This window comes from Ranitomeya variabilis, chromosome 2, assembly GCF_051348905.1.
Source record: "Ranitomeya variabilis isolate aRanVar5 chromosome 2, aRanVar5.hap1, whole genome shotgun sequence".
Lineage (NCBI taxonomy): Eukaryota > Metazoa > Chordata > Amphibia > Anura > Dendrobatidae > Ranitomeya > Ranitomeya variabilis.
The window spans coordinates 683,853,244-683,925,332 of NC_135233.1; the positions used below are offsets into that span (position 1 = coordinate 683,853,244).

The window sequence follows — 72,089 nt, forward strand, 5'->3', positions numbered from 1 at the left end:
CACCACATTCACCCAGTGTGCCGTGATGGACACATAACGTCCCTGGCCATGCCTACTGGTCCATGCATCTGTAGTCAGGTGCACCTTTGTACTCACAGATTGCCTGAGTGCATGGACGATGCGCTGTTTAACATGCTGGTGCAGGGCTGGGATGGCTTTTCTGGAAAAAAAGTGTCGACTGGGTAGCTCGTATCGTGGTTCAGCGTACTCCATCAGGGCTTTGAAAGCTTCGCTTTCAACTAACCGGTAGGGCATCATCTCTAACGAGATTAGTCTAGCTATGTGGGCGTTAAAACCCTGTGTACGCGGATGCGAGGATAAGTACTTCCTTTTTCTAACCAGAGTCTCATGTAGGGTGAGCTGGACTGGAGAGCTGGAGATCGTGGAACTTTCGGGTGTGCCGGTGGACATGGCAGACTGAGAGACGGTTGGAGACGGTATTGTTTCTGCCGGTGCCCTAGATGCAATATTTCCTCCTACAAAACTGGTGATTCCCTGACCCTGACTGCTTTTGGCTGGCAAAGAAACCTGCACAGATACTGCCGGTGGTGCGGAAAATGGTGGCCTTACAGTGACGGAAGGGATGTTGCGTTGCTGACTAGCTTCATTGGCCGAGGGTGCTACAACCTTAAGGGACGTTTGGTAGTTAGTCCAGGCTTGAAAATGCATGGTGGTTAAGTGTCTATGCATGCAACTAGTATTGAGACTTTTCAGATTCTGACCTCTGCTTAAGCTAGTTGAACATTTTTGACAGATGACTTTGTGCTGATCAATTGGATGTTGTTTAAAAAAATGCCAGACTGCACTCTTCCTAGCATCGGATCCCTTTTCAGGGATTGCAGACTGAGCTTTAACTGGATGGCCACGCTGTCCTCCAACAGGTTTTGGCTTTGACACGCGTTTTGGCCCAGATACGGGACCGGCAGACGGAACCTGTTGCGATGTTGATGCCTGCTGCGGCCCCTCCTCCACCTCCGCTTCTGAACTACTGCCGCCTGCACCCTGTTCCCCCAATGGCTGCCAATCGGGGTCAACAACTGGGTCATCTATTACCTCCTCTTCGAGCTCGTGTGCAACTTCGTCTGTGTCACCGTGTCGGTCGGTGGTATAGCGTTCGTGGCGGGGCAACATAGTCTCATCAGGGTCTGATTGTGGATCAGTACCCTGAGAGGGCAATGTTGTGGTCTGAGTCAAAGGAGCAGCATAGTACTCTGGCTGTGGCTGTGCATCAGTGCACTCCATGTCAGAATCTACTTGTAATGGGCATGGCCTGTTAAGTGTTTCACTTTCTAAGCCAGGGACGGTATGTGTAAAGAGCTCCATGGAGTAACCCGTTGTGTCGCCTGCTGCATCCTTCTCTCTTGTTGTTGTTTTTGCTGAAGAGGACAAGGAAGCGACTTGTCCCTGACCGTGAACATCCACAAGCGACGCGCTGTTTTTACATTTACCAGTTTCAGAAGAGCAGGCAAAAGAGCTAGAGGCTGAGTCTGCAAGGTAAGCCAAAACTTGCTGTTGCTGCTCCGGCTTTAAAAGCGGTTTTCCTACTCCCAGAAAAGAGAGCGTTCGAGGCTTTGTGTAGCCAGACGACGAACCTGGCTCCACAGCTCCAGACTTAGGTGGAATATTTTTATCCCCACGACCACCTGATGCTCCACTACCACTACCATCATTACCAGCTGACAATGAACGCCCACGGCCACGACCTCTTGCACCAGACTTCCTCATTGTTTTAAAAACTTAACCAAAGTAACTAAATTTGTTGCTGTCAAACAACTTACACGGTGAGCTATAACTTCAGTATGATTTCAATATCCCTTTACAGGTTGGTGAGACCACAAGGAAAATCAGGCCCAATGTTACACACTCTGTTTTCTGTGGCACCAAATCACAGAGATGCCACACACGCAGGACTGTCACTCAAGCACAAATGTCAATATTAATCTCCCACCTATTTTTTTTTTTTTTTTGTTCAGGGAGACTTTAGAAACCAAATAAGATAAAATTATTTTTTCAGGTAGATTTTAGAACCCAAATCAAGCAAAAAAATAAATAGGCTTTCTATGGCCCACTGAGTGAGAGATGGCACACACAGGAGTCAGGAGTGGCACACAAGCCCTGAGGCCAATATTTTTCTCCCACTGATTGATGTAGTGATTTTTTTTCAGGTAGATTTTAGAACCCAAATCAAGCAAAAAAATAAATAGGCTTTCTATGGCCCACTGAATGAGAGATGGCACACACAGGAGTCAGGAGTGGCACACAAGCCCTGAGGCCAATATTTTTCTCCCACTGATTGATGTAGTGATTTTTTTTCAGGTAGATTTTAGAACCCAAATCAAGCAAAAAAATAAATAGGCTTTCTATGGCCCACTGAGTGAGAGATGGCACACACAGGAGTCAGGAGTGGCACACAAGCCCTGAGGCCAATATTTTTCTCTCACTGATTGATGTAGTGATTTTTTTTCAGGTAGATTTTAGAACCCAAATCAAGCAAAAAAATAAATAGGCTTTCTATGGCCCACTGAATGAGAGATGGCACACACAGGAGTCAGGAGTGGCACACAAGCCCTGAGGCCAATATTTTTCTCCCACTGATTGATGTAGTGATTTTTTTTCAGGTAGATTTTAGAACCCAAATCAAGCAAAAAAATAAATAGGCTTTCTATGGCCCACTGAGTGAGAGATGGCACACACAGGAGTCAGGAGTGGCACACAAGCCCTGAGGCCAATATTTTTCTCCCACTGATTGATGTAGTGATTTTTTTTCAGGTAGATTTTAGAACCCAAATCAAGCAAAAAAATAAATAGGCTTTCTATGGCCCACTGAGTGAGAGATGGCACACACAGGAGTCAGGAGTGGCACACAAGCCCTGAGGCCAATATTTTTCTCCCACTGATTGATGTAGTGATTTTTTTTCAGGTAGATTTTAGAACCCAAATCAAGCAAAAAAATAAATAGGCTTTCTATGGCCCACAATTTGAGAGAGAGAGATGGCACACCCAGGAGTCAAGACTGGCACACAAGCAGAAAGGGCAATATTAATCTCCCACTGTTTTATTTTTTTATTTTTTTTTCAGGGAGACTTTAGAAACCAAATAAGATAAAATGATTTTTTCAGGTAGATTTTAGAACCCAAATCAAGCAAAAAAATAAATAGGCTTTCTATGGCCCACTGAGTGAGAGATGGCACACACAGGAGTCAGGAGTGGCACACAAGCCCTGAGGCCAATATTTTCCTCACACTGATTGATGTAGTGATTTTTTTTCAGGTAGATTTTAGAACCCAAATCAAGCAAAAAAATAAATAGGCTTTCTATGGCCCACTGAATGAGAGATGGCACACACAGGAGTCAGGAGTGGCACACAAGCCCTGAGGCCAATATTTTTCTCCCACTGATTGATGTAGTGATTTTTTTTCAGGTAGATTTTAGAACCCAAATCAAGCAAAAAAATAAATAGGCTTTCTATGGCCCACTGAGTGAGAGATGGCACACACAGGAGTCAGGAGTGGCACACAAGCCCTGAGGCCAATATTTTTCTCCCACTGATTGATGTAGTGATTTTTTTTCAGGTAGATTTTAGAACCCAAATCAAGCAAAAAAATAAATAGGCTTTCTATGGCCCACTGAATGAGAGATGGCACACACAGGAGTCAGGAGTGGCACACAAGCCCTGAGGCCAATATTTTTCTCCCACTGATTGATGTAGTGATTTTTTTTCAGGTAGATTTTAGAACCCAAATCAAGCAAAAAAATAAATAGGCTTTCTATGGCCCACTGAGTGAGAGATGGCACACACAGGAGTCAGGAGTGGCACACAAGCCCTGAGGCCAATATTTTTCTCCCACTGATTGATGTAGTGATTTTTTTTCAGGTAGATTTTAGAACCCAAATCAAGCAAAAAAATAAATAGGCTTTCTATGGCCCACTGAGTGAGAGATGGCACACACAGGAGTCAGGAGTGGCACACAAGCCCTGAGGCCAATATTTTTCTCCCACTGATTGATGTAGTGATTTTTTTTCAGGTAGATTTTAGAACCCAAATCAAGCAAAAAAATAAATAGGCTTTCTATGGCCCACAATTTGAGAGAGAGAGATGGCACACCCAGGAGTCAAGACTGGCACACAAGCAGAAAGGGCAATATTAATCTCCCACTGTTTTATTTTTTTATTTTTTTTTCAGGGAGACTTTAGAAACCAAATAAGATAAAATGATTTTTTCAGGTAGATTTTAGAACCCAAATCAAGCAAAAAAATAAATAGGCTTTCTATGGCCCACTGAGTGAGAGATGGCACACACAGGAGTCAGGAGTGGCACACAAGCCCTGAGGCCAATATTTTCCTCCCACTGATTGATGTAGTGATTTTTTTTCAGGTAGATTTTAGAACCCAAATCAAGCAAAAAAATAAATAGGCTTTCTATGGCCCACTGAGTGAGAGATGGCACACACAGGAGTCAGGAGTGGCACACAAGCCCTGAGGCCAATATTTTTCTCCCACTGATTGATGTAGTGATTTTTTTTCAGGTAGATTTTAGAACCCAAATCAAGCAAAAAAATAAATAGGCTTTCTATGGCCCACTGAATGAGAGATGGCACACACAGGAGTCAGGAGTGGCACACAAGCCCTGAGGCCAATATTTTCCTCCCACTGATTGATGTAGTGATTTTTTTTCAGGTAGATTTTAGAACCCAAATCAAGCAAAAAAATAAATAGGCTTTCTATGGCCCACTGAGTGAGAGATGGCACACACAGGAGTCAGGAGTGGCACACAAGCCCTGAGGCCAATATTTTTCTCCCACTGATTGATGTAGTGATTTTTTTTCAGGTAGATTTTAGAACCCAAATCAAGCAAAAAAATAAATAGGCTTTCTATGGCCCACAATTTGAGAGAGAGAGATGGCACACCCAGGAGTCAAGACTGGCACACAAGCAGAAAGGGCAATATTAATCTCCCACTGTTTTATTTTATTTTATTTTTTTCAGGGAGACTTTAGAAACCAAATAAGATAAAATGATTTTTTCAGGTAGATTTTAGAACCCAAATCAAGCAAAAAAAATAAATAGGCTTTCTATGGCCCACTGAGTGAGAGATGGCACACACAGGAGTCAGGAGTGGCACACAAGCCCTGAGGCCAATATTTTTCTCCCACTGATTGATGTAGTGATTTTTTTTCAGGTAGATTTTAGAACCCAAATCAAGCAAAAAAATAAATAGGCTTTCTATGGCCCACTGAGTGAGAGATGGCACACACAGGGATGGCACTCTAGCATCTAGATAGATGTGCAGAAAGAAAGGAACAAGAGGATTTGTGCTTTGAAAAAAAGCAGTTGGTTTGCACAGTGGCGTACACACAGCAATGCAGCTATCAGGGAGCCTTCTAGGGCAGCCCAATGAGCTACAGCGCTGAGGAAAAAAAAAAAAGTAGCTTCCACTGTCCCTGCACACCGAAGGTGGTGTTGGACAGTGGAAATCGCTACAACACAAGCGGTTTGGTGGTTAATGGACCCTGACTAACGCTATCCCTGCTTCTGACGAAGCGGCAGCAACCTCTCCCTAAGCTCAGATCAGCAGCAGTGAGATGGCGGTCGGCGGGAACGCCCCTTTATAGCCCCTGTGACGCCGCAGACAGCAAGCCAATCACTGCAATGCCCTTCTCTAAGATGGTGGGGACCAGGACCTATGTCATTACGCTGCCCACACTCTGCGTTCACCTTCATTGGCTGAGAAATGGCGCTTTTCGCGTCATTGAAACACGACTTTGGCGCGAAAGTCGCGTACCGCATGGCCGACCCCGCACAGGGGTCAGATCGGGTTTCATGAAACCCGACTTTGCCAAAAGTCGGCGACTTTTGAAAATGAACGACCCGTTTCGCTCAACCCTAGTGATTACAACTATGAAGGGAGGATTAAGAAAATAATTTTAACATTTGTTTCATCCAACCGAGAGCTTGAATCTCTGATTACTATCAAAATTTGCGTTAAATTACTGAACCTCAGTATTAATATATATATATTATTATTATTATTTATTACTATAGCACCATTTATTTCATAGCGCTTTACAGGTGAGGAGGGGTATACATAATAAGAGACAAGTACAATAATATTAATCAGTACAAGTCACGACTGGTACATAAGGAGAGAGGACCCTTCCTGCGATGGCTCACAATCTACAAGGGATGGGTGAGAATACTGTAGGCGAGGATATATACATATATATATATATATATATATATATATATATATATATATATATATATATATATATATACCAGTGGCGAAGAACAAATAGGCAGCACTCACCGATCCTCCGAGTCAGGTAACTTTATTAGCTTACAGTAAAATCTTCACGGCCGGGGGTGTTAATGTTCAGAGTGCGCAAAGCCAGACGATGGCCATTTTGCGCCAATCGGGCGCTTCTACGGGTCCCGTAGAAGTGCCTGATTGGCGCGAAACGGCCGTGAAGATTTTACTGTAAGCTAATAAAGTTACCTGACTCGGAGGATCGGTGAGTGCTGCCTATTTGTTCTTCACCACTGGAATGTCCAGCATGTGTCTTCGGCTACAGCACCCGTGATCCGGCGGCTAGCTTCCACTGCAGGTGAGCAGGCTCGGCTATTTCAAGAAGAGGTGGTGCGGTCAGCTGTGTCCCTATTAGATTGATATATATATATATATATATATATATATGGAGCGCCCCCGCACCGCCGCAGGGCCGAGGGGTACCCGGAGCCGGGCCTCTGGTTCTCAGTCTCGGGGTTGTCACGGTGGCTAGACCCGGTCCGTGGCCCTGTCCGTCAGTGGGGGGCGTCCGGTGAAATAGGTGGTAGTAATGGTAGCGATGTAACGGTGCGGTTGTGGGGTGTAAGTCGCGGTAAATAACGAGGACACCAGTTTGCAGTCTCTTTACCTCTTTACTGGAGATCTCTGAGTCCTCAGTCCAGAATACGGTTCACCAGGCTGCGCAAGTCCGGCCGGTCCAATGGCACCTCCAGAGCCCTCCTCTCAGGTGGAAATCTGTGCCTTCCTTCTAGCGCTATGTGTTGTAGTCCTTCCCTGCTGTGCTCACGGAAAGTGACCCCACAACGGTTGTGTCTGTTTCTTAAGTTCCCTCACAACTCGATTTGATGTTCCTCTGTAATCCACCCCTTCCCTGTATTCAGGTTGGAATGGCACCCGTTTGTCAGGTAGGCCTGGAGTTCTTCCGGGACCCTAGAGACGCCCCTCTCCCGCAATTGCCCCCCAAGACTTCATAGGTGATATGTGGTAGACAGCCCGCCTGAGACCGACTGTCCTGCCGCTGTTTGGAGTATGGCTTGAAGCTGTATTCTAATCCACTCCCTCGGCGTTCCGGCCACCGGTATTGCGCCTCAGCAAGGTGCTGCCTCTTTCAGCACAACCCCTGCTGGTATTCTCCTTCTGCTTGATCTCGTTTCTCACTCAGCACAATCTGTCTCGCTTCTAGTCCTTTCCTTGAGTCCCGCCGCTTCCAGGAGCCTGCGCGGACCCGTTACGTTCTTTCAATGCCAAGCCTCTGCCAGGATCCCACCCCTGGCAGAGACCCTACAGTCTCTCCCTTCACAACACCCCCTGCCACCGGGTGTTGCTCCGTTCAATCCCGTCAGCGTTCTCTCTAACTTTCTGCCTGACCCCCAGTTTACCCACTATGGTGGGGAGTGGCCTAATGAATAGCACCCTTAGCTCCCCCCGGAGGCCCAGCTGTGAAACATATTGGTGTCTGTGATACCTGATTGGAGGAACTCCTTCGGTGCCATCGAACGTACCATGGCTCCCCTTAGCGGCGAAGCCACAGTACTGCAACGACCAGAACTCTGGGGCGCTGCACTCCCCCCTGGTTAAACACAGTACTCCGGGACTGGGAAGAAAAAACAACAATACAGATTAGCAAACAAACATACAATTTTGTTGAGTGCAAAACAATAAGTATACTTGAACAGGCTTCCCTTTATGGGAGGTGAGGACACTTTTAACGTTACAAACATAGTCAACATTATAAATTACAGGCTATGCATAACTCCTGTTACCCAACCGGGTATTCTACTTAGTGCAAATTCTGGAACAATAAATTAACATTGCCTTTAAGAAACATACACTCTTAGTTTACCAAAGGCCTTCCTATAATCACATTACAGGGTAAGGTAACTTCACATTCTCCTACTTTGAACCTGCAGGACCGCCTGTCCCTATGGCACCAGACCTACTGCCTCTCCTTTCTTTTACAGGACCGCCCTGTTCATCCAGGGCCTACTGCCTTTCTCTACTATACATGGTATAGACATAACATTCCTTTCGTTTAAAGAACTCTGAGCCAGCTCTACTCGGCTCCTTTAAGGACTCACTCTCTAACCCCTACGGGTTCACTCTCTGTCCTTAGTAACAAAGTAACTTTCAATGGGGACGCGGGGTTTACCTTCTATCCTCACCTTCATTATTACTTTGCTTACTTTCAACTATGCAGACCTCTATCTCTACCCCTACGGGCTCTCTGCATCTTTTCTTTCTGCAAAACATTATTTAGACATTTCAACAAATTCAACACATATAACTTAGCATGTAAAACAGTTACATTTCTTTTCAAGGCATCATTATGGCATTACTGTTCTGCAACAGTATCTCTCTCAAGTTCAGTTTCTCACATCCCCTTTAAGAGGAGACCAAGTCTTTCTAAGGTAGCTCGTCTTCTCAGCCTACCGGCCCATGCAAAGGTTCCGGCATGGTATCTTCGCAAAGTGTCTTTAACTAGAACCGGTAGGAAAGGTATCTTCACAAAGTGTCTTTGGCTCAAACAAATAGGGCAAATATCTTCGCAAAGTGTCTTTGGCTAAAACCAGTAGGGTGCACCTTTAAGAAGGTGCAAACTATTTACAAGGGAAGTTCGAATCATGCACAGTCCATGATTTCTGCAGTTTGTATAACTTTTGTGCAACAACTTCAGAAAAGGAAAACAAACAAAGAGGATCCCGGGTTAACAGAGGGATCCATTAACCCTGGGCGGGTTTAGCAGCAACAGGAACAGTTAAAACAATAAAGTAGCAACTATGTACATTTTCATAACATTGGAAGCTATGTCTTACTGAGGTTCTACGGGAGGTGACCTTCTTTCTGGCTTCACCAGACTCACAGATCGGCCCGGTGAGCCAGGACGCCGTTCTGGCCCCAGTAAGGATAGAATCCCTCTCCGGGAGGTCCTTCTCGTCGGTAGGCGTACCCGCCTCTCCGGGGCGCGGTGAGGTCGAACTTCCCCTGGTTCCGCGGGGTCAGGTCCCGCTGCCTTTCCTCCAGGACTATCCTCTTCTGGTGTCCCAGCAGCAGCCTGGAGGGCGACACATCGTTGGACCCCCCGGGCAAACCAGCCCGTCTCACTGGTGTTCTTTCTCCACCTCGTATAGGTGACGGCGTCCCCCGGCTCCAGATTGCAATCAGACCGCCTGCCAGAAGGTTCCACCTCTTCTCGGTCCACCCGGACCTGGATCGGCTCCCCGATCTCCTGTATGACCCCTCTCCCTTGCTGGGGATGGAAGGCCACCACAACACCCCAGTGTGAGGGCGAAATCTCGGGGACACTAACCAAGTCCACTTGTTCTGCAGGCTGGGGCCGGCTCCGCCACTCTGCCATAAGGCGCCGTAAGTGCTCCGCATCCGGCATGATCTTCAGACCCGGTGCAGGTAGGGCGCCTTCAGCCGGGTCCGGGTAAGGAGCAATGGGAGACAGCTTAATCTCGGTGGGTTGGCCCACCCGGGTGAGCACGCGGGCATCGGCCCTCAGTCGGCGGGTCAGCTGGCGGGCCTCGGCCGCAGCCACACGTTCCTCCGATAACGGCGTCGGAGGTCGGCCCATCGGGGACTCGGTAAGGGTCAGACCTCCCAGCAGCGGTGCCTCGGAGCCTATCTCGGACGCCGCGGCCTCAGACTGAGCCGACTCAGCTCCGCGTGGTGCTTCGGGTGCCGCCATCTTTTTCTCCTCTCCCGCGTCTTCTTCCCGCGGTCTCTTCCGTGGGCGGCCCCGTCCCCATGGTCTCCACCCTCCGACCAAGATCAGGAGGCGTACCTCAGCTGTTGACGGGCACGTCCTCAGGACACAGAAATACTTAGACTGGGCGGCCATTACTGTTCGCGCTCTCCAGCTCGTCTACGCCCACTCCACGCCCCTCTTCTCTTCCTGCGCTTTCCTCAGCGCTGCAATGGCGGCGGATTTTGGCGGCAAATGGCACAGCACACAGTCTTGCAATAAAGTACAGTCCAAGCACAGTAAATCACAGTCTCTAGGCACACATGACCTGATTCTTCAGGCTTAAGTAGATCCTGTTCGTGACGCCAAGTTGGAGCGCCCCCGCACCGCCGCAGGGCCGAGGGGTACCCGGAGCCGGGCCTCTGGTTCTCAGTCTCGGGGTTGTCACGGTGGCTAGACCCGGTCCGTGGCCCTGTCCGTCAGTGGGGGGCGTCCGGTGAAATAGGTGGTAGTAATGGTAGCGATGTAACGGTGCGGTTGTGGGGTGTAAGTCGCGGTAAATAACGAGGACACCAGTTTGCAGTCTCTTTACCTCTTTACTGGAGATCTCTGAGTCCTCAGTCCAGAATACGGTTCACCAGGCTGCGCAAGTCCGGCCGGTCCAATGGCACCTCCAGAGCCCTCCTCTCAGGTGGAAATCTGTGCCTTCCTTCTAGCGCTATGTGTTGTAGTCCTTCCCTGCTGTGCTCACGGAAAGTGACCCCACAACGGTTGTGTCTGTTTCTTAAGTTCCCTCACAACTCGATTTGATGTTCCTCTGTAATCCACCCCTTCCCTGTATTCAGGTTGGAATGGCACCCGTTTGTCAGGTAGGCCTGGAGTTCTTCCGGGACCCTAGAGACGCCCCTCTCCCGCAATTGCCCCCCAAGACTTCATAGGTGATATGTGGTAGACAGCCCGCCTGAGACCGACTGTCCTGCCGCTGTTTGGAGTATGGCTTGAAGCTGTATTCTAATCCACTCCCTCGGCGTTCCGGCCACCGGTATTGCGCCTCAGCAAGGTGCTGCCTCTTTCAGCACAACCCCTGCTGGTATTCTCCTTCTGCTTGATCTCGTTTCTCACTCAGCACAATCTGTCTCGCTTCTAGTCCTTTCCTTGAGTCCCGCCGCTTCCAGGAGCCTGCGCGGACCCGTTACGTTCTTTCAATGCCAAGCCTCTGCCAGGATCCCACCCCTGGCAGAGACCCTACAGTCTCTCCCTTCACAACACCCCCTGCCACCGGGTGTTGCTCCGTTCAATCCCGTCAGCGTTCTCTCTAACTTTCTGCCTGACCCCCAGTTTACCCACTATGGTGGGGAGTGGCCTAATGAATAGCACCCTTAGCTCCCCCCGGAGGCCCAGCTGTGAAACATATTGGTGTCTGTGATACCTGATTGGAGGAACTCCTTCGGTGCCATCGAACGTACCATGGCTCCCCTTAGCGGCGAAGCCACAGTACTGCAACGACCAGAACTCTGGGGCGCTGCATATACACCTAACAAAACACTGACTGGCACATCTATACTGTGAATAGATGCATACCAGGAGCAGCTACTTCCATATAAATATACAAAAAAATGTTGCACTCTATGGTGCTAAAGCATGTCAATGTGAAATATATGAAATATGAATAGAAATACGGCTTTTGAATATTAGGAAAAAATGAGACGCTTTGCACTCAATTTGGCCAAATCATGCCTGCCCATCAACCAATGTGAAGGTGGTTTCAAGTAACTGATGGGTACCTACCAATGTAAATACCTCTCTTAGGCTGATGTCTGAATTCCTGGGTGAATGTGAACACCTTTCTCAGTGTACCTTGCCTATATGGGTAGGTAGGAACCTGCTGTAATTAAAATCACTACATGGTGAAGGACGGAGTGCTCGGTCAGTAAGCAAACATACAAATAACAAAAGACTGACTGGCACATCCATAGAGTGAATAGGTGCATACAAGGAGCAGCTACCTCTTCGGTATTGTTTGTTTTTACACATTTCACACATAGACATTTTACAATAATCACTTTTTGATTGTAGTTTATTTTATCTTCTGTATTCTTTTCACTTTCATGTGAGGTCACCATGGACCACTTGCACATTTGCTCTGTATGATATTTTTTATTAATATTTTTATTATTATTATTATTATTATTATTATATAGTATATACCCTTTTATTTTTTTCTCCTCTACCCTCATCCCTAGTTTAAATATTGCGCCACCCCTGCTAGAATTCTCTTCTGCAGAACAGCATAGCTCATTCCATTCAGGTGCATTTTATCTGCAAAATACAAAATTTTACCAAGTGAAAAGCCAGGAATCATTTTAATCTGCACTAAGACTTAAACCATGCATTTAACTCTCTAAGTTCTTGTTGTATTTCCTGTGTTGAGCATAGCAAAGACACAGAACCAGCTCACACTTTTTTTCTGCTCAGCCACACTCAGATGGCACAAATATCAGCTTTGCAGACTACTTTTGTTAGAAATGGAGCGCCCCCAGTAGGGCAGTGGCGTACTCGGTACCGGGCCCTTCGGTTCTCAGCAGGGATGTCACGGTGGCTCACCCGGTCCGTGGCCCTAGGGATGTCTGCTGTAAATTGGGGAAAGGTCTTTGAAGGGATAATGTTCGTGACGCCACCTGTGGTATTCGGTCAGGGTGACCGACGCTGCTTAGGGGTCCGCTGGGGTAATGCAATGGCAGCTAGATGGTATACCTTCCCACAGGTGAAGTGTATCCCCAGGGCTTCCCAGAGTGTAGATGGTGAATGGTGTGAGGCGCAGTGAAGAACGAGGACACAAGGTTGCAGTCTCTTTACCTTTACTGAAGGCTTCAGCATCCACAGTCCAGGGTACCAACCACAGGGTAGGCAGAGTCCGGCTGGTCTGAAGGCAAATCCAGAGTCCCTTTATCCAGGTGGAAATCAGTAGCCTTCCTCTAGCGCCTGGGTGTTGTAGTACCTCCCTGCTGAGCTTCTCAGTAAGGTCCTCACAACTGATGTTAGTGTTCTAGATGTTATTTCTCTTTCTCTCTGTCCCCCTGATGGAATGGATAGGACAAACCTGTATGACTGGTGGCCTGAGGCTTTTTTACAGGGACTCTATCACGCCCCGGCCACCACAAGTTGCCACCGTGCCTCCTGGGTATAGGTTGGGCAGGTAATGTGGAATTATCTGTCCTGCCAGTCTCTGAAGTAAAGCGTAGAGATCCTTACTCCCTCGGTATTCTGGCTACCGGATTCTGCGCCTCAGAAAGGAGGCAGGGCAGAACTCCTTCTGGATTCCTCTCCTTGTGCTATGACTTCGTTTCTCACCCTCCGCAATATAATTCTCTTTCGTGTCCTTCCTTAGGATGCTGCCGCACGTGGGGCAGGCGCAGCTCCGTGGCTTTCTGTCTTGATGTTCCTCCTTCCCCTCTGACTGCCCCACAGGGTGCTGCCTGGGTGAAGCCCAGTCAGCTTCTGCCTAACTTCCTATCCAGACCACCAGTTTTACCTAATTGTGAGGAGTGCCCTAGTGATAGGAGCGTAGCTCCCTCTGGTGGGCTGGAGTGTGAAGTGTGTTGTGTGGTTTGTGATACCTGGTAAAGAGATCTCCTTTATTGCCTTCACATGTAACATCACTCCCCCTGGTGGAAGAATGACATTACTGCAATGACCAGGACTCTGGGGCGCTGCAGAAACATTTAAAGATAGTGTGACAGGGTCACTGGCACAGTATATGAGGGGAGATATGTGTCACGAAGATTGCTTTCCTTCATGATCTAGAAAATCATGAGTTTCTTTTCAGCATGATATGTGCTGAATGAATTAAGCGGCCATGTTATGGGTGGGTTTATAGGTGAGATGGGCTGGATGGCTACTCACCATATCTCCACCTCAAAGGTTTGGCTGGGGAAATAAATGTCCAACACCTGATCCTGTGCCAGAAGCAACAGCAGCACGTACAGCAGGAGACTAATAAACTCCTCATTCAACAGATTTAGCAACAGCAAAAGCAGGTGGAACTCCTTATGGTAGAGGTCTGCAGAGGAAAAACATCTCTCCCCCACGTCAAGATGATGAGTCCTGCATCCGGAAAGCGGTAAGACAAGCTATGCAAAAGATGATCCTAGGGCATGATATAGAGGCATCTTTGACTGTTTTTGAATGGATGGCAGAGCAGGAGAGGCTTCCCCCCAGCAGTGGGCAGAGCTGCTGGCCCCCTATCTGACAGGTGAAAAGAAAGCCTATTTTGACTTGGCCATGTGTAACGAGAAGACCCGGATCAGGCATATCTACTCCGTGACGGATCTGGAACTGTCGGGGCTGTCACCCAGGTTGCAATGCGGAAAGCATAAGGCCTTGGACCGACCTTTGCACTCAGACATAGGGGGCGCAGCTAAAATAAAAGAGCTGCAGTGCGCGGGAAATCAGTCAGTCTTAGCGTGCAGTGCGCAGGAGGGCAGTGTCAGGGCTTCTACTGTAGAGCATACAGACAGAGCAGGCCCAAGCCAGAAGAGTCTGAGAGCTGCGACCAGAGACTGCCGACAAAGACACATCTGGTCCCCGCTGACATCGCTGACCGTGAGTGACAAGTCCCGCAGGCTGGACATAGATGCAGGCACGCACCAATGGGGAAGGCAGGTCACCCGCCTTGAGTGGTTTCCCATTTATTCCTGCTTTCAATTGTTTATTGTCTTGGACTCTGACAAGGAAAAAAAACTGTGTTCTTCCCTGCTTGTCATTTCTCAACCTGCCGATCATTGACTGGACCACCGCTGCCGCCAGGTTCCAGGACGCCGACTTCTCCAGGACTACTCCAGACCCCTTACGCGCCACGGCATTGATGCCAAAGCTCAGATCCCAAAAACCCCATTCTGATGTTGTCGGACTGATAAGTCTGCTATTCTTGAACTTTCTACCTTATTCACTACCCCTGGTTTCCCTGAGTTCCAAACCTCTTGTTCAATTATAAAGTTTTCCCCTTTCTCTCCTTGCGAGTAAGCTTGCTAAAGTAAAACTTACGTTAACCCTTGCTCTACCTCTGACCCATTACTGCATCTTGCAGCCTGCTCACACTTGGCGTATTTGGCAGCATGCAGTCTGCCTGCATGGAGGAGGCAGACCAAGTGTCTGGGGAGGGCCCAAGATGGTCCTGGAAGGAGAGGCAAGGGATTCAGTGATGCTACGACCCCCTGACAGCGGGATACGTTTCACAATGTGTTACGTATACTGGAGGAAACACATGGGGAACCCACAGAAGTAGGGGAGCTGCGCATGCGGCTGTTTAGTGCATGAATGTATTGCAGGAGATTCACACTGCCATATCCAGAAAAGATGGCGTGGGGATGGGGTTAATTGATGTAGTGCTGCATGACCAGTTAGTGACTGGGTTGAGAGATGCGCTGCTGAAACAGGCCCTGTGAGAGCGCTTGTGTATGAACCCACACATGACTTTTGCAAAAGTTGGAGGTGAGGCACGCACGCGTGAGCAAGAACAGTGGGTGACAGTTCCGGAGGTGAAGGTCCGGACCGGAGATGTAGCCGTGAATGTAGTTGCTGCATTAGGATGGGTGGAAGATTTGCAGAAAGAAATCCAAGTGATGAGGGAAGACTTGACAGAAACGAAAAAGAAGGTGACCTCACTGAGCACATCTGGGGCAGAGCTTTCTCAGAACCACGATGGGGCAGAAGAACATCTAGACGGGGGGTACTTCCTACCTGCTTCCTCTGTGGAGAGTTGAGGCATGTGGCCAGGGTGTGCCCACAATGGGGTCAGTCTCATCATCCATTAAATTAGCAGGCTCCGGGGGTGGGGGACACCGCCCAGAGCCAGAACAGCCAGTAATAAGAGACAGAAGCCCCACCAATTTAGTTTCAGTGTGTCCTTTAGTCTGGGCCAAAATGGATAAGCTGCCTGGTGGATACCGGCTCCCAAATAACTACGATGCCTGAGAAATATTTCAGAAATAATTTCTCAGAAGCAATGAGGCCTTAGTGGGGGCAGGTGATAATGTTGACGGCCGCCAATCAGCTCCCCATCCCAGTCGCAGGGGTGGCATGGATGCAAATTAGGGTCTGCGGCAAAGACTTGGGCCGCAAAGGTGTGGTACTAACTTTAGGCGACACTCAGCGTGGATATACTGTTACCCTGGGGATGAATGTGCTTAAGGAGTTCGGAAGCTTTCTTATCAACGAGTCCCAGGATATGTTTCTGAGACAATGGAGCCCACAAATGCCTTAAAGGAAAATATTTCAACAGTTGATTTGGATGGCTCAAGCGCAAGAGGTTTCCTGCGATGGAAAACTGCTGGGAAAAGTGATCATTCCGGCTGCGAACAATCTTGAAATACCTCCAGGGCAGACCGTGCTTTCTGTCCCTATCCGGGCCTGCACCCCTCTGGAAGGAGTTGAAGTACAACTAGAGCCAGCTGCTATTGAGAACCTACCACCAGGACTCCTAGTTGCCCAGACATTGGCTACAGTACGTGATGGGACGGTACCAGTTAGATGCGTAAATTTGAGAAAGGACACACTGACACTTCCCTCCAGGAGTGAGATAGAGCTAATTGTCGGCATACTGGAGGATCTGATTCCACCATAGACCGTCCAATTGACGGCAAAAAAAGGAGACCCTTAAACCGTAGCTGTAGAAGCCTGTTCGGTGTCAGAACCCCTACAACAAAAAAAGGGCAAAGAATCTTAGAACAAATGTGGGCGGAACTAACAGAATTCACACAGCGTCAGAAACAGCAGATGGAAGACGTACTTGGACGCTATCAGGACGTATTCAATAGTCATGAGGATGATTTCGGCTGTACCACTGCAATCGCTCACGAGATCCCAACAGGCAATGCTGCGCCCATAAGAGAATGCTACCGTCAAATTCCTCCACAGCTCCACAGGAGGTGAAAGGGTTGCTCACACAGATGTTACAGAGCGGTGTCATCCGGGAAAGCCAAAGCCCATGGGCTGCTCCCATAGTCCTAGTACGGAAAAAAGATGGTACTTTGAGATTCTGCATGGACTATCGCGAGTTAAATGCCTGCACTGTGTGAGATTTATTCCCGTTACCCCGTATTGAGGAGTCCTTATCTGCCCTGGGACACGCAAGATATTTCTCTACACTAGATATCTGGCCAGTGGTTATTGGCAAGTGCAGATGTCCGAACATGACCGAGTGAAGACGGCCTTTATACTACCCATGGGCTTGTTTGAGTTTAACAGAATGCTGTTCGGGCTGGCTAACGCTCCTGGAGCGACTCATGGAAAAGTGTTTGGGTGATCTGAACTTTGAAGCCACTTTGATCTATGATACAATTATGTATCCTCCCTGTTTGAAGTACACCTGCAACGTTTAGAACAAGTAATGAGCCGGCTCCAGAGACATGGGCTGAAGGTAAAACTGTCCAAGTGCCATCTGTTCCACAGATCGAATACCTAGGACATGTGGTCTCTGCGAAAGGAGTAGTGCTGTCTAAAGAAAAGATTGCAGCAGTACAAGATTGGCCCACCCCGAAGACTATGAAGGATGTCCAGGCCTTTCTGGGCTTACTGGGTATTATCGGCGATTCGTGAAATACTTTACCCACATCGTGAACCCATTATTAGAGGAAAATGATTGTGTTCTTCCCTGCTCATCATTTCTTGACCTGCCAATCATTAACCATACCATGAGGAATCACCGCCACCACCAGGATCCATGACACCATCTTCTCCAGGACTACACCGGACCCCTTACGCTCAACGGCCTTAACGCCAAAACTCACATCCCGAAAACCGCATTCTGATGTCGTCGGACTGATAAGTTTGCTATTTTTGAACTTTCTACTTTATTCACTACCCCTGTTTTCCCTGAGTTCCAAACCTATTGTTCAGTTATACTGTTTTCCCTATTCTCTCCCTGCGAGGAGTATACCTGTTAAAGTAAACCTCACATTAACCCTTGCTCTGCTTCTGACCTGATACTGCATCTTGCAACCTGCTCACACATGCAGGATGCCCGAGAATATGCCAAGTTGAAAATGGTGATATTGGCACGCTCAGGGGTCACTATGTCTGTCAGAGCCCAAAGGGTTTATCACTGGGCATGTTGTGGTGACTAACCTCCCATTTCACAAATGTTTGACTTATTGCATTTGGTCCAGAAATGGTTGCAGCTGGAGTTTTCCACTCCAACCAGATGGTCAAACGGGTCGTCATAGACAGATTTATTCACTCTCTCCCCAGGCCGGTGCAGACCTGGGTTGCCCAAGGAGACCCCCCGGAATGCGGATGACCTGGTGGGACTTGTAGAAGGGTACCAGGTTGTTGAGAGGTCCCTGAGGAAGCCAGTGGGTGGTATATTTCCATATTGAGATACCCAGTGGGAGCCGAGTCCTAAAAGAGGGTTAACAGAATCTTAACTGAGGGGAGTCCAAGGTCCCAAGGAGCTGCTGAAAGGTTACAAAAGGTTTCTGGTAAAGACCTGATTTGCTGGCGGTGTCACGGTCCTGGACACATAGCGGCCCGATGTCCTATGTCTGCCGAGCAGATGGATTGTAGCCTAGGCAGGCGGTGCTCAGCAGACATTGGCTTGGGACAGAAGTTGGCTTGGGAGCCGTGCTGTCTCAAGTAATAAATGAAGAAGAACATCCCATCCTGTATTTGAGCCGGAAGCTCTCGTCATGTGATAAAAACTACGCCATCATCGAGAAAGAGTGTCTAGCCATAAAATGGGCAGTGGATACATTGAGGTATTATCTACTAGGCCGGAGGTTCAAACTTGTGTCCGATCATGCCCCTATGAGATGGTTAAGGGAGAAACAGGGTAAGAATGCCCGGGTGACTAAGCGGTTCTTAGGCCTTCAGGATTTCAAGCTCCATGTCCATGTCCATGTCCGGGCTCACAGGCCCGGGAAGTCACACGGGAATGCAGATGCTCTCTCCTGAATTCCCTGTTTGGTGCCAGAAGGCGCCAAAACCTCTGGCTTTGGGCAAACGGTAGGGGAATATGTGACAGGGTCACTGGCACAGTATGTGAGGGGAGATATGTGTCACGGAGACTGCATTCCTTCATGATCTAGAAACCCATAAGTTTCTTTTCAGCTTAATATGTGCTGAAGGAGTTAGGCGACCATGCTATGGGCGGGCTTTTAGGTGAGTAGATAAGAGATAGTTGGGATGCCTACTCATCATATCTCCACCTCAAGGGTGTGGCTGGGTAAATAAATGTCCAGTCAATTTTTTTCCTTTGGTTTGTGTTGTGTAGAGGCAAGCTAGTCTCTAGGCTGATGCTCCTGTGAGATCTGTCATATGTGTTAGCCCAGAAGTTGTGGGCAGGACTGTTTATGAACTTTTTGTTTCCTTTTGAGCCACAAAAGCTGTTTTTCTGTTACCATTTTTGGTTTATGATGTAATAAACCACTCTGAGACTTTAACCCACTTGTGCCTGTGTCTACCTCAAGGAGCAGCCAAGTGAGCCGACCTTCCACAATAGTGATACAGGTAGTTGATTGAAAGTAAGTACAGACCTGCTGGTCTGGGAGCCCTACTGCTACAGGCAACAAAGATGAAGCAGACACAACTTGGAGTCCAAACATGTCCAAAAAATAGGGGCAGACACCAGGAAAAGTTGCATCAATTGACCCACAGTAGAAATGTTATAATGGTGCAACAGTCAGACATGGGCTATGCATGAGACATGGTCTGGGCCAGCATTTACAGCTTTGACATTAAGTTGAAATTAAGAGGTGGGTGAGGATACCGGAGTAGGTCTACTGTAATGGAAGCCCTGCAAAAATCAGGCAACACAAATGAAAGAGGCCCAATTTGGCATCAATTGACCCACAGTAGAAAATTAGAAGTTCATGAATTAAGTTACAGTAGAAACCAGAAGTTTGCATACACTATATAAAAAGACACATCTGCATGTTTTTCTCAATATCTGACATGAAATCAGAATAAACCTTTCCCATTTTAGGTCAATTAAGATTACCATAATTATTAATATTTGCCAAATGCAAGAATAATAATCTGAGAGAGAGAATATTTTAAGGCATTTTTATTACTTACTGCAAAGTCAAACGTTTATATACCCTAAAATTACTATGCCTATGATTTTATTTCTATTTTTACTTAATGTCTATGTACAAATAAACTATGTTTTATATACTTTAAAGACAGTTCTTACAACTCCAGTTGTTCTAATTTTCCATGTATGGAGAAACTAGCTGCATGCATTGCTCTGATGTGATTTTGGCCCATTCTTCTACACAAACACACTTCAAATCCTTAAGGTTCCATGGGCTCCTTCCATGAACTCCGAGCTATAGTTCTTTCCATAAATTTTCTATTGAAGTCAGGTCAGGTAATTGGCTGGGCAATTTTATCAGCTTTATTTTCTATCTCTGAAACCGATTGAGAATGAGAGTTTCCTTGGCTGTGTTTGGGATCATTGTTTTGTTGAAAATGTCCACCCTCATTTTCATCTTCATCATCTTGGTAGACAGCAGCAGGTTTTTATGGAGTTTGTCTCAGTATAATTGTCCATTCATCCTTCTTTCAAATATATGAAGTTTGCCAGTTCTGTATGCTGAAAAACAGTCCCACACGATGTTATTCACACCTCCAAACTTCACTTTTTATGTTGTTTTTGGGGTGATATTCAGTGCCTTTTGGCCTCCAAACATGGTGCTATTAAAGGCAACCTGTCAGCATGGTTGTGCATAGTAACCTGCACACAGTGTCAGGTTGGCGCCGTTAGGGTATGTGCACACTTTGTAGATTTGCACTTGTCAAAATCTGCGCAGATTGTTCCTCTCTTGGTAGAAGAAAACACATTTTAAAATCCACGTGTTTTTTAATGCGGATTTCCATGCAGATTTGTCTGCGGATTTGCAAGCTAAATAAAGATATATTATTTAACAAAAAAAATGTGATTTTACATTCTCTATTGATTGAAGGCCATAATATCATTACATACCATGTTAAAATATAATCTTTACACACACAAAACAAATATAAGTGAATATATATATATATATAAATATATATATATATATATATATATATATATATATATATATATATATATATATATATATATATATATATATATACAGCTCTGACAAAAATTAAGAGACCACTGCAAAATGTTCAGTTTGTCTGATTTTTATCTTTATATGTATATTTTTGAGTAAAATGTAAATTGTTCCTTCATTCTATAAAGTTCTGACAACATGTCTCCGAATTTCCAAGCAATGAATTTTGTATTTTTTTCTGACAAAAGAAAAATGGTCAAAATGAAAAAAAGCAAACAGTGCTTTCAGACCTCAAACAATGCAAAGAAAAAAAGTTCATAATCATTTAGAAACAACAATACTAATGTTTTAACTCAGGAATAGTTCAGAAATCAATATTTTGTGGCATAAGCATGATTTTTAATCACAGCTTTCATGCGTCTTGGCATGCTTTCCACCAGTCTTTCACACTGCTTCTGGCGCAAAAATGTAAGCAGTTCTTCTTTGTTTGATGGCTTGTCACTAGGGTTGAGCGAAACGGATCGGTCAATTTCATAGTTACATAGTTACATATAGTTATTAAGGTTGAAGGAAGACTGTAAGTCCATCTAGTTCAACCCATAGCCTAACCTAACATGCCCTAACATGTTGATCCAGGGGAAGGAAAAAAAACCCCATGTGGCAAAGAGTAACTCCACCATGGGGAAAAAAATTCCTTCCCGACTCCACATACGGCAATCAGACTAGTTCCCTGGATCAACGCCTTATCAAGGAATCTAGTGTATATACCCTGTAACATTATACTTTTCCAGAAAGGTATCCAGTCCCCTCTTAAATTTAATTTATGAATCACTCATTACAACATCATACGGCAGAGAGTTCCATAGTCTCACTGCTCTTACAGTAAAGAATCCGCGTCTGTTATTATGCTTAAACCTTCTTTCCTCCAGACGTAGCGGATGCCCCCTTGTCCCTGTCACCGGTCTATGATTAAAAAGATCATCAGAAAGGTCTTTGTACTGTCCCCTCATATATTTATACATTAAAATAAGATCACCCCTTAGTCTTCGTTTTTCCAAACTAAATAGCCCCAAGTGTAATAACCTATCTTGGTATTGCAGACCCCCCAGTCCTCTAATAACTTTGGTCGCTCTTCTCTGCACCCGCTCCAGTTCAGCTATGTCTTTCTTATACACCGGAGACCAGAACTGTGCACAGTATTCTAAGTGTGGTCGAACTAGTGACTTGTATAGAGGTAAAATTATGTTCTCCTCATGAGCATCTATGCCTCTTTTAATACATCCCATTATTTTATTTGCCTTTGTAGCAGCTGCCTGATACTGGCCACTGAATATGAGTTTGTCATCCACCCATACACCCAGGTCTTTTTCATTGACGGTTTTGCCCAGAGTTTTAGAATTAAGCACATAGTTATACATCTTATTACTTCTACCCAAGTGCATGACCTTACATTTATCCCCATTAAAGCTCATTTGCCATTTATCAGCCCAAGCTTCTAGTTTACATAAATCATCCTGTAATATAAAATTGTCCTCCCCTGTATTGATTACCCTGCAGAGTTTAGTGTCATCTGCAAATATTGAAATTCTACTCTGAATGCCCCCTACAAGGTCATTAATAAATATGTTAAAAAGAAGAGGGCCCAATACTGACCCCTGTGGTACCCCACTGCTAACCGTGACCCAGTCCGAGTGTGCTCCATTAATAACCACCCTTTGTTTCCTATCCCTGAGCCAGCTCTCAACCCACTTACACATATTTTCCCCTATCCCCATTACTCTCATTTTATGTAACAACCTTTTGTGTGGCACCGTATCAAAAGCTTTGGAAAAGTCCATATATACTACGTCCACTGGGTTCCCTTGGTCCAGTCCTGAACTTACCTCTTCATAGAAGCTGATCAAATTAGTCTGACATGAACGGTCCCTAGTAAACCCGTGCTGATACTGGGTCATGAGGTTATTCCTCTTCAGATACTCCAGCATAGCATCCCTTAGAATGCCCTCCAGGATTTTACCCACAGTAGAGGTTAAACTTACTGGCCTATAATTACCTAGTTCAGTTTTTGCCCCTTTTTTGAATATTGGCACCACATTTGCTATACGCCAGTCCTGTGGTATAGACCCTGTTATTATGGAGTCTTTAAAGATTAAAAATAATGGTCTATCAATGACTGTACTTAGTTCCTGCAGTACTCGGGGGTGTATCCCATCCGGGCCCGGAGATTTGTCAATTTTTAGTTATTCATAAATCGCCCACTTTCGACAAAGTCGGGTTTCGTGAAACCCGAGCCGATCCCAGTGTGGGATCGGCCATGCGGTTGGCGATCTTCGCGCCAAAGTCGCGTTTCATATGACGCGTTCAGCGCCATTTCTCAGCCAAAGAAGGTGGATGCAGAGAGTGGGCAGCGTGATGACATAGGTCTCAGTCCCCACCATCTTAGAGAAGGGCATTACAGTGATTGGCTTGCTTTCAACGGCGTCACAGGGGCTATAAAGGGGCGTGCACGCCAACCGCCATCTTACTTCTGCCGATCGTAGCATAGGGAGAGGTTGCTGTAGCTTCGTCAGAAGAAGGGATAGCGTTAGGAAGGGAAGATTAACCCACAAACTGCTTGTGCTGTAGCGATTTCCACTGTCCAACACCACCTTTTCTTTGCAGGGACAGTGGAGCCTAGATTTCTGTGCATCAGCTCTGTAGCTTATAAGGCTCCCTGATAGCTGCATTGCTGTTTTTACACCGCTGTGCAAACCAACTGCTTTTTTCAAAGCAAAAATCCTGTTGCTCCTTTCTGCACAGTTCTATTGTTTCTTTGTTTGTCCACACTTTTGTGTGCAGCAGTCCTTTTTACTGCTGGCTGCCATACTTGTCCTGAGATCATTGTAGGGAGATTGTTATTGTAGCACAGTCTCCTTTTTTTTATATATCTGCTAGCCACTGTCTGCCACTGAAACTGTGTAGTGTAATACAGTGGGCCTGATTTTCCCAGCAGTCTCCCACACTTATAAAGGGAGATTTATATTGCCACTAAGTGCATCTGCGTCAGTCCTGTTTGCGGCATATCTGTCAGCCACTTTCTGACACTGAAACTGTGTAGTGTAATACAGTGGGCCTGATTTTCCCAGCAGTCTCCCACACCTATGGAGGGAAATTTCTATTGCCACTAAGGGCATCTGCGTCAGTCCTGTTTGTGGCATATCTGTCAGCCACTTTCTGACACTGAAACTGTGTAGGGTAATACAGTGGGCCTGATTTTCCCAGCAGTCTCCCACACCTATAAAGGGAAATTTCTATTGCCAATAAGGGCATCTGCGTCAGTCCTGTTTGTGGCATATCTGTCAGCCAATTTCAGACACTGAAACTGTGTAGTGTAATACAGTGGGCCTGATTTTCCCAGCAGTCTCCGACACCTATAAAGGGAAATTTCTATTGCCACTAAGGGCATCTGCGTCAGTCCTGTTTGCGGCATATCTGTCAGCCACTTTCTGACACTGAAACTGTGTAGTGTAATACAGTGGGCCTGATTTTCCCAGCAGTCTCCCACACCTATAAAGGGAAATTTCTATTGCCACTAAGGGCATCTGTGTCAGTCCTGTTTGTGGCATATCTGTCAGCCACTTTCTGACACTGAAACTGTGTAGTGTAATACAGTGGGCCTGATTTTCCCAGCAGTCTCCCACACCTATAAAGGGAAATTTCTATTGCCACTAAGGGCATCTGCATCAGTCCTGTTTGTGGCATATCTGTCAGCCACTTTCAGACACTGAAACTGTGTAGTGTAATACAGTGGGCCTGATTTTTCCAGCAGTCTCCCACACCTATGGAGGGAAATTTCTATTGCCACTAAGGGCATCTGCGTTAGTCCTGTTTGTGGCATATCTGTCAGCCACTTTCTGACACTGAAACTGTGTAGTGTAATACAGTGGGCCTGATTTTCCCAGCAGTCTCCCACCCACACCTATAAAGGGAAATTTCTATTGCCAATAAGGGCATCCGCGTCAGTCCTGTTTGTGGCATATCTGTCAGCCACTTTCTGACACTGAAACTGTGTAGGGTAATACAGTGGGCCTGATTTTCCCAGCAGTCTCCCACACCTATAAAGGGAAATTTCTATTGCCAATAAGGGCATCTGCGTCAGTCCTGTTTGTGGCATATCTGTCAGCCACTTTCTGACACTGAAACTGTGTAGTGTAATACAGTGGGCCTGATTTTCCCAGCAGTCTTCCACACCTATAAAGGGAAATTTCTATTGCCAATAAGGGCATCTGCGTCAGTCCTGTTTGTGGCATATCTGTCAGCCAATTTCAGACACTGAAACTGTGTAGTGTAATACAGTGGGCCTGATTTTCCCAGCAGTCTCTCACACCTATAAAGGGAAATTTCTATTGCCACTAAGGGCATCTGCGTCAGTCCTGTTTGTGGCATATCTGTCAGCCACTTTCTGACACTGAAACTGTGTAGTGTAATACAGTGGGCCTGATTTTCCCAGCAGTCTCCGACACCTATAAAGGGAAATTTCTATTGCCACTAAGGGCATCTGCGTCAGTCCTGTTTGCGGCATATCTGTCAGCCACTTTCTGACACTGAAACTGTGTAGTGTAATACAGTGGGCCTGATTTTCCCAGCAGTCTCCCACACCTATAAAGGGAAATTTCTATTGCCACTAAGGGCATCTGTGTCAGTCCTGTTTGTGGCATATCTGTCAGCCACTTTCAGACACTGAAACTGTGTAGTGTAATACAGTGGGCCTGATTTTCCCAGCAGTCTCCCACACCTATGGAGGGAAATTTCTATTGCCACTAAGGGCATCTGCGTTAGTCCTGTTTGTGGCATATCTGTCAGCCACTTTCTGACACTGAAACTGTGTAGTGTAATACAGTGGGCCTGATTTTTCCAGCAGTCTCCCACACCTATAAAGGGAAATTTCTATTGCCACTAAGGGCATCTGCGTCAGTCCTGTTTTTGGCATATCTGTCAGCCACTTTCTGACACTGAAACTGTGTAGTGTAATACAGTGGGCCTGATTTTCCAAGCAGTCTCCCACACCTATAAAGGGAAATTTCTATTGCCACTAAGGGCATCTGCGTCAGTCCTGTTTGTGGCATATCTGTCAGCCACTTTCAGACACTGAAACTGTGCAGTGTAATACAGTGGGCCTGATTTTCCCAGCAGTCTCCCACACCTATAAAGGGAAATTTCTATTGCCACTAAGGGCATCTGCATCAGTCCTTTTTGTGGCATATCTGTCAGCCACTTTCTGACACTGAAACTGTGTAGGGTAATACAGTGGGCCTGATTTTCCCAGCAGTCTCCCACACCTATAAAGGGAAATTTCTATTGCCACTAAGGGCATCTGCATCAGTCCTGTTTGTGGCATATCTGTCAGCCACTTTCTGACACTGAAACTGTGTAGTGTAGTACAGTGGGCCTGATTTTCCCAGCAGTCTCCCACACCTATAAAGGGAGATTTAAATTCACAACAAGTTTACGTACACCTTCTACCTGGTTTTACAGTACCATATAACGGTTGTTAGTTTGGTTACATTTTTCCAAGAATGAGGAAGTCTGGTGGAAGAGGTCGTGGCCATGGGCGGTCATTGCCAGCTGGTAATGATAGTAGTGGTGGTGGTCGTGGAGCATCAGGTGGTCGTGGGAAAAGCAATATAGCACATAAGTCTCGAGTTGTTGAGCCAGTGTCATCGTCTGGCTACACAAGGCCTCGAACGCTCCCTTTTCTGGGAGTAGGAAAACTGCTTTTAAATCCGGAGCAGCAGGAAAAAGTTTTGGCTTTCCTTGCTGACTCTGCCTCTAGCTCTTTCGCCTCCTCTTCGGAAAGTGCAAAATTTAAAAGCAGCGCATCGTCAGTGGATGCTCCCGGTCAGGAACAAGTCGTTTCCTTGTGTCCTTCACCCAGAACAACAGTGAAGGATGCGTCAGGCGACAAAACAGGTTACTCCATGGAGCTCTTTACACATACCGTGCCTGGGTTAGAAAGGGAAATTGTCAACAGGCCATTACAAGATGAATCGGACATAGAGTGCACAGATGCACAGCCACAGCTAGATTATTATGTTGTTCCATTGACTCAGATCACAACATTGCCCTCGCAGTGTACTGAGCCAGAACCTGACCACCCTGATGAGACTATGGTGCCCCGTCCCGAACGCTATAGCACCTTACACGGTGACACAGAGGAAGGTGCACAGGACATTGAAGAGGAGGTGATAGATGACCCAGTTGTTGACCCCGATTGGCAGCTATTGGGGGAACAGGGTGCTGCTGGCAGTAGCTCTGAAGCAGAGGAGTATGAGCCGCAGCAGGCATCAACATCGCAACAGCATTCATCTGGCAGGCCCGTATCTGGCCAAAACCGTGTGTCAAAATCAAAAACAGTTTTAGGACAGCGTGGGCATCCAGTGAAAGTAGCACAGCGTGCAATGCCTGAAAAGGTATTCGATAGTAGGAAGAGTGCAGTCTGGCAAGATCCGAATGATCAGTGCAAAGTTATCTGTAAGAAATGCTCAAGGACCTTTAGCAGAGGGCAGAATGTCAAAAATTTAAATACAACGTGCATGCGTAGACATTTAACCAGCATGCACTTGCAAGCCTGGACTAACTACCAAACGTCCCATAACGTAGGTGCACCCGCTCTGCATGAAGCTAGTCAGCAATGCTACATTGCTTCTCTCACTGTAAGCCCATCGTTTAGGACACCACCTGCAGCAAATGTGGAGGTATCGTCACAAGGCCAAAGCAGTCAGGGAATCACCAGGTTGTTGGTAGGAAACACTGTATGTAGGCCAACAGCAAGAATACCCTCACCAACCCTCTCTCAATCTGCCATGTCCACCACCACCCCCGCTAGTTCCACCATATGCAGCTCTCCAGTCCAGATCACCCTACAAGAGACTCTCGTTAGGAAAAGGAAGTACTCATCCTCTCATCCGAGTACACAGGGTTTGAACGCCCACATTGCTAGACTAATCTCGTTAGAGATGATGCCCTATCACCACGCTATGACCTACTCAGTCGACACTTCTTTGCTAGAAAAGCCATCCCAGCCCTATACCAGCATGTCAAAGACCGCATTGTCCATGCACTCAGGCAATCTGTCAGTAGAAAGGTGCACCTCACAACAGATGCATGGACCAGTAGGCATGGCCAGGGACGTTACGTGTCCATCACGGCACACTGGGTTAATGTGGTGGATGCAGGATCCACAGGGGACAGCCATATTGGGACAGTTCTGCCTAGCCCACGGTCTAGGAAACAGTTGGCTGTAGGCGTTCGCCACCCCTCCTCCTCCTCCTCGTCCTTCAGCAGAAGCGAGAGCTCGTCCACAGACCGCAGTTGCACGACCACTCCATCCGCAGCTGCCAGTGTTGCACACGAGGTGTCCCATTATGGAACAGCTAGTGCTAAGCGTCAGCAGGCTGTGTTGGAAATTAAGTGTTTGGGTGACAACAGACACACCGCGGAAGTTCTGTCCGAGTTCTTGCAGCAAGAAACTCAGTCATGGCTGGGCAGTGTACATCTTGAGGCAGGCAAGGTAGTCAGTGATAACGGAAGGAATTTTATGGCTGCCATAGCCCTTTCAGAACTGAAACACATACCTTGCCTGGCTCACACCTTGAACCTGGTGGTGCAGTGCTTCCTGAAAAGTTATCCGGGGTTACCAGCCCTGCTCCTGAAGGTGTGAAGACTTTGCTCGCACATCCGCCATTCGCCCGTACACTCCAGCCGTATGCAGAACCATCAGCGATCTTTGAAGCTTCCCCAGCACTGCCTAATAATCGACGTTGCAACAAGGTGGAACTCCACACTGCACATGCTCCAGAGGCTGTGCAAACAGAGGCGTGCTGTTATGTATTTGTGGGAGGATACACATACACGGGCAGGCAGTTGGATGGCAGACATGGAGTTGTCAGGTGTGCAGTGGTCGAAGCTACAAGACCTGTGTCAAGTCCTTCAGTGTTTTGAGGAATGCACATGCCTGGTTAGTGCAGACGACGCCATCATAAGCATGAGTATCCCCCTAATGCGTCTGCTGATGCAAAGTTTGACGCACATAAAGGAGCAGGCATCTGCAGCCAAGAACGAGGGAAGCCTTGATGACAGTCAGCCATTGTCTGCTCAGGGAAGTCTCCTGGACGAGGTGGCGGACGAAGAGGAGGAGGACGAGGAGGATGATGGGGAGGAATATTTATGGGAGGAGGAAGCTTCTCAGGGGACAATAGAAACTGGTGGCGTTGCAAGGTCAGGTACAGGGTTTTTGAGGGAGACAAGTGATGTTGATTTGCCAGAAAGTGCTCCTCAACCCAGCACAAGCAGTGAATTGACACCTGGAACATTGGCCCACATGGCTGATTATGCCTTGCGCATCCTAAAAAGGGACCCCCGCATTATCAAAATGATGACCGATGACGATTACTGGTTGGCCTGCCTCCTGGATCCACGCTATAAAGGGAAATTGCAAAACATCATGCCACATGAGAACCTTGAGCAAATATTGGCTACCAAACAAGCAATTCTTGTAGACCGCTTGGTTCAGGCATTCCCAGCACACAGCGGCGGTGATGGTTCTCACACGAGCTGCAGGGGGCAACATGGCAGAGGTGTTAGAGGTGCACAAATCAGAAGTGGCGTTGGACAGAGGGGTTTTATGACCAGGTTGTGGAGTGATTTTGCAATGACCGCAGACACGACAGGTACTGCAGCATCAATTCAAAGTGACAGGAGACAACATTTGTCCAGTATGGTTACTAACTATTTTCCTCCCTTATCGATGTTCTCCCTCACGCGTCATTCCCATTTGAATACTGGGCATCCAAAATAGACACCTGGCCTGAATTGGCAGAATATGCTTTACAGGAGCTTGCTTGCCCAGCTGCTAGTGTGCTATCAGAAAGAGTATTCAGTGCTGCTGGTTCAATACTGCCCGAAAAAAGGACTCATCTGGCTACCCAAAATGTTGATGATCTAACCTTCATTAAAATGAACCAATCATGGATTTCTAATTATTTTGCCCCACCTTTCCCTGCTGACACCTAGCTTTCCTGTAAAAAGGTCTTGCTTTTGGACTCATCTTACTGACTGCTCCAATTTCTCCATTTGCAGCTGCTGTATGTCCACCATAGGCTATTTTTACACCTTCCTTAATTGTCTGACTCCCCCCACGGGGCCGCCCCACTTGGCGCAAGCACCCGTGCAAGTGCCGTTTGGCTGAACAGGTGGGTGTGCCCACTTTTGGGCGACGGCACTGGCACAGGGTCCCTCATAGTACAATCAAGTGTCTCTGGCGGTGGTGGAGCACACCCAACGTCAGACACACCGTCATAACATGAGGGGCCCTGGGCCAGTACCGCCGCCCACGAGAGAGTGTTCCCCCCCAGCTCAAACAGTGCTCTACCACTTGCAAAATTACCTCTCACTGCTCCACCACTGTTTAGTCTGTGCTGTTAAATCCTTCAATGGCACTGCCAATACCAATTTGTTGACATGATTGATGCTAGTAAAAATATAGTTACATAGTTACATAGTTATTAAGGTTGAAGGAAGACTTTAAGTCCATCTAGTTCAACCCATAGCCTAACCTAACATGCCCTAACATGTTGATCCAGAGAAAGGAAAAAAAAACCCATGTGGCAAAGAGTAAGCTCCACATTGGGGAAAAAAATTCCTTCCCGACTCCACATACGGCAGTCAGACTAGTTCCCTGGATCAACACCCTATCAAGGAATCTAGTGTATATGCCCTGTAACATTATATTTTTCAAGAAAGGCATCCAGTCCCCTCTTAAATTTTAGCAGTGAATCACTCATTACAACATCATGCGGCAGAGAGTTCCATAGTCTCACTGCTCTTACAGTAAAGAATCCGCGTCTGTTATTATGCTTAAACCTTCTTTCCTCCAGACGTAGAGGATGCCCCCTTGTCCCTGTCTCAGGTCTATGATTAAAAAGATCATCAGAAAGGTCTTTGTACGTCCCCTCATATATTTATACATTAAAATAAGATCACCCCTTAGTCTTCGTTTTTCCAAACTAAACAGCCCCAAGTGTAATAACCTATCTTGGTATTGCCGACCCCCCCAGTCCTCTAATAACCTTGGTCGCTCTTCTCTGCACCCGCTCTAGTTCAGCTATGTCTTTCTTATACACCGGAGACCAGAACTGTGCACAGTATTCTAAGTGTGGTCGAACTAGTGACTTGTATAGAGGTAAAATTATGTTCTCCTCATGAGCATCTGTGCCTCTTTTAATACATCCCATTATTTATTATTTATTATTATATTATTTTTATATTCAGGGGCCCTGTCCTACATTTACACCAGTTAATACTTTGCGCCAACTACCACTGTCTGCAAGTCAGCAGAGGAGCCCACCCCTGTACCTAGGTATGCCACCTGTTTATTTGTGAAATATTTTTTTTGCCAGACATTAACCTCACTTTATTATTTTGGCCTACTAACTGTGTCCGACACTCCTTACAGTTGTCCTCCACTGAACAAAGCTAGGCCGCCTGCGTACTCCTGTAACCTATTTTTAACTGCATTTTGCCTATTACTTTTTTGGCCCTACTAACTGTGTTTGCCCCTCGGTGCAATCGTCCTCCGCTGACCACACCAATGCTGCCTGTGTACCCCTGTAACCTATTTAAAACTGCATAGAGCCTACTTTTTTTATTTTAGGCCTAGTAAGTCGGCGCCACTCCTTCCAATTGTCCTCCGCTGACCACACCAATGCTGCCTGTGTACCCCTGTAACCTATTTAAACCTGCATAGAGCCTACTTTTTTATTTTAGGCCTAGTAAGTCTGTCTGCAGTCCCTCCTTGCAATCGTCCTCCGCTAACCACACCAATGCTGCCTGTGTACCCCTGTAACCTATTTAAACCTGCATAGAGCCAACTTTTTTATTTTAGGCCTAGTAAGTCTGTCTGCAGTCCCTCCTTGCAATCGTCCTCCGCTGACCACACCAATGCTGCCTGTGTACCCCTGTAACCTATTTAAAACTGCATAGAGCCTACTTTTTTTTATTTTAGGCCTAGTAAGTCTGCGCCACTCCTTCCAATTGTCCTCCGCTGACCACACCAATGCATTGAGCCAACTTTTTTGTTTAAGGCCTACTACCTGTGTCTGTCTGCGCCACTCAATACAGCTGTCCTCCTGTGAAAAAAGCTGAGCTTCAATTGTCAGGTTTTCAGCCTATAGGAATTTGAAAACTGCATTGGGTCTACTAGTTTGGTTGGGCCTACTAACGGTGTCTGCCGCTCCTTGGTGTTCTCCAGGTTTTTTTTCCTGAGCTTCAATCTTCAGGCTTGTGGCCTATATCAGATATTAAACTGCATTTGGCCTACTAGTTTGGTTGGGCCCTACTAACGGTGTCTGCCGCTCCTTGCTTTTCTCCTCCACTGAACAAAGCTGAGCTTCAATCTTCAGGCTTTCGGCCTATATTTACAAATTTTAAATTGCATTTGGCCTACTAGTTTGGTTGGGGCCTACTAACGGTGTCTGCCGCTCCTTGGTGTTCTCCAGGTTTTTTTTCCTGAGCTTCAATCTTCTGGCTTTCGGCCTATATTTTTAATATGAAACTGCATTTGGGATACTAGTTTGGTTGGGCCTACTAACGGTGTCTGCCGCTCCTTGCTTTTCTCCTCCACTGAACAAAGCTGACTTTCAATCTTCAGGCTTTTGGCCTATATTTACAAATTTTAAACTGCATTTGGCCTACTAGTTTGGTTGGACCTACTAACTGTGTCTGCCTCTCATTACAGTTGTCCTCCACTGAACAAAGCAATGCCGCCTGGTTAGTCCTGTTACCAATTTTGAACTGCATTTAGCCCACTTTATTATTTGGGCCCATATCTGTGTTTCCTCCTCATCCTGCCCATTGCCCAGCCACTGCTACATGAGTCTGCTGGTACATTGACCCTGACCACTACATTCCCCTTGCACTCTACACAGCCAGAATCTGACCCTGCTGAAAGTCAGGTTCCCTTTCCCGCATACTATACCACCTTACACGGGTACAAAGAGGCGCAGATGAAAGTGCAGGTTCCTTCATCAGGTGGGGAGGGCATACTCGTTAGCGATGTCACTGTCACAGGGCCCCTCATAGTATGCAAAAGTGTCTCTGCCGGTGGGAGGCGCCCCTGCCGTCAAACACAACGCCGTACTTTGAGGGGCCCTGTGCCAGTGCCAATGCGAATGAGTGGGCCCCCCCTGCTTGCTCAGGATCACAGCACTTGCAAAGTTGAAATACTGACCTCTCCCTGCTCCACCGCCGTGACGTAGTCCGCGTTTCCTGGGCCCACAAAAAAACTTGAGCCAGCCCTACCCCCCACAACTTTAGCCAAATGACCCCCAATTTTCAATGCCTAACTATTATTATAAGGTAAATTAAGATTCACAAGCTTAAGTGACACGAATTGATGTTCTTGACATTAAAATGGGCACCGTAGGTGTTTTCCTGTCCTCCACTCACTGCTGACTTTGCTTCCCCATTGACTTACATTGGGTTTCGTGTTTCGGTTGATCCCGACTTTGCACGATAATCGGCCGATTTCACTCAACTCGACTTTTGACAAAGTCGGGTTTTGCGAAACCCGACTCGATCCTAAAAAAGTAACAGTCGCTCAACCCTACTTGTCACTATCCATCATCCTCTTGATTACATTCCAGAGGTTTTCAATGGGGTTCAGGTCTGGAGATTGGGCTGCCCATGACAGGGTTTTGATGTGGTGGTCTCTTAATTTTTGCCAGAACTGTATACATACATATATATACAGTCATATGAAAAAGTTTGGGCACCCCTATTAATCTTAAGCTAAATGTTTTATAAAAATTGTTTTTTTTGCAACAGCTATTTCAGTTTCATATATCTAATAACTGTTGGACACAGTAATGTTTCTGCCTTGAAATGAGGTTTATTGTACTAACAGAAAATGTGCAATCTGCATTCAAACTAAATTTGACAGGTGCATAAGTATGGGCACCCTTATCATTTTCTTGTTTTAAATACTCCTACCTACTTTTTACTGACTTACTAAAGCACTTTTTTTGGTTTTGTAACCTCATTGAGCTTTGAACTTCATAGCTAGGTGTATGCAATCATGAGAAAAGCTACTTAAAGTGGCCACTTGTAAGTTGTTCTCCTGTTTGAATCTCCTCTGAAGAGTGGCATCATGGGCTCCTCAAAACAACTGTCAAATGATCTGAAAACAAAGATTATTCAACATAGTTGTCCAGGGGAAGGAAACAAAAAGCTGTCTAAGAGATTTAACCTGTCAATTTCCACTGTGAGGAACATAGTAAGGAAATGGAAGAACACAGGTACAGTTCTTGTTAAGGCCAGAAGTGGCAGGCCAAGAAAAACATCAGAAAGGCAGAGAAGAAGAATGGTGAGATCAGTCAAGGACAATCCTCAGACCACCTCCAGAGAGCTGCAGCATCAACTTGCTGCAGATGGTGTCACTGTGCATCGGTCAACTATACAACGCACTCTGCACAAGGAGAAGCTGTATGGGAGAGTGATGGGAAAGAAGCCGTTTCTGCAAGCACGCCACAAACAGAGTCGGCTGAGGTATGGAAACGCACATTTGGAGAAGCCAATTTCTTTTTGGAAGAAGGTCCTGTGGACTGATGAAACCAAGATTGAGTTGTTTGGTAATACAAAAAGGCATTATGCATGGCGGCAAAAAAACACAGTGCATTGTATAGTTGACCGAATCACAGTGACACCATCTGCAGCAAGTTGATGCTGCAGCTCTCTGGAGATGGTCTGAGGATTGTCCTTGACTGATCTCACCATTCTCCTTCTCTGCCTTTCTGATGTTTTTCTTGGCCTGCCACTTCTGGCCTTAACAAGAACTGTACCTGTGTTCTTCCATTTCCTTACTATGTTCCTCACAGTGGAAATTGACAGGCTAAATCTCTGAGACAGCTTTTTGTATCCTTCCCCTGAACAACTATGTTGAATAATCTTTGTTTTCAGATCATTTGACAGTTGTTTTGAGGAGCCCATGATGCCACTCTTCAGAGGAAATTCAAACAGGAGAAAAACTTGCAAGTGGCCACTTTAAGTAGCTTTTCTCATGATTGCATACACCTAGCTATGAAGTTCAAAGCTCAATGAGGTTACAAAACCAAAAAAAGTGCTTTAGTAAGTCAATAAAAAGTAGGTAGGAGTATTTAAAACAAGAAAATGATAAGGGTGCCCATACTTATGCACCTGTCAAATTTAGTTTGAATGCAGATTGCACATTTTCTGTTAGTACAATAAACCTCATTTCAAGGCAGAAACATTACTGTGTCCAACAGTTATTAGATATATGAAACTGAAATAGCTGTTGCAAAAAAAAACTATTTTTATAAAACATTTAGCTTTAGATTAATAGGGGTGCCCAAACTTTTTCATATGACTGTATATATGCATATATATATACTGGGTGGAGTCTCAAGGGGGCCCTGAAAGTTTTGCCAGTATGGGGCCCCGAAATTCCTAGTGGCAGCCCTGCTGGGGTGTGCAGTGCCTAGAAGAAATCACTGCCTCCTGACTTCATTATAATGGAACCACCCTCACATCAGCGTCACACTGACCAGTTTGGCGCTGTAATCCCACGCTTGCACTATGCACATACATGGTTACGTAAACCCTGTCCATCCTCCTATTGGCAGTGTCTGCACTGAACTTTTGCGCAGGCCCTGGCGAGTCTCTGCTACTGTGCATTCACTCACCGTGCCTGCTCAGAAGAAGAATGCAGACACTGCCCATAGGAGGGCACAGGACTACGGCGCGGAGCAGGTCACTGTGACGCTTATGGGTGGGGGTATGCCCAAAATGACAGATCAAAATCATCCAGAGGGTGACAGATTCCATTTCACAGAAGCTTTAATTACTTTCACACTTATATATGCTTACTTACATATATATATATATATATATATATATATATATATATAATATTTTTTTACACCACCCTTGACCCATTAATATTAACTTTATAAACTAGTGGGCAAATCTTATACTATGTTATAAGGAGAATTATCCTATAAAATTATATGTCAGTCATAACATGCAATGAAGAAGAACGCTGATGAAAAATACCACCTTTTACTATACAGGTCCTTCTCAAAAAATTAGCATATAGTGTTAAATTTCATTATTTACCATAATGTAATGATTACAATTAAACTTTCATATATTATAGATTCATTATCCACCAACTGAAATTTGTCAGGTCTTTTATTGTTTTAATACTGATGATTTTGGCCTACAACTCCTGATAACCCAAAAAACCTGTCTCAATAAATTAGCATATCAAGAAAAGGTTCTCTAAACGACCTATTACCCTAATCTTCTGAATCAACTAATTAACTCTAAACACATGCAAAAGATACCTGAGGCTTTTAAAAACTCCCTGCCTGGTTCATTACTCAAAACCCCCATCATGGGTAAGACTAGCGACCTGACAGATGTCAAGAAGGCCATCATTGACACCCTCAAGCAAGAGGGTAAGACCCAGAAAGAAATTTCTCAACAAATAGGCTGTTCCCAGAGTGCTGTATCAAGGCACCTCAATGGTAAGTCTGTTGGAAGGAAACAATGTGGCAGAAAACGCTGTACAACGAGAAGAGGTGACCGGACCCTGAGGAAGATTGTGGAGAAGGACCGATTCCAGACCTTGGGGAACCTGAGGAAGCAGTGGACTGAGTCTGGTGTAGAAACATCCAGAGCCACCGTGCACAGGCGTGTGCAGGAAATGGGCTACAGGTGCCGCATTCCCCAGGTAAAGCCACTTTTGAACCATAAACAGCGGCAGAAGCGCCTGACCTGGGCTACAGAGAAGCAGCACTGGACTGTTGCTAAGTGGTCCCAAGTACTTTTTTCTGATGAAAGCAAATTTTGCATGTCATTCGGAAATCAAGGTGCCAGAGTCTGGAGGAAGACTGGGGAGAAGGAAATGCCAAAATGCCTGAAGTCCAGTGTCAAGTACCCAGTCAGTGATGGTGTGGGGTGCCATGTCAGCTGCTGGTGTTGGTCCACTGTGTTTCATCAAGGGCAGGGTCAATGCAGCTAGCTATCAGGAGATTTTGGAGCACTTCATGCTTCCTGGCACCTGCTCACAGTGCCAAAACCACTGGTAAATGGTTTACTGACCATGGTATTACTGTGCTCAATTGGCCTGCCAACTCTCCTGACCAGAACCCCATAGAGAATCTGTGGGATATTGTGAAGAGAAAGTTGAGAGACGCAAGACCCAACACTCTGGATGAGCTTAAGGCCGCTATTGAAGCATCCTGGGCCTCCATAACATCTCAGCAGTGTCACAGGCTGATTGCCTCCATGCCACGCCGCATTGAAGCAGTCATTTCTGCCAAAGGATTCCCGACCAAGTATTGAGTGCATAACTGAACATTATAATTTGATGGTTTTTTTGTTTGTTATTAAAAAACACTTTTATTTGATTGGACGGTTGAAATATGCTAATTTATTGAGACAGGTTTTTTGGGTTATCAGGAGTTGTAGGCCAAAATCATCAGTATTAAAACAATAAAAGACCTGACAAATTTCAGTTGGTGGATAATGAATCTATAATATATGAAAGTTTAATTGTAATCATTACATTATGGTAAATAATGAAATTTAACACTATATGCTAATTTTTTGAGAAGGACCTGTAAGTACAAATGATTTCTTAAACCATGGGTAAAACAAAGCATATATTATTGGGTTAAGAGTAGAATTAAAATACCCTAGCCACAGAACAATGTTGTAAACATCTTCAGATGTTGAGTAATTCATGAAAGGATCAATGACTGTAACGATAAAGAAAGGCAACCAACACAATATAAAAATTCCCATAACTAGGCTTAATGTCCTTGCTGCTTTGTTTTCAGCATTTACATACATCTTGCTACAGGTTGTCCTTTTCCCACACAGAGAATTTGTGTGATTAGATATAGCCTTAGCTTGTTTTCTTGCAATGGAAAAAATATGAATATAAATGCCAATCATCAAAATGCCAGGAATAAAAAAGCAGATTAATGAAGAAATTGTCCCCCAAAGTTTGTTTAGCACCAGAGTACAAGAACCAATGCACGAGAATGCAGCAACATAACTATGGATTCCTTCTACATGAATATCAGAAAGGATAAGGCCAAATGAATACAGGCAAGGCCCAGACCAACTCACAAATAAAAGCAAATGTATCACTGGGATTGACATTGTCCCGTAATAATGAAGAGGGTGACAAATTGCATAATACCGGTCTACAGAAATGAAAAATAGATGAAAAATGGAACTTGTGCAAAACATCATATCAAAACACTTGTAAAGCTTACAAAAGAAGTCCCCAAAATACCAGCATGAGGTGACAGATCTCACCATACTAAAGGGCATGACCATCAGCCCAACAAGGAAATCAGCAGTAGCCAAGGACAATATTAGGAAGTTAGTTGGAGTATGGAGCTGCTTGAAATGAGCAACTGAAATGATTACCATGAGGTTTCCTAAAACTGTGAGGACCACTGCTCCAGACATGACGATATACAAAGCCCAATAACTAGAAAGTGATCTGTTTTTACTAATACAGGAATTGTTGAGAAAATGAAGGCAAAGACTTGAGGTCTGCTCACTCCATGAGCCAGAAGAATTCATGTTCATATTGCTTCATATCACTGCAAAGAACAAAAATTATTAATTTACTTTCACAAACAATACATACATGGAACACAGAAACCACCTACAGTATACATGTAGAAAAAAAACACACATCGTGACAAAATAATAAAGTACCTTATGAAAATTTTTGGTGGTTGGATCTCAAATGTTCTGTCTTCTCGTGACTGGTTGTATGATACAAGATCATGATGGACATGTGATGAAGAAGTCATTTGTAGGAGGTCCTGCAATACCAGTAACCACCATTAGTTTGCTAGAACCATGAGTGACCACACAATCCCTTATTTATTTCATTTTTGTCATCTCCCTTCTATGTGGGAATATTGGTGAGTATGAAAAAAACTTCACTAGTTCAGGTCTCCAAACCAATTGTATAACTTGTACTCAAATCATAGACTTTATTTGGAGCTTTAGTTTATGTAGCATTCCTTATGCAGAATTATGCCCCCCAATTTTTTTATAGCCCATCTATTCACCGGTAAACCTACTTAAAATCATCAGTGTACAGCTACACCCCATGACAGAAGTTATGTCTCTTATCCATGTGCTCAAGGACTGGCCAGCCCAGTCACCAGACATGAACATCATTGAGCATGATTGGGGTAGGATGAAAGAGGAAGCTTGGAAGACAAAGCCAAAGAATCTAGATGAACTCTGGGAGGCATGTAAGACTGCATTCTTTGCTATTCCTGATGACTGCATTAATCAATTGTATGAATCATTGTTGAACCGCATGGATGCAGTCCTTCAAGCTCATGGAAGTCACACAAAATCTAATGTATAAAGCTGAATGTGTGTGTGTATGTATGTATGTGTGTGTATGTCCGGGATTGGCATCTGCACCATCGCAGCTACAGCCACAAAATTTTGCATAGTCACATGTCTGGACCCCGAGAGCATCATAGGCTATGTTGTGAGGTGAAATTTTAACCCTGCGCATTCCAATTCACCAAACAATTTTGCCCCTATCTACATAATGGGGAAAAAGTGAAAGGAAAAGTGTTGGAGGCAAATTGACAGCTGCCAGATGTGAACAAGGGGACTTAAAGAATGAGAGCGATGGCGCCAAAGAGTATATACTGTACAGTTGCTAAGGTGGGGCCCCAACATGGGATACTCAATACAAACGGGGATATGAACACACACACACAAAATGTGCCACACACTACCATGAGCTTGAACACATATACAACACTCAGCACACATTTCACCACACATACACCAACCTCGCCACATAAAAGTCGAAACACAAAAGTCGCCACTCAAAATTCGCCACGCGCAAAATTCGCCACATGCAAAACTAGGCTCACGCAAAACTCGCCACACGTGCAAAACTCACCTCATGGAAAACTTGCCACACGCAAAACTTGCACACGAGGAAAAATTGCCACATGCACAAAAGTTGCGACACATGCAAAAGTTGCCTCACACAAAACTTGCACATACTTAAAACACACCGCACATAAAACTCGCCACGCGCAAAGCTCACCAGGCGCAAAACTTGCTGCACACAACTTGCTACGCTAACCTGTCACATTCAACTCGACACACAAAAAGTTGCTACACGCATGTTGCCACACAAAACTCATCTCACAAAAGTCGCTACATGCATGTTGCCACACGCAACTCAACACACACAACTTGACACATGAAACTCGCCCTAAAACACACACAAGTCTGGTATTATCCTTCAAAAATCAAAATCTGATTAATAAGCAGACAAACTACAAGAGCAACAAATGTACCATATAGGAAATACGGCAGCTGTCAGTCACATGACCTGTCTATTATGTGCATGTGTGAGCTAATATATACTGCCAGGGGGGAGGGCTTCCTGTTGACTGGGGATTTATCAGGCTGCCAATAGCAACCAATCACAGCTCAGCTTCTATTTTGCTACAGTTAATTAATCTGAGCTCTGATTGGTTAATATAGGCAACAAAGGACATTCTCAGTATAACAAGGCTTGTGTGAGGTAATAGCATGTCAGTTAGGGTATGTTGGTGGAAAGGCTGATGTCATTCACATTACCTCTATGTGAGAGGATATAGAAACTGTCAGTTACAGGCTATTTTTACCACAATAATGCCTCATAAGAAAAGGAATTCCATGGCATGAATGTCAGCTGATGAGAAAAGAAAAGCTGCATTACGGGCCAATGAAAAATGTGAAGACTGATAAACAAGGCTGACACACATAAGAACAGCAGCTGCTTCCTCAAGAGCCAATGAACTTTCTGAGCAGAGGGAAGTGAGGCTTGCAGACAAGAGAACAAGAGCTGCTTCCTCAAGGGCCATTGAACTTTCTGAGCAGAGGGAAGTGAGGCTTGCAGACAAGAGAACAAGAGCTGCTTCCTCAAGGGCCATTGAACTTTCTGAGGAGAGGGAAATGAGGCTTGCAGACATGAAAACAAGAGCTGCTTCCTTAAGGGCCAATGAACTTTCTGAGGTGAGGGAAGCGAGGCTTGCGGACATGAAAACAAGAGCTGCTTCCTCAAGAACCAATGCATTTTCTGAGGAGAGGGAAGCGAGGCTTGCAGACAAGAGAACAAGAACTGCTTCCTCAAGAGCCAATGAACTTTCTAAGGAGAGGGAAGCGAGGCTTGCAGATAAGAGAAGAAGAGCTGCTTCCTCAAGGGCCAATGAGTCATCTCAGCAGAGAGAAGGCCGACTTGCCACTAAGAGAATTGCTATTTCTTCCACCAGGGCACAGGAAATGGTTGGAGATTTGAAACATGCTGCCTTTTGTTACCAGTCAGATATAAACTATCAGGATAATCCTAAAGTTCAGATAGGAAAAATGGATGTGGTCTGCATGTACTGCAGTGCCGTGAAATGGAAAGATGAACCGCCAGGTTTATGATGTGCAAATGGCAAGATAAAACCTCTACCTCTCTTGTCACCACCATATCCCCTAAAGTCTCTGATGACAGGTACCAGTATAATATCAAAGCATTTCTTGGACAACATCAGGAAGTACAACTCCTGCTTCCAAATGACATCATTTGGTACAACAAAAGAAATGTTTACAACAGGATTTATGCTGACATTTAAAGTTCAAGGACAGGTTTACCACTCAATTGGCTCATTACCTCCATTACAAGGTGAAGAACCTCAATTTCTTCAATTCTTCTTCATGGGGAATGCAGAAGCAGAGGCTCAGCGGAGATGCTCTTTAATTCCTAACACTCGCCTTGATATTGTCACTATTTTGCAGCAGTTCCTTCACTCCAACAATCCATATGTTCAACTTTTCAAGACTGCACTTGAATGCATGCCAAATGACGATTACAAGGTTGTCATTCGAGGTGACAAAACACCACAAGGTGAACATCAGCGAGGTTTCAATGCTCCCACATTTAATGAGGTAGCCATCTTGATTGCAGGTAATGATTTTCAAAGCTGGGACATTGTACTTCAGAAAAGGAACAATAGTTTGCAACGAGTAGCAGAAACTCACAGGTCCTATGATGGTCTGCATGCAATATCCAATCATCTTTTGACAGGGACAGGATGGCTATCACTTTGGAATACCTCAGACAGATCCTACAACAGGCAACCCTTCAGGAAAAAAAGTGTCTGCCATGAACTTCTCTGCATATAGTATCACGACAAGATTTGCAGAGGAAAATCACATCTTGAAATGCATTGCGAACACCTCTTCCACCAATTTATTGTTGACATGTATGCAAAGATTGAGAGTGAACGTCTTTTATATATCCGACTAAATCAAAAGAAGCTCAAGGTAGAGGAATATATTCACCTTAGAGATGCTGTTGCAAATGATGCTGATCCAAAAGAGTTGGGGAAAATGGTTATTCTTCCATCAACTGTCACTGGAAGCCCACGACACATGCATGTATACACACATGATGCAATGACTTATGTGAGAAAGTATGGCCATCCAGATGTTTTCATCACCTTTACTTGCAATCCTGGCTGGGAGGAAATTGGAGGGCACCTGTTGCCGTGCCAAAAAACAGTGAATCGCCATGACCTTATTGCTCGGGTTTTCAAACAGAAACTTTCAAAAATGACTTATCTCATCACAAAATCACATATTTATGGTGAGACACAGTGCTGGATGTATTCAGTTCAAAGGCAAAAAGAGGCCTTCCTCACGCCCACATCTTGATCTGGCTGAAGCAAAAAATACAGCCTACCGAAATTGACAATATCATCAGTGCCGAATTGCCAGACCTTCAGATTGACCCATTGCTGTTTGACACCATCACAAAAAACATGATCCATGGTCCGTGTGGGAGTCTTAACACAAATTCTCCCTGTATGATTGATGGCAGGTGTTGAAAGCATTACCCACGATCCCTGGTCCAAGAAACCCAAACAGGACAAGATGGATATCCAGTCTACCAAAGAAGAAAACCAGGGGATGGTGGTTTCACAGCAAAGCTCGAAATGCGTGTTGGATCATCACTCCAAGAGATAGAAATTGACAACAGGTGGGTAGTGCCTTACAACCCTTTGCTCTCAAAATCTTCCAGGCCGACATAAATATCGAATCTTGCCACTCTGTGAAATAAATCAAGTATATCTGCAAATATGTCCACAAAGGAAGTGGTCAAGCAGTTTTTGTCTCAGAATGAGCCAATATTGGTACCAGATCAAAGGGATGCCTATAACTACATTTTAAGTTTCAGTAAAACCAAAAAAGGTGGGATTGTCTTCCTTGATGCTCCAGGTGGAACAGGAAAGACATTTGTAATTAACTTGCTCCTGGCAAAATTTCGACAACAAAAAAAGATTGCACTTGCAGTGGCATCTTCTGGAATTGCAGCTATGCTTTTAAAAGGTGGCAGGACAGCACATTCCACATTCAAACTACCACTTAACCTGTCTCATAGTGACAGCCCCGTGTGTAATATTGCCAAGGGATCAGGACTGGCCAAATTGCTTCAAAAATGCAGTGCCATCATTTGGGATGAATGCACCATGTCACACAAAAGGGCTCTGGAAGCAGTGGACAGACTGCTGCAAGACCTGCGCAGCAACAAATATATCATGGGAGGAGTAGTTGTTGTTTTGGCAGGTGACTTCCGCCAAACACTACCTGTTATTCCAAGATCAACCCCTACAGACGAACTCAATGCCTGTTTCAAAGCATCGTACATTTGGAGAAAAGTAAAGAAAATGTCACTGAACACAAACATGAGGGTCTACATGACAGGCGATGTTTCTGCTGTACTCTTTTCGAGCCAGCTGTTGACTATTGGAGATGGCAAGGCACCAGTAAACTCAACCACTGGACAGATCACCTTCCCAAGCAACTTTTGTTGCATTGTGACTTCCATTGAGGAGTTGAAAGCAAAGGTTTTTCCAAACATTCAACTCCACTTCAAAAATTCTGGCTGAGTGTGCGAAAGGGCTATTCTAGCTCCCAAAAATGACAGCGTCAACAAGATCAATCTTCAAATTCTAAATCTCCTTCCAGGTGTGTGCACAACCTACAAGTCAGTGGATACAGTAATAGACCCTGCTCAAGCATTATTTTATCCAACTGAGTTCCTCAATTCCTTGGAGCCATGAGGACTTACTCCTCACAACCTCTTTCTAAAACCTGGAGCACCTATTCTGCTATTGAGAAATTTGGATCCACCAAAGCTGTGTAATGGAACAAGACTCTTGATTAAGAACCTGTTTCCACATGCAATTGAGGCAACCATTTTGACAGGATGTGCCACAGGAGAAGATGCTTTCATTCTAACAATTCCGCTCATTCCATCTCATTTGCCTTTTGATTTTAAACGCCTCCAGTTTCCTGTTCGACTGGCATTTGCTATATCCATCAACAAGGCTCAGGGACAGTCGTTGAAAGTAGTTGGAATCGATTTACAATCTCCATGCTTTTCTCATGGTCAACTTTATGTGGCCTGTTCAAGAGTTGAAACAGCCAAAAATCTGTTCGTCTTTGCACCTGAAAGAAAAACTAAGAATGTCGTTTATCAAAAGGCTCTCGAATAAGTAGTAGAAGATTACTTCACATTACTTGGCCAATTTTGTTAAATCTGTATGCAATATCTCTGGTGTTGAAATATATGTTTTGAAATGCTTCTATTAGCTTAGTTTTTGCCTTTTAATAATTACATTTCTATCTGTTTGTTTTGTGGTTTTTGTGTGGAGAATAAATTTTTGTTAACACATTCTATTTTGCTAACAGCAGTTATTAACCCGGGCGAAGCCGGGTAGTACAGCTAGTATTAACTATGACTCTAGTAGCACCACAACTTCATTCACCAATGTTATGCAACATATATTTGTATTTTAACCCCTTCCCGACATGTGACGGTATAGTACGTCACATGTCGGGACCCCCGCTTTGATGTGCGCTCCGGCGGTGAGCGCACATCAAAGTCGCGACATGTCAGCTGTTTTTTACAGCTGACATGTGCGCGCAATAGCGGCGGGTGAAATCGCGATCACCCGCCGCTATTAACTAGTTAAATGCCGCTGTCAAACTCAGACAGCGGCATTTAACTACCGCATCCGGCCGTGCGGCCGGATATGAGCGCATCGCCGACCCCCGTCACATGATCGGGGGTCGGCGATGTGTCAGGAAGGTAACCATAGAGGTCCTGGAGACCTCTATGGTTACTGATTGCCGGTGGCTGTGAGCGCCCCCCTGTGGTCGGCGCTCACAGCACACCTGCAATTCTGCTGTGTAGCAGCGATCTTATGATCGGTGCTGCATAGCAGAGCCGATCGGGCTGTGCCTGCTTCTAGCCTCCCATGGAGGCTATAGAAGCATGGCAAAAGTAAAAAAAAAAAGTTTTTAAAAATGTGAAAAAAATAAAAAAAATATAAAAGTTTAAATCACCCCCCTTTCGCCCCAATCAAAATAAATCAATAAAAAAAAAAACCAACCTACACATATTTGGTATCGCCGCGTTCAGAATCGCCCGATCTATCAATAAAAAAAAAGCATTAACCTGATCGCTATATGGCGTAATGAGAAAAAAATTCGAAACGCCAGATTTACGTTTTTTTGGTCGCCACGACATTGCATTAAAATGCAATAACGGGCGATCAAAAGAACGTATCTACACCAAAATGCTATCATTAAAAACGCCAGCTCGGCACGCAAAAAATAAGCCCTCACCTGACCCCAGATCACGAAAAATGGAGACGCTACGAGTATCGGAAAATGGCGCAATTTTGTTTTGTTTTGTTTTTTGCAAAGTTTGGAATTTTTTTTCACCACTTAGGTGAAAAATAACCTAGTCATGTTAGGTGTCTATAAACTCGTAGTGACCTGGAGAATCATAATGGCAGGTCAGTTTTAGCATTTAGTGAACCTAGCAAAATAGGCAAGCAAAAAACAAGTGTGGGATTGCACTTTTTTTGCAATTTCACAGCACTTGGAATTTTTTTCCCGTTTTCTAGTACACGACATGCTAAAACCAATGATGTCGTTCAAAAGTACAACTCGTCCCGCAAAAAATAAGCCCTCACATGGCCAAATTGACGGAAAAATAAAAAAGTTATGGCTCTGGGAAGGAGGGTAGCGAAAAACGAAAATGGAAAAACGGAAAAAGCTCCGGGGGTGAAGGGGTTAAGCTAATTATTTGTTTGAATATCACATTACTTTCTGTGGGCGACAAAACTTTTGTCTTGCCAAATTCTGACAATTCTGTGTCCATTAACTGATTAATATTTCAGGTTTGATGCCAATTTATTTTCTTAACCTAAACCACTTTTCGGAGGGTTTCAGCTTTCAAAGGAATAATTTATACAACCAATGGATGAATTTAACGTCAGGTTATAAGCTTTTATTTACATAACATGGATAAGCGGCATAACTTCTGTCAGGGAGTGTGTATCCATGACAGGTAATGTATTACCAAGAGTGACTTCTTTTATTCATCTGCATCTTCCATTTTTATCGCTGTTCTCTGTTTCAGTATACATTTCTGAGTAGTGAGGAGTAGGGTTGAGCGACTTTCACTTTTTTAGGATCGAGTCGGGTTTCGCGAAACCCGACTTTGTCAAAAGTCGAGTCGAGTGTAATCGTCCGATTATCGCCAAAAGTCGGGGATCGACCGAAACACGAAACCCAATGCAAGTCAATGGGGAAGCATAGTCGGCAGTGAGTGGAGGCCAGGAAAACACCTACAGTGCCCATTGTAATGGCAAAAACATTCATTCTTGTTACTGAAGCTTGTCAATCTTCATTTACTTTATAATAATAGTTAGGCATTGGAAATTGGGGGTCATTTGGCTAAAGTTGTGGGGGGTAGGGCTGGTTCAATTTTTTAGTGGGCCCAGGAAACGTGGACTACGTCAAGGCGGTGGAGCAGTGAGAGGTAAGTATTTCAACTTTGCAAGTGCTGTGATCCTGAGCAAGCAGGGGGGGCACTCATTCGCATTGGCACTGGCACAGGGCCCCTCAAAGTACGGCGGTGTGTTTGCACGACGGGGGCGCCTCCCACAGACATGCGACACTTTTGCGTACTCTGAGGGGCCCTGTGCCAGTGATGTCGCCAACGAGTATGCCCCCCACCTGATGAAGGAACCTGCACTTTCATCTGCACCTTCCTCTTTGTCCCTGTGTAAGGTGGTATAATATGCGGGAAGGGGAACCTGACTTTCAGCAGGGTCAGATTGTGGCTGTGTAGTGTGCAAGGGGAATGTAGTGGTCAGGGTCAATGTACCAGCAGACTCATGTAGCAGTGGCTGGGCAATGGGCAGGATGAGGAGGAAACACAAATATAGGCCCAAATAATAAAGTTGGCTAAATGCAGTTCAAAATTGGTAACAGGACTAACCAAACGGCATTGCTTTGTTCAGTGGAGTAGAAAACCCAGGAGCGGCAGACACCGTTTTTAGGGCCCAACCTCACTAGTAGGCCCAATGCAGTTTAATATTAAAAATATAGGCCGAAAGCCTGAAGATTGAAGCTCAGGAAAATAACACAGGACAACACCAAGATGCGGCAGACACCGTTACTAGGCCCAACCAAAGTAGTAGGCCAAATGCAGTGTTATATTACCAACTACTTAATGAGAGCCTGAAGATTGAAGCTCAGCTCTGTTTAGTGGAGGACAACACCAGGGAGTGGCAGACACCGTTAATAGACCCAATCCAACTAGTGTCCCAAATCCAGTTTCATATTTCAAATATAGGCCAAAAGCCTGAAGATTGAAGTTCAGGTAAGTAAACCTGGAGAACACCTTGGAGTGGCAGACACCGTTAGTAGGCCCCAACCAAACTAGTAGGCCAACTGCAGTGTTATATTACCAACTACTTAATGAGAGCCTGAAGATTGAAGCTCAGGCAAGTAAACCTGGAGAACACCTTGGAGCGGAAGACACCGGTAGTAGGCCCCAACCAAACTAGTAGGCCAACTGCAGTGTTATTTTAACAACAACTTAATGAGAGCCTGAAGATTGAAGCTCAGGCAAGTAAACCTGGAGAACACCTTGGAGTGGCAGACACCGTTAGTAGGCCCCAACCAAACTAGTAGGCCAACTGCAGTGTTATATTACCAACTACTTAATGAGAGCCTGAAGATTGAAGCTCAGGTATGTAAACCTGGAGAACACCTTGGAGTGGCAGACACCGTTATTAGGCCCCAACCAAACTAGTAGGCCAACTGCAGTGTTATATTACCAACTACTTAATGAGAGCCTGAAGATTGAAGCTCAGGCAAGCAAACCTGGAGAACACCTTGGAGCGGCAGACACCGTTAGTAGGCCCCAACCAAACTAGTAGGCCAACTGCAGTGTTAATTTAACAACAACTTAATGAGAGCCTGAAGATTGAAGCTCAGGCAAGTAAATTTGGAGAACACCTTGGAGCGGCAGACACCGTTAGTAGGCCCCAACCAAACTAGTAGGCCAACTGCAGTGTTATATTAACAACTACTTAATGAGAGCCTGAAGATTGAAGCTCAGCTTTGTTTAGTGGAGGACAACACCAGGGAGTGGCAGACACCGTTAATAGACCCAATCCAACTAGTGTCCAAAATCCAGTTTCATATTTCAAATATAGGCCAAAAGCCTGAAGATTGAAGCTCAGGTAAGTAAACCTGGAGAACACCTTGGAGTGGCAGACACCGTTAGTAGGCCCCAACGAAACTAGTAGGCCAACTGCAGAGTTATATTACCAACTACTTAATGAGAGCCTGAAGATTGAAACTCAGGCAAGTAAACCTGGAGAACACCTTGGAGCGGCAGACACCGTTAGTAGGCCCCAACCAAACTAGTAGGCCAACTGCAGTGTTATATTAACAACTACTTAATGAGAGCCTGAAGATTGAAGCTCAGCTTTGTTCAGTGGAGGACAACAGCAGGGAGCGGCAGACACCATTAGTAGGCCCAATCCAACTAGTATCCCAAATCCAGTTTCATATTTCAAATATAGGCCAAAAGCCTGAAGATTGAAGCTCGGGCAAGTAAACCTGGAGAACACCTTGGAGCGGCAGACACCGTTATTAGGCCCACCCAAACTAGTAGCCCAAACGCAGTTTAATATTTAAAATGTAGGCCGAAAGCTTGAAGATTGAAGCTAAGCTTTATTCAGTGGAGCAGACAAGCAAGGAGTGGCAGACACCGTAACTAGGCACAACCAAAGTAGTAGGCCAAATGCAGTTTAATATTTAAAATGTAGGCCAAAAGCCTGAAAATTGAAGCTCTGGAAAACCAAACAGGAGAAAACCCTGGAGCGGCAGACACCGTTACTAGGCCCACCCAAACTAGTAGCCCAAATGCAGTTTTAAATTCTAAATACAGGCCTAAAGCCTGAAGATTGAAGCTCAGCTTTTTCAGCAGAGGACTGCGGGATTGAGTGGCGCAGACAGACAAAGGTAGTATGTGTTAAATAAAAAAGTTGGCTCTATGCAGTTTTAAATTGGTTACAGGGGTACACAGGCAGCATTGGTGTGTTCAGCAGAGGACGATTGCATGGAGGGACCGCAGACAGACTTCCTAGGCCTAAAATAAAAAAGCAGGCTCTATGCAGTTTAAATTAGGCTACAGGGGAACACAGGCAGCATTGGTGTGTTCAGCGAAGGACGATTGCAAGGAGGGACCGCAGACAGACTTCCTAGGCCTAAAATAAAAAAGCAGGCTCTATGCAGTTTAAATTAGGCTACAGGGGCTACACAGGCAGCATTGGTGTGGTCAGCGGAGGACGATTGCACCGAGGGGCAGACACAGTTAGTAGGTCCAAAAAAGTAACAGGCAAAATGCAGTTAAAAATAGGTTACAGGAGTATGCAGGCGGCCTAGCTTTGTTCAGTGGAGGACAACTGTAAGGAGTGTCTGACACAGTTAGTAGGCCTAAATAATAAAGTGAGGTGAATGTCTGGCAAAAAAAAAAAAATCACAAATAAACAGGTGGCATACCTAAGTACAGGGGTGGGCTCCTCTGCTGACTTGCAGACAGTGGTAGTTGGCGCAAAGTATTAACTGGTGTAAATGTAGGGCAGGGCCCCTGAATATTTTTACTATCAACAATCATGTCAATAAATTGGTATTGGCAGTGCCATTGAAGGATTTAACAGCACAGACTAAACAGTGGTGGAGCAGTGAGAGGTAATTTTGCAAGTGGTAGAGCACTGTTTGAGCTGGGGGGGAACACTCTCTCGTGGGCGGCGGTACTGGCCCAGGGCCCCTCATGTTACGACGGTGTGTCTGACGTTGGGTGTGCTCCACCACCGCCAGAGACACTTGATTGTACTATGAGGGACCCTGTGCCAGTGCCGTCGCACAAAAGTGGGCACACCCACCTGTTCAGCCAAACGGCACTCGCATGGGTGCTTGCGCCAAGTGGTGACCACGGCCCCGTGGGGGGAGTCAGCCCATTTAGGGAGGTGTAAAATAGGCTTATGGTGGACATACAGCAGCTGCAAATGGAGAAATTGGAGCAGTCAGTAAGATGAGTCCAAAAGCAAGACCTTTTTACAGGAAAGCTAGGTGTCAGCAGGGAAAGGTGGAGCAAAATAATTAGAAATCCATGATTGGTTCATTTTAATGAAGGTTAGATCATCAACATTTTGGGTAGCCAGACGAGTCCTTTTTTCAGGCAGTATTGAACCAGCAGCACTGAATACTCTTTCTGATAGCACACTAGCAGCTGGGCAAGCAAGCTGCTGTAATGCATATTCTGCCAATTCAGGCCAGGTGTCTATTTTAGATGCCCAGTAATCAAAGGGGAATGACGTGTGAGGGAAAACATCGATAAGGGAGGAAAAATAGTTAGTAACCATACTGGACAAATGTCTCCTGTCACTTTGAATTGATGCTGCAGTACCTGTCGTGTCTGCGGTCATTGCGAAATCACTCCACAACCTGGTCATAAAACCCCTCTGTCCAACGCCACTTCTGATTTGTGCCCCTCTAACACCTCTTGCATGTTGCCCCCTGCAGCTCCTGTGAGAACCATCACCGCCGCTGTGTGCTGGGAATGCCTGAACCAAACGGTCTACAAGAGTTGCTTGTTTGGTAGCCAATATTTGCTCAAGGTTCTCATGTGGCATGATATTTTGCAATTTCCCTTTATAGCGTGGATCCAGGAGGCAGGCCAACCAGTAATCGTCATCAGTCATCATTTTGATAATGCGGGGGTCCCTTTTTAGGATACGCAATGCATAATCAGCCATGTGGGCCAATGTTCCAGGTGTCAAATCTATGCTTGTGCTGGGTTGATAACAAGCAAGAAAACGCACATAGTTAGAGGAATGCCTCATAATGATTATAGATAGCTAAATATGTATAAATAAGAGGCATCCATAACTATTATGAGCTGGTGGTTTAGGAGCAACATGGGACGTGCTCTGGAGGAGGTGGTACCTGTACTGACCGCAGTTCCTGAGCTTAACACAACACTAGAAGTAGCCGTAGGATGTTCCTGTCACTCCCTAGACACCTCGTCACAGCCGGAGGACTAACTACCCCTAAAGATAGAAACAGGAAAGCTATCTTGCCTCAGAGAAAATCCCCAAAGGATAGGACAGCCCCCCACAAATATTGACTGTGAGTGGAGAGGGAAATGACATACGCAGAATGAAACCAGGATGTAGCAAAGAAGGCCAGTCTAGCTAGATAGATAGAACAGGACAGAATACTGTGCGGTCAGTATTAAAAACTAGAAAAATCCACCACAGAGTTTACAAAAATCTCCACACTTGACTAAAGGTGTGGAGGGTAAATCTGCTTCACAGAGCTTCCAGCTTAACTGAATAAATCCATACTGACAAGCTGGACTAGAAAAAACATAGAAAGTGCAGAAAGATTAAGTCCACAACAAGTGGACTGCAAAAGAACAAAGCAAGGACTTATCTTTGCTGAACTGGTCAGAATATCAGGGAAATCCAAGCAGAGATGTGAATCCAACCAGGAACCATTGATAACTGGCACAGGCTGAAGGATAGAACCAGGCTAAATAGCCGAGCCAGAAAGACAATCAGTGGAAGCAGCTGCTGACTACTAAATCCAAGGAGCAGCAGTACCACTTAAAAGTACCGGAGGGAGCCCAAGAGCAGAACTCACAAAAGTGCCACTTACAACCACCGGAGGGAGCCCAAGAGCGCAATTCACAACACATAACCAAGTAATAGGACTGTCAGGACCCACCAAAATCGCTACAAACAACCACAGAAAGAATAGTGGAAAAATGTCCACACAAATAAACAATTTAGAAACAACCTTTATTATTAAAATATGTATACAAAGGAAAAGACATGGGCAGGACTGGAACAAGCGGGAAAACACATTACAGCATCAACAGTGAAAGACCACACATGGTGGAGACCGGTCACAAGCGCAAGTGCGCAGCATATGTTGAAAAAACAATCATCATAATAACATCATGTTAGCGTGACCTACCTAATGGTATGCGACCAAGACACATGTGGGCTCCCACCCTCCCCGACGCGCGTTTCGGAAGTAAAAACTTCCTTCCTCAGGGGGCGTGATGATTGTGTGTGGACATTTTTCCACTATTCTTTCTGTGGTTGTTTGTGCTGGGTTGAGGAGTACTTTCTGGCAAATCACTTGTTTCCCGCAAAAAACCTGTACCTGACCTTGCACCACCAACACTTTCTATTCCCCCCTGAGATGGTTCCTCCTCCCATAAATAATCATCCCCATCTTCCTCCTCCTCCTCTTCATCCGCAACCTCGTCCCCGAGACTTCCCTGAGCAGACAATGGCTGACTGTCATCAAGGCTTTCCTCCTCCTCGGCTGCAGACGCCTGCTCCTTAATGTGCATCAAACTTTGCATCAGCAGACGCATTAGTGGAATGCTCATGCTTATGATGGCGTCATCCGCACTGACCAGCCGTGTGCATTCCTCAAAACACTGAAGGACTTGACAGAGGTCTTGTAGCTTCGACCACTGCACAGCAGACAACTCCATGTCTGCCATTCAACTGCCTGCCCGTGTATGTGTATCCTCCCACAAATACATGACAGCACGCCTCTGTTCTCACAGCCTCTGAAGCATGTGCAGTGTAGAGTTCCACCTTGTAGCAACGTGGATTATTAGGCGGTGCTGGGGAAGCTTCAATGATCGCTGATGGTTCTGCATACGGCTGGAGTGTACGGGCGAACGGCGGATGTGAGAGCAAAGTCGTCGCACCTTGAGGAGCAGGGCTGGTAACCCCGGATAACTTTTCAGGAAGCACTGCACCACCAGGTTCAAGGTGTGAGCCAGGCAAGGTATGTGTTTCAGTTCTGAAAGGGCTATGGCAGCCATAAAATTCCTCCCGTTATCACTGACTACCTTGCCTGCCTCAAGATATACACTGCCCAGCCATGACTGAGTTTCTTGCTGCAAGAACTCGGACAGAACTTCCACGGTGTGTCTTTTGTCGCCTAAGCACTTCATTTCCAACACAGCCTGCTGACGCTTACCACTAGCTGTTCCATAATGGGACACCTCATGTGCAACACTGGCAGCTGCGGATGGAGTGGTCGTGCGACTGCGCTCTGTGGATGAGCTTTCGCTTCGGCTGGAAGAGGAGGAGGAGGAGGAGGAGGGGTGGCGAACGCCTACAGCCAACTGTTTCCTAGACCATGGGCTAGGCAGAACTTTCCCACTGTGGCTGTCCCCTGTGGACCCTGCATCCACCACATTAACCCAGTGTGCCGTGATGGACACGTAACGTCCCTGACCATGCCTACTGGTCCATGCATCAGTTGTGAGCAGGGCCGGACTGGCCATAGGGCACTTCTGGCAAATGCCAGAAGGGCCGGTGCCAGTGGTGGGCCGCTCAATCCGCCGCCCCCGCCGTCGCATTCAACTATACCGGCGTATAGACGCCGGTACAGTTGAATGCAATGATGGAGGAGAGAGCGTCTACAGACGCTCCTCTCCCATCATTCCCCGCTCTGCCTCTGACACTGCGGGTGCGCGATGATGTCATATCATCGCGCACCTGCTGTGTCCCGGGCAGACTGCACGCTGCTGAGACAGGAGCAGGAACCAGGAAGCAACGCTGGGCACGAGGAGAGGTGAGGAGAGTTTTTTTTTTTTTCTGGACTGTGGGGCCATTCTCGGAGGAGGTGAGGGGAGGAAGAGAAGAGATGTGGGCTGTATATAGTTCTCTGTGGGCTGTGCTCTGTGCTGTATACTGCTGTGGGCTGTATATAGTTCTCTGTGGGCTGTGCTCTGTGCTGTATACTACTGTGGGCTGTATATAGCTCTCTGTGGGCTGTGCTCTGTGCTGTATACTACTGTGGGCTGTATATAGTTCTCTGTGGGCTGTGCTCTGTGCTGTATACTACTGTGTGCTGTATATAGTTCTCTGTGGGCTGTGCTGTATATAGTACTCTGTGGGCTGTGCTGTATATAGTACTCTGTGGGCTGTGCTGTATATAGTACTCTGTGGGCTGTGCTGTATATAGTACTCTGTGGGCTGTGCTGTGTATAGTACTCTGTGGGCTGTGCTGTATATAGTACTCTGTGGGCTGTGCTGTATATAGTACTCTCTGGGCTGTGCTGTATATAGTACTCTCTGGGCTGTGCTGTATATAGTACTCTCTGGGCTGTGCTTTATATAGTACTCTGGGCTGTGCTGTATATAGTACTCTGGGCTGTGCTTTATATAGTTCTCTGTGGGCTGTGCTGTATATAGTTCTCTGTGGGCTGTGCTGTATATAGTTCTCTGTGGGCTGTGCTGTATATATTACTTTGTGGGCTGTGCTGTATATATTACTTTGTGGGCTGTGCTGTATATATTACTTTGTGGGCTGTGCTGTATATATTACTCTGTGGGCTGTGCTGTATACTACTGTGTGGACTGTGCTGTATACTTCTACGTGGGCTGTGCTGTATACTACTGTGTGGTCTGTGCTGTATACTACTGTGTGGTCTGTGCTGAATACTGCTGTGTGGGCTGTGTTATCTACTACGCGAGCTGTGCTATAGTATGCAGGCTGTGCTGTATACTATGCGGTTTGTGCTATATAATATGCGGGCTTTGCTATATACTATGGGGAGTATATTATATTCTATGGGGGAGGCCATGTTATGTACTATGTGGCTGTGTTATATACTATTGTGGGGGTATATTATATTCTATGGGGGAGGCTGCGTTATATACTATGGGGGGCTGCATTATATTCTATGGGGGGCTACATTATATATTATGGGGAGGTGGGCTGTATTATATTCTATGGGGGTTACATACTCTGGGGTGGCTGCATTATACTCTGTGGGGTGGCTGCATTATACTCTGGGGTGGCTGCATTATACTCTGGGGTGGCTGCATTATACTCTGGGGTGGCTGCATTATACTCTGGGGTGGCTGCATTATACTATATGTGGGCTGCATTATACTGTATCGAGGACTATGGGGAATACGTTATACTATATGAAGAACTATGGGGTGCATTATACTATGGGAAGTGAATTGTACTACATGGATGACTGTGGCGGTGCATTATACTATATGGAGCACTATGAGGATTGTATTATGCTATATGGAGGACTATGAGGATTGTATTATGCTATATGGAGGACTATGAGGAGTGTATTATACTATGTGGAGGACTGAGCAGTGTATTTTAATATATGGAGGACTATAGGGAGTGTATTATACTATATGGAGGACTATGGAGCACATTATAATATATGGAGGACTATGGGGTGTATTTTACTAAACAAGTAAAATGCTGCATATTCGGATTGTTTTTGCTGGAACAAAAAGCCTTGTTGTCAGCAGCACATTGCCAGTGTAAACTGTAGATGTGCTGCTGAAAACATGATACTGTATGGTGATCTATTAGTGATCGTTCTGTCTCATCATTATTCCTCAGCTGGTGGAAAGAGGCCGGGAAACAAGCGTTGAACAACTTCAGTATTGTCGATCAAACTCGTTTAGCGGCCTGAACTCAGCGCACGTAAATACAACAGAAAGGCTTCTGTGTGATGTGCAATATGTTAGCATTTGGGGACCCATTTTAAACTTTGCCTAGGGCCCCACTTTGCCTAAAACCGGCCCTGCCTACAAGTGTACAAAGATATTATACAGTCACCATGTGACAAGTGGGCCTGTGTAACTTCAAATGCCAGGGCTGAATTTTAGTCCCAGTCCGGCCCTGGTTGTGAGGTGCATCTTTCTGCTGACTGATTCTCTCAGTGCATGGAGAATGCGGTCTTTGACATGCTGGTGGAGGGCTGGGATGGCTTTTCTCGAAAAGAAGTGTCGACTGGGTAGCTCATAGCATGGTACTGCGTAGGCTATCAAGGCTTTGAAAGCTTTACTTTCAACCAAGTGATAGGGCGTCATCTCTAACGATATAAGTCTAACAATGTGGGTGTTCAAACCCTGTGTACGCGGATAAGAGGGTGAGTACTTTCTTTTCCTAATGAGAGTCTCTTGGAGGGTGAGCTGGACTGGCGAGGTGCATATGGTGGGACTTGCGGTGGTGGTGGTGGTGGACATGGCGGATTGAGAGAGGGTTGGTGATGGTATTCTCGATGTAGGCCTACATGCTGTGTTTCCTACCAATAAACCTCTGATTCCCTGACTGCTTTGCCCTAGCGACGACACCTCCACATTTGCTGCTGTTGTTGTTCTAACCGGTGGGCTTACAGTGGGGGAAGCGATGTAGCGTTGCTGACTACCTGGATTCTGAGCAGGTGCACCAATGGTAGGGGACGTTTGAGAGTTATTCCAGGCTTGCAAGTGCATGCTGGTTACACGTCTGAGCATGCACGTTGTATTTAAATTGTGGGGATTCTTCCCTCTGCTAAATGTTTTTGAGCATTTCTTACAGATAACTTTGCACTCATCATTCAGATCTTGGGTAAAAAATTGCCACACTACACTCTTCCTACTATGGAATACCTTTTCAGGCATTGCACGCTGTTTTACTTTCACCGGATGGCCACGCTGTCCTAAAACTGGTTTTGGTTTTGCCAAAAATTTTTGGCCAGAGACGCGCCTGCCAGATGAAAGCAGATGTGATGTAGATGGCTGCTGCCGATCCTTCTCCTCCGCTTCTGAGCTACTGCCAGCGGCACCCTCTTCCCCCAATGGCTGCCAATCTGGGTCAACAACTGGGTCATCTATCACCTCCTCTTCAATCTCATGTTCAGCTATCTCTGTGTCACCGTGTAAGGTGCTATAACGTTCGGGAATGGGCGCAATCGTCTCATCTGGGTCAGTTTCTGGCTCAGTACACTGCGAGGGCAATGTAGTGATGTGAGTCGATGGAACAGCATGACAATCTAGCTGTGGCTGTGCATCAGTGTACTCCATGTCCGAATCATCTTCTAGTGGGCTGTTAACTATTTCCCTTTCTAACCCAGGCACGGTATGTGTAAAGAGCTCCATGGAGTAAACTGTTGTGTCGCCTGACGCATCCTTCAGTGTTGTTTTGGGGGAAGGACACAAGGAATCAACTTGTTCCTGACCAGGAGCATCCACCGACGACTGGCTACTTCTCAATTTTGAACTATTCGAAGAGGAGGCGAAAGAGCTAGAGGCAGAGTCTGCAAGGAAGGCCAAAACTTTTTCCTGCTGCTCCGGCTTTAACAGCGGTTTTCCTATTCCAAGAAAAGGTAGCATTCGAGGCCTTGTGTAGCTGGCTCAACAACTCGAGACTTAGGTGCTATTTTGATTTTCCCTCTACCACCTGATGCTCCACCAGCACCACCACCACCACCATCAGCATTACCAGATGGCAGTGACCGCCCACGGCCACGACCTCTTCCACCAGCCTTCCTCATTCTTGGGAAAATATAACCAAACTAACAACCGTTATATGGTACTGAAAAACAAGGTAGAAGGTGTATGTTAACTTGTTGTGAATATAAATCTCCCTTTTTATGTGTGGGTGAGTGCTGAATAAATCAGGCCCACTGTATGACAATATAGTTTCTGTGGCACAAAATGACTGACAGAGATACCACAGACACAACTGGCACAGATGCACAGATTTGGCAATATTATTCTCCCTTTTTTTTTTTTACATGGGAGACTAGTGATTAAATCAGGCCCAATGTATGACAGTATAGTTTCTGTGGCACAAAATGACTGACAGAGATACCACAGACACAACTGGCACAGATGCACAGATTTGGCAATATTATTCTCCCTTTATTTTTATTTTTTTGGGGGAGACTAGTGAATAAATCAGGCCCACTATATTACAGTATAGTTTCTGTGGCACAAAATGACTGACAGAGATACCACAGACACGACTGGCACAGATGCACAGATTTGGCAATATTATTCTCCCTTTATTTTTTTATATGGGAGACTAGTGATTAAATCGGGCCCACTATATTACAGTATAGTTTCTGTGGCACAAAATGAATGACAGAGATACCACAGCCACGACTGGCACAGATGCACAGATTTGGCAATATTATTCTCCCTTTATTTTTTTTTATATGGGAGACTAGTGAATAAATCAGGCCCACTATATTACAGTATAGTTTCTGTGGCACAAAATGAATGACAGAGATACCACAGACACGACTGGCACAGATGCACTGATTGGCAATATTATTCTCCCTTTATTTTTTATTTTTTTATATGGGAGACTAGTGATTAAATCAGGCCCAATGTATGACAGTATAGTTTCTGTGGCACAAAATGACTGACAGAGAAACCACAGACACGACTTGCACAGATGCACAGATTTGGCAATATTATTCTCCCTTTATTTATTTTTTTTTATATGGGAGACTAGTGAATAAATCAGGCCCACTATATTACAGTATAGTTTCTGTGGCACAAAATCACTGACAGAGATACCACAGACAGGACTGGCACAGATGCACTGATTGGCAATATTAATCTCCCTTTTCAGGTGTGGGACAGTGCAGAAAAATACAGGCCCACTGTTTTACACTACACAGTTTCAGGGGCTGAAAGTGGCTGGAAGATATATACAAAAAAAAAAGGGACTATACTACAATTACTATCTCCCTACAATAATCTCTGAAAAGTATGGCAGGCAGCAATAAAAAGGACTGCTGCACACAAAAGTGTGGACAAACAAACAAGATAGCTGTGCAGAAAGGAAGGAGCAACAGGATTTGTGCTTTTAAAAAAGCAGTTGGTTTGCACAGCGGCGTACAAACACAAATGCAGCTATCAGGGAGCCTTCTAGGGCAGCCCAGTAAGCTACAGAGCTGATGCACAGAAATCTAGCCTCCACTGTCCCTGCAAAGAAAAGGTGGTGTTGGACAGTGGAAATCGCTACAGCACAAGCAGTTTGGGGGTTAATGTACCCTGCCTAGCGCTATCCCTGCTTCTGACGAAGCTGCAGCAACCTCTCCCTATGCTTAGCTCGGCAGCAGTAAGATGGCGGTCAGCGGGAACGCCCGTTTATAGCCCCTGTGACGCCGCAGAAAGCAAGCCAATCACTGTCATGCCCTTCTCTAAGATGGTGGGGACCAAGACCTATGTCATCACGCTGCCCACACTCTGCGTCCACCTTCATTGGCTGAGAAAAGGCACTGAAAGCGTCATACGAAACGCGACTTTGGTGCGAAGATCGCCGACCGCGTGGCCGACCCCACACTGGGATCGGGTCGGGTTTCACGAAACCCGACTTTGCCAAAAGTCGGCGATTTATGAAAATGACCGATCTGTTTCGCTCAACCCTAGTGAGGAGAGTTAACAGCACCATGACTTTGGGAGGGAAAAGCATCCAGGGAATTTTAACTCTAACTTCTCTGAGAGCACAGTTTAATAATTTACCATATATGAACTGCTGGTCAAAGCATCTCCATTGGGAAATAAAAGAGAAGTGTCTATTACATGACACTGATTATTTACCAACTTTTCTTAGCATACTAGAATATTGTTGGTTAAGAAATGTGACCTACAGAGAAATGTGAGCTTTGGACAAACTTCTCTGAAGATCTTTATTTTGCATTTAGGTTTCATATAATACAGAACAGAAAGTGATGCAACATTACCTGGGTTTTATAGCTATAGAGAACTCGCTTTGATTTTATTTATATTAATGCTACGCTCATACAGTGAAATTTTGATGCTGCAGATTTTCTGTATCATTTCTGCACCTATTAAATAAAATAGGTTCCTTGCATTTTTTTAAAAACTATACAGCGTAAAAAACTCACCAAAAACTTCTTGAGGCAACATAACCTAAAGTTCTTTTCATGCATTATTCCAAAAAAAAAACTTTAGTATTAAGAGAATCTGATCTGTATCTCCTGAGAGCAGCACTAAATAGTGTGACAAAGCTTGTGTGGTATTCTGGGATCGGTGGAGCAGCTGGATGTTGGACCCACTGATATGATGCTAAGGATAAGTCATCGATGTTTAGTAGTAGAAAACCCCTGTAAAGAAAACCAGTTAGTCAAATCATTCGGCATAAACCACAGGCAAAATGAATGAAACTCAGAGAAAACATAATTTGAAGGTACAACCAGTGACGATATGAAGATGAGTCCAGTCCAACTCATCTACCTCCTGGTTTCTTCTCGTACCGCTCTAGATGATTTACAGGTTTCCTATTCCGATACATAGGAGTGGACCTGTCGATCACTTGTAGCACTGCAAGGGGAAGCTGGCCATGGATGGAGTCGGACTAGTCATGTCTATTCTTATGCTCCCCGGATGGATCTTCAAAGTATGCAAACCTCTCTGGAGCATTTCAGTGAAATACCTTACAACATGGCTCTGACTAATACTGCCTGTGGTTTGTGTAGAATCAATCAACTGACAGGTTCCTTTTAAATGAGAATAATGTATGGATGACAAAAATGTACAAATCTTCAAAAATGTAATTCGCATTGTAATTAATAAATCACAGCCCCCTATCTCATCTCAGAAAACACAAGGACTGTAAATACCTTAAATTCCCCTGTACATTATATTCAGAGTTCAGTAATGCTTTAAATATTAAGGTTATTATCTTTTTTTCTTCTAATTAGTAACTAAATTATTATTTTATTTAAATGCTAAGACATTTTACCTGCAATTGTTTTCAAGGAGCTCCGGTTATGCATAAGGGGATGAATGTTAGGAATTTCCAGCCTTTTATGTAGTAATTCACTCCCTATGGGCTGACTCCCAGATGACACTTATTAATGGATTCATTCATCTCTGTTCTGGTGGCCATGCAAAGTAGTATTTAGCAAAATCTTCAATGGAACATATCAATAATCCCTGCAAATTCAACAAACATGAAGAATGTAATAAGTTATAGATGTAGTTTACAGAAATGTTACAGGTGCTAAGATTAGAATATTATATTTCTAATAGAAAAATCTTCATATGGATCAACATAGAGAAAGTGGAGAAATGTAGGGACAATTATATGGATACCAGTATACAGTTTGCAGCACTGTGTTCAGCCGGGGTAGTTAGAACACTGAGACTCTGCAGCAAACAGTATATGGAATGGAGTTTCTCCACAAAAATTTAACTCTTTTTTGAGTTCAGGATGATTTTAGACATACATTTAATAAAGAAACTAATTGGCTTTATAAGCATTGTGATGTACAAGTGCATTTTTTCCAACTGAAAATATTGCCTACTGCTGATGAGCTCCTTTTATACCTTCTCAAACCCCAACAAATTACTTTTGGATGAGCTGGTAATTTTCCTATATTTTATTGATCTCCAAAACTCCTTGTTCACCCTTTGTAACCTAAGGTAAAAATGGTTAATGTTACTCGTAAGTTATTGACATAATTGCAATAACATTTTTAAAATCAATCCAAATTTTTCCATTTATTTCAAGTCATAGCTTGGAGAATATATTGGAATATATTGGACATATGCAGCGCCCCAGAGTCCTGGTCGTTGCAGTACTGATGCTCCGCCGCTAAGGGGAGTGATGGTACGTCTGATAGCACTTAAGGAGTTCACCTGAACAGGTATGACAGACACCAATACACTTCATAGTCTGGCCTCCAGGGGGAGCTAAGAGTGCTATGTATTAGGCCACTCCTCACAATCTGGTAAAGCTGGGGGTTGGATAGAAAGTTAGAGAGAAGCTGACTGGGTTGGAACCAGGCAACATCCTGTGGCAGAGGGTGTTGCAGGGGAAGATTCAGGGGGGTCCCTGTAAGGGGTGGGATCCTGACAGAGGCCTAGCGAAAAGGACAGAACGTTAAGGAACCGCGCCTGCACCACATTGCGGTGGTATCTCAAGAAAGGACAAGAATATGGAGCCAGCCGATGCGAAGCAATGGAGGTCGGAGCTGTGTCCGGAGACCGACCTGGAAGAACCGCGGTCCGGGCTGCAGCTGATTCCAGTGTCCTCGTCAACAGAACAGATCGACATCGGTGGAACCACATCAGACGCAGGTATGGAAAGCGTCCCTGCTCTCCCGACCGACCCTGCTCCCGTGACCGCTCCCCAGCCCGACAATAACCGAGTTTTCACCGTTGAGCTAGTAGTACTGACCCCAGGCACCATGGAGAAGCTGGTGCCTCCGTTACCAACAACGATGGGGAAACCGCTAGATGTGAGCTCCGAGGGGGTGACTTTCCAGTGGAATACCCCACGGATTGGGCCGGATGGGGCCAGGCAGGAGGGCCTCAGCATTGCTGCGCTCAGCTGGGAACAGTATAAGCAATGCTTAACCCGACCAGGGTTGTTCTTAAAGAGATCCCTTTGTTTACCCGGGATCCCTATTATTTTTATTTCTGTTTTTGTTTTCCCTTTTTGCTCCTTTTAACCCCCTATTTGGAAAAGACTACAGAATCATGGACGGTGAATGGTTCACAAACTGTGCTGTAAATAGTTTGCACCCTATTAAGGGTGCCCCCTACTGGTTTTACAAGAAAAAGAACTCTTTGCGAAGAAACTGTTCCTGGAAACAGTACAGGAGTTCCTGCCTTACACGGACTTGCAACTTGAGCAGTTGCACTACCTCCAAGAGACTTGGTCCCCTCTTAAAGGGGATGTTCACCAGTTGCACTTAATTTACAATGTTGCCTTAAAAGAAAATGAACAGTAATAATGTTTTATATAGCAAGTTATATGTAGCTAGTTAGTTATGGAAAATGTTTGATAATGTTGCTAGAGAGGGGTAGGGGTTAGTGGGTGAGTCCTCCTAGGAGCCATAGAGAGATGGCTCAGTGATCCTGTACTACGGAAAGAGGCAGTAGGCCTGGGCAGATAGACAGGCGGTCCTGCATAAGACAAATCAAGAAGAAGGTGTTGCACTTAGAAGAGTGTTATGATCCTAGTGGCAAGGATCGCAGGTCGGACTAGCTAAGTAACTGAACAGACTACTAGCTCTGGGGAAGTGGTAACTAGATTGACCGCAACCTGATCCTATCCGCAAACAACTATAGGCAGCCGTGGAACGTTATCTAAAAATCCTAGACGTCTCGTCACGGCCTGAGAAACTGACTATTCCTGGAGGGAAAGTAAGTCCTCACTTGCCTCAGTGGAAGACCCCAAAGATATAGAATAGCCCCCCCACAAATATTAACGGTGAGTTAAGGGGAAAGCACAAATGCAGAGATGAAATCAGATTTAGCAAATGAGGCCCGCTAATACTAGATAGCAGAAAATAGGAAGGAAACTGTGCGGTCAATAAAAAACCCTATTCAAAATATCCACGCAGAGATTGCTCGAGCCCCCGCACCAACTAATGGTGCGGGGGAAGCAACTCCATACCCCAGAGCTTACCAGCAAAAAGAAATCACATGTTAGCAAGCTGGACTAGACTCATCATACACAGAAATCATATTGCAGGCAGATGAGCAAAAAATATTCAAACAGAACTTAGCTTATCCTGAAGAGGCAGAAAACGAGATAATCAGGAGTAATCAGAATAGCACTGAATACATTGACAGCCGGCAACAAGTGGAAGTGAAGCAGGGCTAAATAGGAGCCTCCCTGGTGAATAACGAGGCAGCTGATCCAGCAGACCCGCAGGATAATAAACCAAAGCACCAGGGGGAGCCAAAAAAACAAAGTCACACAATACCATCTGTGACCACAAGAGGGAGCCTGAAAACGGAGTTCACAACAGAAGAGAGGGATGAAGAAAAGTTAATTTATATTTTAGGAGTTTTATAGTAAGCCTTTAGTGGATCCAGCTTATACGTCCTTAGAGGCAAAGTTAAATTATTGTTCAGAATTTGCACTTAGTAGAATACCTGGCTGGGTAATAAAGTTATTTATAGTGTGTTATTTAAAATATTAAACCATGTCTTGTTTGTAACGTTTAAGAGTCCTCACCTCCCTTAAAGGGAAGCACTGTTATTATTTCTTATTACTTGTTTATTGCATTTCCAAAATTTGTATGTCTTTTGCTGACATGTATTGTTGTTTTCTTCCCAGTCTGGGAGTACTGGATTTAACCGGGGGGGAGTACAGCGCCCCAGAGTCCTGGTCATTGCAGTACTGATGCTCCGCCGCTAAGGGGAGTGATGGTACGTCTGATGGCACTTAAGGAGTTCACCTGACCAGGTATCACAGACACCAATACACTTCATAGTCTGGCCTCCAGGGGGAGCTAAGGGTGCTATGTATTAGGCCACTCCTCACAATCTGGTAAAACTGGGGGTTGGATAGAAAGTTAGAGAGAAGCTGACTGGGTTGGAACCAGGCAACATCCTGTGGCAGAGGGTGTTGCAGGGGAAGATACAGGGGGGTCCCTGTCAGGGGTGGGATCTTGACAGAGACCTAGCGAAAAGGACAGAATGTTAAGGAACCGCGCCTGCACTACATCGCGGCGGTATCTCAAGAAAGGACAAGAAGCGAGGTTTATTGTGGAGAGTGAGAAACGAGATCAAAGCAAAAAGGAGATAACACCAGTAGGAGTCGTGCTGTAAGATCGAGGCAACATCCTACTGAGGCGCGTAGCCGGTGGCCGGAACGCCAAGGAAGTAATGGGCTCCAAGCATTACTTCAAACCAACGGCAGGACAGTTAATTATAGGTTGGCTGTCTCACCTAAATCACCTAAGCATACATAGGGGGCAACTGTGGGAGAGGGGTGTCACTAGGGTCCCGGAAGAACTCCAGGTGTTATGATCCTAGTGGCTTAGGATCACAAATCTAACCAGCTAAGTAGAAAATAATAGGACGAGCTCTGGGGATGTGGTAACTGGACTAACCGCAAACCTGATCCTAACCGCACACACTATAGGCAGCCGTGGAACGTTTCCTGAAATCCTAGACGTCTCTTCACGGCCTGAGAAACTGACTACCCCCAAAGAGAAAGTAAAGACCTCACTTGCCTCAGAGAAATCCCCCAGAGATATAGAAGCCCCCCACAAATAACAACGGCGAGTTAAGAGGAAAAGACAAACGCAGAGATGAAACAGGTTAAGCAAATGAGGCCCGCTAACGCTAGATAGCAGAAAATAGCATGGGATCTGTGCGGTCAGTAAAAAACCCTATGCAAAAATATCCACGCAGAGAATACGAGAACCCCCACACCAACTAACGATGTGGGGGGAGCAACTCAGCACCCCAGAGCACCAGCAAGCAGGGAAATCACATATTAGCAAGCTGGACAAAAACTCATCATACACTAGGAAACATCTTGAACACAGATGAGCAAAAATAAGCAAACAGAACATAGCTTCTCCTGGAGAGACCGATAACGGATGTAGACAGGAGCAATCAGAACAGCACTGAATACAACGGCAACAGGCAAGGAATGAAGGACCAGGTGGATTAAATAGGAAACCTAACTAGCAGATGACGAGACAGCTGATCCTGCCAGAAACCTGCAAAATAACAAAAAGAGCCACCAGGAGGAGCCCAAAGAGAGAACTCACACAGTACCACTCATGACCACAGGAGGGAGCCCGGAAACAGAGTTCACAACAGTACCCCCCCTTTAGGAGGGGTCACCGAACCCTCACCAGAACCCCCAGGGCGATCAGGGTGAGCCACATGGAAGGCACGAACCAAATCGGCCGCATGAACATCAGTGGCGACAACCCAGGAATTATCCTCCTGACCATAGCCCTTCCACTTAACCAAATACTGAAGCCTCCGTCTTGAAATACGAGAATCCAAGATCTTCTCCACCACGTATTCCAATTCTCCCTCAACCAGCACAGGAGCAGGAGGCTCAACAGAAGGAACCACAGGCACCACATACCTCCGCAACAAAGACCTATGGAACACATTATGGATGGTAAACGATGCCGGGAGGTCCAAGCGAAATGACACAGGGTTGAGGATTTCCAAAATTTTATAAGGACCGATAAAACGAGGTTTAAACTTAGGAGAAGAAACCTTCATAGGAACATAACGAGAAGACAACCACACCAAATCCCCCACACGAAGTCGGGGACCCACACAGCGACGACGGTTAGCAAAGCGCTGAGCCTTCTCTTGTGACAACATCAAATTGTCCACCACATGGTTCCAAATCTGCTGCAACCTATCCACCACAGAATCCACCCCAGGACAGTCCGAAGACTCAACCTGACCCGAGGAAAAACGAGGATGAAAACCAGAATTACAAAAAAAGGCGAAACTAAAGTAGCCGAAATAGCCCGATTATTAAGGGCAAACTCGGCCAATGGCAAAAAAGTCACCCAATCATCCTGGTCAGCAGAAACAAAACATCTCAAATAAGTTTCCAAGGTCTGGTTAGTTCGCTCGGTTTGGCCATTCGTCTGAGAATGGAAGGCCGATGAAAAAGACAAATCAATGCCCATCTTAGCACAACAGGACCGCCAAAATCTGGACACAAAATGGGATCCTCTGTCAGACACAATGTTTTCAGGGATGCCGTGCAGACGAACCACATTCTGAAAAAATAACGGAACCAAATCGGAGGAAGAAGGCAACTTAGGCAAGGGCACCAAATGGACCATTTTAGAAAAATGATCACAAACCACCCAGATGACAGACATTCTCTGAGAGACCGGAAGATCCGAAATAAAATCCATGGAAATATGCGTCCAAGGCCTCTTAGGAACCGGCAAAGGCAAAAGCAAACCACTGGCACGAGAACAGCAAGGCTTAGCCCGAGCACAAATCCCACAGGACTGCACTAAGGAACGCACATCCCGCGACAAGGAAGGCCACCAGAAGGATCTAGCCACCAAATCTCTGGTACCAAAAATCCCAGGATGACCCGCCAACACTGAAGAATGGACCTCGGAAATAACTCTGCTGGTCCATCTATCTGGGACAAACAGTCTCTCTGATGGACAACGGTCAGGTCTATCCGCCTGAAATTCCTGTAATACCCGTCGCAAATCTGGGGAAATGGCAGACAAAATAACCCCCTCTTTGAGGATATCAACCGGCTCAGAAACTCCAGGGGAGTCAGGCACAAAACTCCTAGAAAGAGCATCAGCCTTCACGTTCTTCGAACCAGGAAGGTACGAGACCACGAAATCGAAACGTGAGAAAAACAACGACCAACGAGCCTGTCTAGGATTCAACCGCTTGGCCGACTCAAGATAAATCAAATTTTTATGATCAGTCAAGACCACCACACGATGCTTAGCTCCCTCTAGCCAGTGTCGCCACTCCTCAAATGCCCACTTCATTGCCAACAACTCCCGATTACCAACATCATAATTTCGTTCAGCCGGCGAAAATTTTCTTGAAAAGAAGGCACATGGCTTCATCACAGAGCAATCAGAGCTTCTCTGTGACAAAACAGCCCCTGCTCCAATTTCAGAAGCATCAACCTCGACCTGGAAGGGAAAAGAGACATCTGGCTGACATAAAACTGGAGCCGAAGAAAACCGGCGCTTCAGCTCCTGAAAGGCCTCAACGGCCGCAGGAGACCAGTTAGTCACATCAGAACCCTTCTTGGTCAAATCCGTCAAAGGTTTAACCACACCAGAAAAATTAGCAATGAAGCGACGGTAAAAATTAGCAAAACCCAAAAACTTCTGAAGACTCTTAACTAGTGTTGAGCATTCCGATACCGCAAGTATCGGGTATCGGCCGATACTTGCGGTATCGGAATTCCGATACCGGGATTCCGATACTTGCCGCGTATCGGATACCGGAATCGGAAGTTCTAAGATTCAAAAAGCAGAAATTCAGCCAATGAGATTGATTCCAAGTGTGGGCACATCCTGTTTAGCATGGAGGGCATGAAACTACTGGCAAGGCTGTGATTGGCTGGTGTAATGATGTCATGATGCAGTTTAAAAGTCGCTGGCGCCATTTTGCGATCACTCTGCTGTGAATTCAGTTAGTGACAGGACGCTGTTTGCTGACTGAGGGACAGTTTAGAGATAGCGATTTGCTTCTTTGTGCTTTCCAAAGGCTAATTTAGCAACCGCTGTGTTCACCTACTATTCACCTTGCTTTTGCCTTGTAGCGCTGTTTTCACAGCGATCTGCAGGGTCTGTGTGTGTGTGTGTGTGAGTGCAGCCCAGTCTCCAGTCTGAGTGCAGCCACATAGGCCATCCATAGTTGGTTGTATTCAGTTCAGGGAGGGTGGTTCATTGCCTCATACTGTTCCTTTTTTTTTTTTTTTTCCCAAGTAGTGTAGTCTGCTGCTAATTTATTCAAAAAAATCCTATTAGTGTCTTTCCACCCGTCTCCAGCTAATTTGTGGAAAAACACTACATAGGATAAAGTAGAGGAGGGTTTTTGGGCCTTGCAGCGCCGTTTACGGCTGTCTGCACGGTCTCCGTGTGACTGCAGCTCGCCCTGTAATCTGTGAGCAGCTGTAGCCTGGTTGTCTCCAGCTCAGGGTTTTTCACTGCGTCATACCGCCAAATCAATTTTCTTTTTTTTCAAAGTAGTGTAGTCTGCTGCTAATTAATTCAAAAAAATCCTATTAGTGTCTTTCCACCCGTCTCCAGCTAATTTGTGGAAAAACACTACATAGGATAAAGTAGAGGAGGGTTTTTGGGCCTTGCAGCGCCGTTTACGGCTGTCTGCACGGTCTCCGTGTGACTGCAGCTCGCCCTGTAATCTGTGAGCAGCTGTAGCCTGGTTGTCTCCAGCTCAGGGTTTTTCACTGCGTCATACCGCCAAATCAATTTTCTTTTTTTTCAAAGTAGTGTAGTCTGCTGCTAATTAATTTAAAAAAATCCTATTAGTGTCTTTCCACCCGTCTCCAGCTAATTTGTGGAAAAACACTACATAGGATAAAGTAGAGGAGGGTTTTTGGGCCTTGCAGCGCCGTTTACGGCTGTCTGCACGGTCTCCGTGTGACTGCAGCTCGCCCTGTAATCTGTGAGCAGCTATAGCCTGGTTGTCTCCAGCTCAGGGTTTTTCACTGCGTCATACCGCCAAATCAATTTTCTTTTTTTTCAAAGTAGTGTAGTCTGCTGCTAATTAATTTAAAAAAATCCTATTAGTGTCTTTCCACCCGTCTCCAGCTAATTTGTGGAAAAACACTACATAGGATAAAGTAGAGGAGGGTTTTTGGGCCTTGCAGCGCCGTTTACGGCTGTCTGCACGGTCTCCGTGTGACTGCAGCTCGCCCTGTAATCTGTGAGCAGCTATAGCCTGGTTGTCTCCAGCTCAGGGTTTTTCACTGCGTCATACCGCCAAATCAATTTTCTTTTTTTTCCAAATAGTGTAGTCTGCTGCTAATTTATTCAAAAAAATCCTATTAGTGTCTTTCCACCCGTCTCCAGCTAATTTGTGGAAAAACACTACATAGGATAAAGTAGAGGAGGGTTTTTGGGCCTTGTAGCGCCGTTTACGTCTGTCTGCACGGTCTCCGTGTGACTGCAGCTCTATCTGTTGTCAGTTCAGCCCCCAAAAAATAAATAAATAATAAAGTTCACCAAACACACCAGTTACACCACTTTACATTTCTGTAGGCCACATTAGCTCATATTAAAGTCTAGTCCACACTTTAGATAATTAGTGCTTCTTATACCTGTTAGGAGGAGTTGCTCAGGAATAAGCACACAAATCCGTTAGTACTTTTCTGCTTATCTTTATCAGTCAACCAAGATGAAGAAGGCAGTGAGTAAGGCACGGGGGCGTGGGAGCCGTCGCGGAGCAGGGAGGGGACGTGGGGATTCTGTGCCTGCTGCGGGCACCGGTGACTCATCAGCACCCACTTTCACCAGGCAACAGTCGTTCATGCGAAGCTTTGTGTCCGAGCGCCGTACACCGCTGCTGCGTGAAGAACAAATTGAAGCTGTTGTCGGATGGATGGCAGCTAATGCATCAACTTCCATTAGTGCCACATCCTCTCAGACACAGAGCACTGGAGAGCAGCCATCTGTCTCTTCACCACCTGCCAAATTGCCCAGGCAGACAGAGAGCCCAGGACAGGAGCCGTCTCTACTTCTGTTCTCTGAATCTCTTGGCTTGGAAACAGGGGGCCAGCCAAGCAGCATTGGAGAAATGGAAGAAGAGGCAGGGTGCAGTGATGCCCAACAGCTTTTTCTGTCTTCCTCTGAAGAGGCGGGTGGGCCAGTGGCTCCGGTCACCACATCGCAGGCCGCATCAGCTGATGATGACACTCAGGTGCCACTTACTGGTGCGTGCTCTGCTGCTGAGACTACCCAGGAGGAGCAGTTGGGGGCAGAGGGTAGTGTAGATGATGAGGTCCTCGACCCATCTTGGCGTGAGGGACAGGAAGGTGGTGGGAGCAGCTCTGAGGAAGAGATTCCCCGTACGGCCCAAAGAGGGAGAGGGAGGGGGAAGACTGCGGATCCTGCAGCCTCCGCTTTGGCACCCGTTAGGAGCATGTCTCTTCCAAAAGCCAAAAAGGGCGCTCCCAAGACTTGCAGTGCCTGGTCCTTTTTTGACACAGTTGCAGATGACATTTGCTATGTCAGATGCAACGTGTGTCATCAAAAAGTCAAAAGAGGGAAAAATGTCAGCAACCTCAATACCTCCAACATGTGGAAACATGTGCGCAACAGGCACCCGGCGGAGTTAGAAAAACACACTGAAGAGGTAGGCCAACCAACAGCGGCAGCTACCACCTCTTCAGCTCGTGTTGCCTCTTCCTCTACCTCACACGCAGCTGGTTCGGCGTCCTCCCAGGATCGCCGTGGAAGAACCTCTGCCCCTGTTGTCCAGAGACCCGCTGTAATTCCACCCGCAGCGCCACTTTCCCAGTCATCCACACACTCCCAGCCCAGTCTACAGCCATCGGTAGTACAGGCATGGGAGAAAAGGCGGCCTTTCTCGTCAAACCACCCACGAGCACAGGCTCTGACTGCAGGCATTGCCAAACTTCTGTCACTGGAAATGCTGTCATTCAGGCTGGTGGAGACTGACAGCTTCCGTGACTTGATGTCATTGGCAGTCCCACAGTACAATGTGCCCAGCCGCTTTTACTTCAGCAGGCAAGCCGTCCCTGCCCTGCAGAAGCATGTGGAGGGACACATAAAACACGCGCTACTGAACGCCGTCAGTAGCAAGGTCCACCTCACCACCGATGCGTGGACCAGTCAACATGGACAGGGGCGATACCTTTCCCTCACTGCCCATTGGGTTAATGTCGTTGAGCCGGGTACAGACCGTGCGAGTGGCGCAGGACGTGTCCTGCCCACTCCAAGGATTGCAGGAATCCATTCTGTACGCATTGACTCCTCCTCTTACACCAGTTCCTCAGAATCATCGCTGCAGGAGCCGTCACAGTCCACCTCCACATGGACCCGTGATGAACGTGTACCTGTTACGACCGACATGAGCACAGCCGTGGCCAAACGTCAACAGGCCGTCTTGAAATTAATTTTCTTGGGGAATCGTAGCCACACAGCGCAGGAGCTCTGGAATGCCATCAAGCAGGAGAGCGATGTGTGGTTTGTGCCAGCGAATCTCCAGCCAGGCATGGTAGTGTGTGATAATGGCCGAAATCTGGTGGCAGCTCTGGGCCTCGGCAACCTCACTCACATCCCATGTCTGGCACATGTGCTCAATTTGGTCGTGCAGAGCTTTTTGAGGGACTATCCGGATCTTGATGCACTGCTGCACAAGGTCCGTCTAGAGTGTGCTCACTTGCGGCGTTCCAGCACGGCAAAAGCGCGCATTGCGGCTCTGCAGCGCCGACACCGCCTGCCGGA

At 45.7% G+C, this 72,089-nt stretch overlaps 1 protein-coding gene across 1 annotated transcript; it reads right to left on the reverse strand.

Moving 5' to 3' along the window:
- Positions 1 to 37,663: 37,663 nt before the first annotated feature.
- LOC143803918 (trace amine-associated receptor 4-like) lies at positions 37,664 to 38,671 on the reverse strand. The gene has a single exon (XM_077281678.1). It carries the CDS (start codon positions 38,669 to 38,671, stop codon positions 37,664 to 37,666), a length of 1,008 nt encoding a protein of 335 aa, XP_077137793.1.
- Between the last annotated feature and the right edge of the window lie 33,418 nt (positions 38,672 to 72,089).

Excerpts from the sequence above, each read along its gene's own strand:
- LOC143803918 (XM_077281678.1), bottom strand. The coding sequence starts at position 38,671 with ATGAATTCTTCTGGCTCATGGAGTGAGCAGACCTCAAGTCTTTGCCTT.